Raw genomic sequence first — 72089 nt, forward strand, 5'->3', positions numbered from 1 at the left:
TAAACATATATTGATTTAGCCAACGCGTTTCGCATAGCTCATCAGGGCATAATACAATATATTACAACGTCAAAATGTCATGGAGATAACGCCATATCAATTATGACGTCATAACGTCAATAAATATTAAATGAAATTTAATTTGGGTTTAAATACATGTATAAATTGTTGTTCTTTTGCTAACCTAGCTGAAATATTGTTCGAAAATAGCTTATAAAATGGAAATATTTTAAATTTTGGTTCATTATGTGAACATTCATCTAAATGTTTACTTAAAGGCATCTGTCTTGTTGAGGGGTCTCGCATTTGTTGTTCATGGACAGATCGCCTATTTCTAAGTTTATCGCCAGTTTGGCCTATATAATATTGTTTGCATCCATTGCATACTAATACATAAATCACATTTTGTATATCACATGACATATTAGTTTTTATTTTGAACATTTTGCCATTAAAATCAAAAGAATTCCCTTCAATAATATAACCACACAGGGCGCATCTAGGGTCATTACATTTGGATACTCTTGGCTCTTGAGATGAAAAGTAAGATTTGGTTAACAGACGTTGTAAATTAGGTGGCTGTCGCTTACATTTTATTATCTTCTGATTTGAAATTATTTTATTCATAACCGGGTCTGTTTGTAAAATGTTAATGTTGTTTTTTAATACGCCAAACAGTTCTTTATTTTTTGGATTTTGTGTTGAAATAAATGGAATTATATTACTCTTGTCTTTTTGTGTTGATTTTGAAAGTAATTCATGTTTAGGGATAGAAAGTGCTTTTTTAATACCTGTATTTATAATAGATTGTGGATATTTTCTTTGAATAAGGGAATGCTTAAGTTCATTTAAACGTTTTAGTTTAAGTTTTTCATTCGAAACTATGGTGCAGATCCGTTTCGCTAAAGTGAAAGGAATATTTATCTTTGTGTGTTTATTATGACACGAGGTAAAATTAAGATATTGTTTAGAATCAGTTTCTTTGTAATATATATCAGTAATAATTTCAGTATTGTTTTTTATAATCAATATATCAAGAAATGGTAACTCGAGTGTGCTTGTTTGCATTGTAAACTTGATATCCGAATGTAAATTGTTTAAAATAGTATACAAGTTTTGAAGTTCATGGGGAAATTTTGTCCAGAAAATAAAGCAATCGTCTAGAAATCTTTTCCAAAATGTTTTTATAAAAGAAAGAAATTCATCATTATAAATTGATCCAATTCTTGCATATAGTTTTTGTTCTAAAAATCCCACTACCAATGTAGCGTATGTTGGCGCGAATTTAGTACCCTTTGCAGTCCCTTTAGATTGGTTGTAGTACTTATCATCAAAATTGAAGTTATTATTTTCAAGTATTATTTTTATGCCTTCTTTTATAAACCGTTGCGAAAACCTTTCATTAACCGAATCTGGATATTTTTTGAAGCCAATAAGCAATAGCTTCTAAACCAAGAGTATGCGGTATATTAGAATATAAATTAATTACATCAAATGATACTAATGTACTTGACTCTGGAACTTGTGAAGGTATATGTTTTAGGAAATCTATGTTATTTGTTATATTGCTATTGACATATTTTACAAACGGTTTTAACAAGATATCCAATAAAGAACTTAAACGACTTGTTTCACAGTTAGTTCCAGCGACTATTGGGCGAAAGTTTAAATCGTCTGGATCTATTAACTCTATATATTCTGAATTGCTATGCTTAATTGCATCCTGAATGATTTTACTTTTATGAATTTTTGGAAGACCATAAAATAGACTTGTTTTCCATTCGAATTTTACAAAGAAATCATTTTCCTGTTTAGTTAGTTTATTATTTTCCTTTAGTAAATTGCGTATTTTTGAAAGTGTTATTTGACTACCATTATCAGGGATTTGTTTATAATATTCAACGTCATTTAACATTGCTAATAATTTTCTTCTATAAAAGTCTGTATTCATTATAACAATTCCGCCACCCTTATCTGCTTCTTTAATAGTTATGGATTTGTCTTCTGCTAATAAATTTATAGCTTTTCTTTCTTTTAATGATATGTTATGTTTAGTGTCATTTTCCATTTGAGAATGTTGAAGGCAAAGTGTTCGAGTAACATTTATATATTGGTCTAGTGTATTATTTCTATGTTTAGGTGGATAAAAGGACGTTTGATTTTTTACAATAGAATTGTTTGTATTATTATGATCACTATTATTAAAAAACTCTTTAAGCCTAAGTGATCTATGAAAATCATCCACATCTTTTATTTGATCATAAGAATCATTTTTATATTTAGGTGTTGGTGTAAATTTAAAACCCCTCAATAAGACGTCAATTTCAGTTTGAGATAATGATCTTTTTGAAAAAATGTAAATTTTTGTAAATAATTTTGAATCTGCCTATGAAGCTTGAGCTACAACCGCATGCAGTCATCGTGAAGCCAGGAGATACGGCCAACTTGACTGTGAAGGGTCCCTCTGGAATGTGGGTGGGATTCAATGTCATTGACAAAGCGTTGCTGCAACTGAATAACGACAACATTCTAAAGGAAGATATGGTAATCGTGTGCTTTAATTCCAAGTATTGTTTGGATTGGAATATGCAACGATCGTTTTGGACTGTAGACGGACACTGCGATTGCTTTGGTGATTGCAGTACAACATGTTCTCGTGTTCATTTTCTCCAGGGTTATTGCGATGCTGCTAGCTTGTGTGGAAATGTAAAAACTGTCATATGAGATACGAACTCTGAAAATAGACGTCAGTATGACATGGTATAGTAAACTGTTCTCTGCACTGTTGCATCGTGGTGTCATATATAATCGCATGTGTTTGAAAAGAAAAAGACAATCATTCAAATTATGAACACACGCACTTAATATATGTCATGCAGACAATGGTAATTTATCATAAGATTTATTTTATTCATAAAAATGCTCGATCAAATAAATTGCCTTTAGTTGTGTTTGCAATAGCAGTTACTCTTCGAAGAATATGACAATTAATGTATACATTCTTAATTAAGTATCACAAATTTTATTGTGTTGTAGATCTTTAAGGAAATGGAAGCTCATGACCTCGGTTGTGGCGCAGGAGGGGGCACAAACAGCGAAGAAATATTCATGGTTAGTATAAAATTGTTAAACAAAAACTATAGCTAAATACATTTGAACCATTATTAATTAACATCAGCTTGTAATATTTATTTAACAATTAAGACAGTATATAAAGCATTACATTGTTATGTATGCGCTGCTTACTTAACACATTTGTAATGCTAGGTTATAAAACGGCTTAATACATGTAAATTGAATTTCTCTATATATTTTGGTTGGAGATCATTTGGATAGTAACATTAAATCAATCAGCCATGCACAGCTGTCTGGGCCACGGGTAGGACATTTGATAATGTTATTGATTTTCGTTCAAATATCATTCTTTTTCTGACAAAGTAATACAAACATATCGGTTTAAATGTTAAGTAAAAGATCATTAATTTGCAAGTTGATGATATTAGATTGATCGATCGATTGCTCATTTAAACACCAGTGTATTTAAAAACCACCTCGTGACATACGTGCAAAACATGTTTTCACCGGCACCACTTCAACATTTTACCTGCCATCAAAATAAGCCGACCCATGTTTTTTTAATTGTGTGTTACAAGTTCCACATTCGTGTAAACGCACGACTTGCAGCTTGTGTAGATTATGGGATCTTAATTGGGTCCGTTTTTGGAAGACCAATCATTTGCGTACATCATCTAGTATGGGGTTTCGAAGAGTAAAATAAGTCAACATGTTATAAGAGCAATGTAGTTTGCAACTATTAGCAAACATTTATTTAGAACGTCAGTTTGTTTATAACGGTGTAAAGTTCGTTCACAAAAATGTATTCTTTTGTATGGTATCATGTGTGACATTGTCTGTTAGAGTGGTGTTTCTTAATAAAGATAATTCATCATATCAATGATCAATTCTGTTTTGATATTACTACTCTGTTAACATTTGAAATCATGTCCGTTGATCGTTAGTCAAGTAATTATGACAAATGTAATCGTTGCGTTTTAATTCTAGTGAGTGCATGTATGTAATCTTCCTTAAATTTATACATTAAGCTCGTATATTTTAGTAATTTAATTAAGTGATATTGAGATAAATACTTTCCTTTGAAAGGCAAAAAAAAACATGCATACATGGTAACGCATTAAATAAAAAGCTTTGTTTTTCGATTTGGTACTGTCCGCCCACGCATTATTTTCGGCTGATATGTTTTCCAGAACGCGGGTTTAACAATTCTGACAAATGCTTATGTGGATGCTAAACTTATACAAAGAGAGACGACTGAATGCGACGCTAAGAAACGAAACCGACGCTCTGTCCCTGAGGAAAACGGTAAGTCAACACTATAATAGTTATGCTCGTTTCGTTACAGATTGTAAACAAGTATTCTTATTATCATATACATATTGTTGTTAAATTGAGATGTGCTTATAAACTCGTTGACCCTTTTTAGGTTGTTATTACGGTGCTAACCCAGTGTGCTGCAAGAGAGGCGAAAAATATGCCTTAGATGTAATACATGAGTACAAACTGGACATGGCGCATAATTTCAAACCGGACATACCGGAGCCCGTTCCATACATTTTATGCTATTCAAAGGCAAAGAAACTTGCCGACACGCATCAAGAAAAGGTGCCATCCAAATGTCCGATGGCGTTTTTCGAGGCTTGCGTTGTCACAATGACGGCTGAACTGAGCAGTATGTATACTGGGCATTATACTGGGACCATGCTTTATAACAGATTTTCAAGACAAAATTAAGGAACGCTTGACTAACAAGATCAAAACTAAAATATATAGTCTTTATCAATATATTCGGTATATGAAGGTCATCTTCAATTCTGACTTTGTAAGTAAAATGCTGGTTTGTTCTTGAATATATCAATAATAGTTTATTGATATTCAATTTGAACTGTGGTTTACTTACGTTGCTTAGCCTTAGATCATTTAATAATTCAGTACAAAATCTAAATATGCTCTTTGTTTTAATAATATAAACATACATTTAAATCTTATTCGCAATCTGAACATTTGCATAAATAATATCTATGCATAACCAAAGGTCTAGGAAATGAAACACATCTTTCAGTTTTGTTTAAAAGAAACCGTTTCTAGATAATTGGGTAAGTCGTTTTACCGGATATAATTTATCCTAAAAAGGGCTTATCACCACATAGACGATTTTTAAAATACCGACAGTATTTCATTTATTAAAAACTTTGTAATACATTTATCCGTATGGAGACAGCTGACTCAATTGTAATCAAGACATCATACTTCGCATTTTGTAAATAATAAGTGTTGTAAGCAGTTGTAAGTTAATAGCGTACGTAAGTGCACTCACAGGTGGTTAGCGTGTGGATATGATATTAATTGATAAAAACATCATTTGTAATGATACATAATCATATTATAACGAAAAAATAACTTATCTGAAAAAAAATCACTATCAACATTATACATTTCACAAGGTATTCAACTAAAAATCACCCGAAAACAGGGTGCATCGCTTTGAACAGCCATAGCGTCATCAATTGTGCAGCGATTTCCATGAACTTGGTCTTATTCATCGCAGAAAGGAATTTTCTTTCTGGAAATGTACATATCTTGTAATATTTTTAAAATTTCTGGGCCAAACTTTAAGATATAACACGAAATACAACTCGCGTGACCTACTCGTGATCGATCAGACCCGATTCAAGTATGAAATCTTTAGGTGTAAAGACACTTTGCAGGGAAAATGCTCTATACTCCGTGAAGATTTCAGTCTTGAAATGGGTTAAGCATTACTCCGTACCCTAGTATTCGAGTTTGAAGGTTATATACAGATAATCTAATTATATTATTGCTAATAATTCATGGTGTTCTTTATTGTGTGCTTTTTCCCCGTGTCTTAATATAAGAACTTTACAGTTACGAATGGATGAATTTGATGGTGACGGTAATTGATTTTTAATATGTATACTACATCATTATTGTATATGCTCCAATATGCTCAGCGTCCGATGATGCCCGCGGCAGATCGATATTCAGTGACCACTATGCGAAGGACGTCAGTGCGTTAGCAGGATTTGGATTCCAACTGAAAGTTCGAAAACACTTCGAAACATCGTTCTTGTTCGAAGAACATATGATTAGGTATAAAATGTTAAATTTGATCGCAGCACTTAATGATGCATTCACAACATTTACGAATATGTGTAAAAAATAATGCAGTCGAGCTAAATTAAACATTGTTGAAAAACAAGAAAACACTTTATTCTACCCTTACGCTCACCTGAGCACAACGTGTCTTTGTTATATATTTTTTGTTTATCGAAACTCGTACATCGTCAACATTTACCGGTTTACCAGTGTAGAGGCATTGTTTGCTCAATTAAACTTTGTCAGATAATTTGTCCCATTAGCATCTTGGTTGGCCGGGGTCGAAAACTAATTCACTATTTCAAATTAAGAAAAAGCTTTTGAATATTTTAAAAGTCAAATTTTACCTAATCATCACGAATCTTGCTCTTTATAATTGCTCCTATGGCATGTCAGCACATTTCGCACCAATAGCCACAATGGAGCGGGGCACTTTTTGTCTAAACTTCTTCCAGTTTGTAAACTTTACAAAGCTTGAGAAAATTTTAGAAGCCACATTGTTTGCCCAGTGATCATGCAGATTGCTAAGAAAAACACTTGCTACGATAGATTCAAATTGAATCTATGTCGACTCATTCCGCATAAAACATGACTCGGTTCGTTTTTTTATGCGACTTTATTAAAACATTTAGAAGAATCAACACATATCAGATTTATATAATCTTAATAAACCTTTTTCAGAGAATGTGTTCCTATGATATTACATTTCTTGGGAGAGTTTGAACATACCTTGCTGGGATGATTGGATGCAGTTTTCCTGATATAAGGCGATCAAAAACAATTAGTACTATGCTTTCATGTTATTGTTCCACATTGGTCAACCAGGAGTCTTTTTTCTTTGCTTAAATTACAAATGTGGTCAGATTATTGTTCCATTTAGGTATCGGCCCGTATACAATATGTGGCTTCGTTTAAAATCTTCATACACATCAACATTATGTGAATACATCGTTTTTGTAATTTTTTAAGTAACAAATTGATAAACATGCAACATTATTTGCATTTATGAAACACAACTAAATATACTGCAATCCATATACTTGATGCATTATTATTTTTTTTTGTTTTTAGTGGTAAGGAATTAACCAAGGCCATACAATTCAGGGACTCAATTACCAAGTGGTCAATTCAAGCCATAGGTAACATAACCAAAGGAATGAATTACACTTTGTATCTGGTTACTGATAAACGTTTGCATTGTGCATACATACTTTGATAATTTTTCTAGTTTCGGTTAATCTTTTGTAAATCGTCACAGCAATACCGTAAGGCTGTTAACATTAATTAGTTAATATTTCGTGTAAAAAGCCTAATTATGTAGCTATCGTTGGCATCATAACCTGATTTGTATATGTAGGTTCTTGAATAAGGTACTCGCTAACATGTTTATTGTTGAATAATCTTCAATAAAATATTTATTTCAATCCAATAAACAGGTATAACTGAGAACACGGGCGTCTGCATCGCAACTCCTAAAGAAGTCAGTGCATTCAAAGTGTTTTTTATTCAAGTCGATCTTCCCTATAAAGTATCACGAAAGGAACATTTCAACATCAAAGTGACCGTGTTCAATTATATTTATAAAGATATGAACGTAAGTGTTTTGACGTGACGCGTTTCTGTGTTACAGGAGTATCAGGGAATGCATGTGAAGCATAGTGTCATATTTCACGACTTGATGATTTGAAACCATATCCTTTGCTGAGGAGTTTACCAAAATGAATAGAATGCCATATCACTGACTTACATCAACGTTTGTTCGTGCTTGTCTGATTTTAACGCTGTAAATGCGAATTTACCAAAATAGCTTTTAATTTAAAGTAATCATAATAATAAATCAACTTTTTTACGCTGCTTAAACATTAAATTTTAGATCTTGTCGAACTTTTCCTATGCCGTTTTCATGACCATAAACACAATAAACATTTATTTACCAACACTGCCGTGAACCAAACAAAGAATACAAAATATTGATACAACACTGACAAAACAACATAAACGGGCAACACATAAACCAGCTTTGACTAATGTCTTCTCGTATGTTGTGACTTTATACATGATCATCAATTGTAAGCGTCTATGCGTTGCACAATCACGCCATGTCTTTGTAACATTATTTTTATAGGCTCGTGTTTATCTGAAAGGCATAAGAGGTCTTTGTTATGGCTCCTCACCCGGCGAGCAGTCTCCACCACAGCTTGTCACCGTGGTGAGTAACATAATAGCCGCCCTCTAAGAAAACGGGGTTTTCGGCAGTCCTCACAGGCTAATCAGTGGTGACAATCTTCGCCTAAAGAGAATTTTGCTAAGAAGAGACATTCTTTAAACGAAAAATATCATAACAGCCAAACATGTCATCATTTATTAGCCTGGGCGAGGCTCATATTTTGGTATTTACCTCTTTATTCTCAAAAATAGATTCGCGCAGGTTAAGCGAGTCCCCACAGAAAAACAACACTTCTTATTTGTAAATGAGCAAAGTGTCATTGCCACAATAACATACTTGTATAAAGTATCATACACATATTGAAAGTCTGTACACACAAAAATGCAATTTCTATTTACATTATTTAATTTTAATGAGGATAGAGTATTTAACGGTAAGGTTTATCCCACAGCTATTTTTAGAACATAAATACCAGTACATAGGGACTACTTTTTGGGCCTTTCACCCCTGATTGCGTCATTCAGGTCATTGGGTACGCAGTCGTTTAACGAGTGAACGAGTGTGTGTGTTTACGATGGATTATTATAATATTATGAATGTGAATAACAGTGTTGAGATATAAAATTGAAATGAAACTGGTGAGACTGCATTTTCAATTTCGTTAAAATGTCAAATGTACTCGAAAAACGCGATGTTCTGTTGAAAAATTGATGGATTAAATTTAAGAAAAGTGTCAGTGAATTCACAGGGGGAAGTTGCGCAATTTTTTTAAATTTTTTTTTATATATGTAGACAAGGGACTCAACTAGCTGACCGATTATTCGAGCCGATCAACTACAACGTCCCGTAGCTCTGTCAATAATACACCGAAAAGCACCAACTCGGTCTCATTCGATGCCGGTGACATTTCTCTAATTGACCATAACGTTGTATCACAATCGACTCTCACAAAATGAAAATGCGAACGTCGCATTGCCACAAATTCCTTACTAGGACACAGGTTGATTCCAAACCGAACTGTGAAATCGCTCCTCCGTAAAGAACAAATTTCGGCATTCGCTACGCTACAACCTCAAACTACATAAATGAATCAATAAATAAACCCAAATCAAACAATTACCGGCGAGCAATTCGTGCATTACACTCAACAGACGATAGCAAAACGAGAAGTTTGTCGATGACTCGGACGAAATGTATAAAAGTCGGCCATACTTTCATTTCATTCATCAAGGAGGTGAATACTATCGATTTTCCCATTGGTCAGTAACAATAATGGAAATGGTTCCCGTTTTTTGGGAAACCCCTTTGGCGCCTAGCAAACTGTTGCGTTACAGACGAAAACCAGCTTTTTGGTAAACAATAGACTTGCATTTCCGGAGCTTTAGAACTCTGAATTTTCATCCAATTTTTCAAACAACATGTGAATGTTATGACAATTATAAGTGACAAACAAGGGGAGGCCTACAGGCTTATGTCATAAAGCCACAACGTAGTTCTTCTCGGAGTGGCTGGGACTGGAAAATCGTTCATTTTGAAAGAGTTTGTCGAGGAACAGACGAAATGTTGAAAAAATGTCGCGCTGACGTGCACGACTGGGATTGCGTGCAGCGTTTATTCTGAAGTTGTGGTAGGTGCTATGATAATTCACAAGTGGTCGGGGGTCGAGGATGGACGTTAAGACCCCAGTGAGATAGTGGACGTTGTGTGTAACAATAGAAAGTATCGCGATGTAGTTCAACGAATCCAAGAACGTGACATTTTAATAATTGATGAGGTGAGCATGCTCAGCAGGAGGAATTATGAGTGTATTGCTGAAGTGTGTGGAATTAAAAAACCTAATATTATGTTTGGTGGCATACAAGTGATTTTGTGTGGGGACTTCAGACAGTTACCACCTGTGCCTAACAGTTTATTACATGACCAAGGAGAGTATTGTTTTAACAGCCATCACTTTAAAGGGTCTCATTTCATATTCCTTAATGAAGTAAAAAGACAGCAGGAATTAGAACTAATAAAATGTGTTGAGGAGGTGACATCTGGCCAATTATCAGTTGAAACAATAAATTTTATTAGAAGTTTGAATCGGCCATTGATTGATGAAAACAGTGTTAAGTTATTCGCAACAAATACACTTGTTGACGATTTTAACAGGACATCCATTTTTAATTGGCCTGGTGACATCTATGAATTGAAAGCGATTGATTCTGGGAAACAGCAGCTTCTCTCGAAGATTATTGCACCAAAAACTCTTTGGATTAAAAAGGGATGCCCTGTGATTCTTCTCCGTAATGTGTCTGACAGTCTGGTGAATGGTCTTAGAGGTGTTGTTGTGAGTGTCGATGAAACAGGACCAACTGTGTCTTTTCCATCTCTGAACAAGATTGTGCCAATGAAGAAGATATCATTTTCAGGTAATCTTTGTTGTTTTTGTTTAATTTGTAACATTTAAAAGATTTGAGCTTAACCCCACTTGTCAACATATTTTTATTGAACAATGTAAATTAACTTATTCAGGGTTAATTTGGTAATAAACCAGTACTTTGGTTATGAAAAATTGTCTTGCTCAGGGACACTGACACTAACCACTATTCCCACTCAGAGTCACATCATAGAAAGACTGCAATGTAAAAATAGTAGAATAGCTGAAGATTAGACATGCATTGTCTCTGTTGATGTTATGGAATTAACTGTAACAATGTGCAGCAGACTATTTTAAGTCAGTTTTATGAAATAGCAGGAAGCTCTTTGGATCCGTGATTTAATACATTTGTAGCCCTTGTTAAGCTAGAAACAAAAGAATAAATTGCTTATGATGAGAAATTGCTCCTTTAGTCATTTAGTGTAAGAATGTTGGCAGCTGCAAGACACAAAAATGACCCTGCAGGTACCATAGAATTGAGCATGTTAAAAAAATATTGTTTTGCAAAATTCCATAATTTTTCCATTGGTCATGTCAGTGTCGGATTTTCTAACATCCAGAAATAAGATTGTCATCAGTAAACTCTTTAAATGTGGATTGTTCCATATTCATAATTTGTTAAAGGATAAACACACTGTATTACGTATTTAAAGTAAAAGATGTGTTACATATGACATAAATTGAAGCGGATTCTGAGCAAATATACCCTTTGTTGCAATATTTTTTCAATAATTGTGTTAAAACATTACAAATTCAAAGAGGTTTCAGGCGACAGTTTAATGTTCAATGAATTCAGAAGCTATAAAGATGATAGGATTTAAAAAAAGATGTGTGAAAAGGAGATACTGCTCGTTTCAAACATTTCATCCTTTTTTGGTTACTTTGATTTTAAAGTTGCACAGTTTGCAACAAAGAAATAAAATCAATAGATTGTTAGGTAATGCATGAAGGCAATACAGACTGAAAGGTTTTACTAAACTTTTAGCCAATTTATTAGCATTTTATAAGTGTAAATGGGTTATACATGTAATACACATTTTCAAATTACAGGAAAAAAATCTATTCAACTATATTGAATATAGAAGAAATTGCTTTGTTAGGGTAAAAATGATTATGGTAAAAGCACAGGCAGCAGTATCATAAATTTGCCCCCCCCCCACCCGGGACCCTACCCCCCCACCCGGGACCCTACCCCCCCCCCTCCCCCCCCCCCGAGCTTACCCCAGGGGTTCCAGATTGTTAAATGTACACCTATTGTGTATGGTTTGACTTTTCAATAACGAAAATTGACAAAAATACACAGTATGAAAAAATAACCCTCGTATATGTATTAAATATACACAAGGTATGAAACGTACTATATGCCTATTGCTGAAAGATTGTGGAACACTGGACACGACCTTTTTCACCGCAAAACACACATGTTCCCATGCAGTTGCCGACAAAATGCAACTGGATTCGTTAAAAGACAGTAAAAGCAACGTGATTACACAACTAACCGATCTCCTGCTCGGCTAATAACTTTAATATTTTTAATATTTTTTTTTACATTTTCCAATGTAAGGAGTCTAGTAGAATGTTTAATGATGCCGCTTTTAAAAACATTATTTCTATTTTTTTTAGCACATGTGATACATCCATCATGAAAATCATATTTTTTTAAATTACAAGGATTCTGTGAAAGAAATGTGTTTGATTCTTTTTCAATATTTATATGCATGAAGGACCGATTAGATTGTGCTCCATCCATGCATGTGTTTATTGCATTAAAGTCGTACATATGCAGGTAATCTACAGCATCCCAAAACATTCCATAGATTTCACAAGCTCGAACTTGATCACTTATAAAGTGCGCAAATGGAAACCTGAATCCAGTCAGTCCAAGAAACACAAATTGTAGGGCATGTGTATCCAAAATCTTTTGATTCTTTCCAGTCCTGAGTGTGTGACACATATTTCCTTCATCACCTAAGTCCACTAGACCTGTCAGTTCGACAACATCTCCGGAGATGTTGATCAGAAGATCACTTTGGATGGCCATCTCATCCATGATTATGCCCCCTGTCCATCCATCTGGGTGAACACCCTGTCTTTTTGCCTCCTGATACATCCACAAGAAAATATGTTCATGAAATCCTTTTTCCTGCTCAACTTTATTTTTGTATGAAACCAGTGTGGATGTAGACGGTAGAATACGATATTTCGCTCTTCGAAATGCTGCATATGACTGTGGACTGCGGCAATACCACTGTAAACATACACTTATTATGTCTTTACTCTATCTCCTCCCATGGGATGTGGTACTTGAATTTTTGCTCTGGTGAATAAGCAGCTCTACCATTTCTTCGGTAGCTCCAGGAATTAATTTCAAGATGTTGGCCTTTGATACCATATCATCGTTTGAAGAAGTTGGCTGATTTTCTTCAATTGTGTCAATATTCTCTTTGCTTTCCATTGTCATTTTTTGACACTTTCTACTCACATTTGAGGTTGAATTTAAAGGAACTACTTTACTGCATAATATAGAATGTATCCTTTTGGTTTCTGGTCCATTGTCCTTGTTCGATTTCTCAATAACATGAAACCGAGTAATGATAGTAGTTTTTGCAAGTTTGACCCCAACACATAGTTCAAACAAGCATGCTGCGTTACAAACATTCTGAATGCTTAATTTGGTAACTTGATAAGAAGTTTCCAGTAAAAGTTTACTTATATCAACTTCCTTTTGGGATACTTGAAATTTCCACGTAAGGTCTTTGTTGGAAAGTACTGATTTCATTACTTTGTTTCCATTGGCAAAATGGCCAGTTTCAACTGAACATACTATCTGATTGGAATTTACATCCATGACTTTAATATTTTCTGGCAAAAATGTCATTATTTCACTGAAATGATTTGGTTGTATTGTTAAAGGTTCCAATGCTCTAAGACATATCCCTCTATATACTGTTTCATGGATCCTGAAAACTTTTGTCTCACTCGTTTTGCAGTTGGAAAAAGCTTTACAAGGGTTTCAACCAAAGTCTGTTTTCCAATTGTCACTGAAATCCCTTCTTCAAGACACTCAAACTTGAATGAGCTGTAAAGTTGATTGATCTCAATCGCCTTAACTTCCATAGCACTCACACGCCTCAAAAGCCTGGAAGTAAAATGAAATATTACAGTTCCTATAAATTTCAATAGAAAATACTCAACAATAAATCGAACTAAAAGTGAAAATGTTGAAAGCATAAATATAATTATCCAATCACCAATCAACACATTTTGGACTGTCCAAAAGTGAAAGAAGTTGCAGACGACATTTTCAAATTTTAATGTGATACAAAAAACTGATTTGGTAGTGTATAATTCATGTTGTTATAAAAAGAAATTGTTAAGAATGAGGACATTTTCCTATTTTCACAATAATTTATAGAGCCGTCTGCAACAAAATAGTAAAATCTGATTATCGTTCAGTAATGTGTTAAATAAATCCTTTATCATGAAATTCATGAGTGACCAACTTTTTATGGAGGCATTTACAGTAACAACTTTATATTATGACACATTGTTCATTTAGAAAACATTTTGACAAAAGAAGAACTTGCTTTTTCAACTCAATTATTTCTTTTGTCACAATGGTTTTTCTCAGTCTGTACTTATGGAGACTCTGTATTAACTCTGCATTAATAGTTATTTAATGGCTATTTCAGGATGCCAGATACAAGAGGGAGATCAACAGTCAATGAAGTATTAGCAGTGAATGCAGATGTGGATATAAATGTGGAAGAGACAGTCGATGACGCAGAGTTTGATGAGGAATTCATTGAAATAATTAGAAACATTGAGAAATACAGTGATGCACAGAAAATTGATCTCCCAGATGACTTTGACATAGAAGAAGTGATGGAGGGTTTGAAAACGCATGACGTTGTAACTCCAATGCAGCTGAAAACGAATGAAAAACTTTTAGAAATAAGTCAAGTGAAATTGTTGACATTTTAGAAAACTATATTTTTTGCAATAAATAAGCTCATGGATGAACTTAACATAACAGAACCAGTTTCTGTGAAAGCAAAAAATCTTGGTGATTTATTTAAGCATTTTCATATTTATTTAATTAGTGCAGAGTTCAGGATGTCATGTTTGCATCTATTTGAAAGTGAGAAATCCTTCACAAATGAGCATATGCATATTTCTTTCAAGGTTTTAGTTGCTATAAGGAAATATATGTTAAAAAGTAAAGTGAATCTTTTCCCTGTGATGAGCCGACATATAGGAAATAGGAAAGTCACAGATTCTTCAAAAGCACGCATCAGATATGCGGGTGGATTTTGCATTGCAAAAGTTAGGTACTCTTTCACTAGACTTCAAAACACCAACAGGTATGCCCAAACATCCATTGGACAAGAAATCTACAAAGAATCTACAATGGCGTTAAATGTTTTAAACAATTTAAAAGAAGAAGAGTTTTTGAACCCAAGCACAAAAGAACCTGAGTCATTGGTTGATATAAACCGTAGGCAATTTAAAAACAGGGGACTCACAAACATACCAGATGACCTGTTTTATTTTTTTTGTAGATTTAACATCAAAATGTCTTTCATTGCTTGTTGATGTGAACATGAACAAACATGGGCAGGGAATGTTTAACGAATGTTGAAAAGATATTCTGTCCTCAGAAATATTGTTTAACAAGTTTAAAGGGATTGCAAAAAACAGCAGCTCAGACCTTCAGTACTTACAAGTACCAACTGAGGATGTTACGATAGATGAAAGTTTGACACAGAAAATATATGAACAGATAATAAAAAAGTTTGTGCTGGTTATGTTCAACCAGTACAGAAAGGATGTCCTCCAGGCATTTTCCACTGAGAAAACCATGTCCCACAGAAAACAGATACAAACGCGTAAAAGAAAAGAGGTATCCAAGTCTTAACAAAAGGAGAATAAAGAGCCCAGCCCTTCAACTTCATACACTGGGATGGGGGAACCTGCTAGAAGGGGAAAAAAAGCTACCAAAGCGAGAAAATGTCTTGCCGACTCGACCATTGGCGAAATTAAAATTCCACCTTCTACCAACATACCATCCACATCATACGTTGGTAAAGGCAAGGGAAAAGCAGCAAGCATAAAGAAGACTGCCCCCAAAGTCAATAAGTTAATATCTTCATCCAGTGAAGAGGAAGGAATAGAAATCCCATCCGTTGAATCAGCAGAAATTCCATCTCCTTCTTGTTCTCCATGTGCCTTGAGCACACATGGAGAACAAGAAGGAGAAGGGATTTCTGATGAATCAGCAGAAGAAGGTGTTTTATGTTCAATGTGTTATACGAACGAGAGAGATGTGGACTGGATTAATTGTGACAGTTGCTTGAAGTGGTTTCATAGATCTTGTGCTGGCTTAAAAAATCACTTGAAATGGAAAAAAAATACAGCTAAAGTGGGTGCAACCTTTTTTGCAATGAGTGTAAATAAGGTTATTATTATGGTTAATTGTTTACCAAATGACACATTTTAAACTGTCCCAAATTGAGAAAAGTTTCATTCAACGCATACAATTCTACAAGTATATGATTGATTTGGTAGGATATAAATCATTATAATAAAAGGAGAAATTGCTTAAGATGAGTAAAAGTTTTAAGTAACAATTGTGACAGCGTTGATTGTAATAAGCAATTTCTCCACGTGTTACAAAATGTTCAATCCAATTTCAGAATGAAATGATAATTTGCTCAAGAAAAAAAATTGTCATCTGCTGATGCTTTGAGTTCTTAAAAGCCTCAAAATTCTGTATAGTGTAATAAGACACTGTTTACCCATTACCCAATATGGAGTATTGAGACTGGTTGAAACTGAAAGCACAATTCATCTGTAGATATTTCCAGATGCCTTTAGACCCAATAATCAGGGTGAGACTTAAATCCATTTTATAAAAATAAATAAAGCCTCTCCCTGTTTTGATAATTTTGAGCGCATGTAGTTAATGTTTTCAGTTGTTGTTTTCTGCACATGTGTAAATAGTTGTTTCTATTAGGGAAAGGGTTAAGAATTGTAATTAACATGTATGTGTACTTGTAATATAATTCTTTGTGGCTACTATTTAAGTTTGTTCCATTTTGCATCTCAATTTGTGCATATGTCAAACTTTGTCTGAACCATAATCAGAGCTCTAGATTTCACACCTGTTAATTTGTTAATTTTGAGCAATCCCCTATATTGTTGATACTCATTAGAATCATCTTAATTAGACAATTTTAATGAGCACCAACAACTTAGGGTTTAGTGAACGACTAGCATGTTATTGCCTAGTATAGACCCCTTCACTTCTCTTATCGAGAGCCCTGCATAATTCTGCAACTCTAGATGAACCGGAAGCATCTGTACAATAAGAAACACTTTTCTTATCTAAACAACTTCCAATTTAAGATAATTATTTTCCCCTTACAATTATACTCACTTTAATGCTTCTACAGCAGATAACTTTTGATAACAGTGCCACAGAAGATAAAATTGCTCCTTATAACCAACTTCTTCTTTTGTGACAATTTGTCAATTTCATTTTTAGCTCATCTATTTTTTTTTTTTAAATTATGAGCTATTGTCATCACCTTGGCGTCGGCGTCGGCGTCTGCGTCGGCGTCGGCGTCCGGTTAAGTTTTACGTTTAGGTCCACTTTTCTCAGAAAGTATCAATGCTATTGCATTCAAACTTGGTACACTTACTTACTATCATGAGGCGACTGGGCAGGCAAAGTTAGATAACTCTGGCGTGCATTTTGACTGAATTATGTGCCCTTTTTATACTTAGAAAATTGAAAATTTTGGTTAAGTTTTGCGTTTAGGTCCACTTTTTTCAGAAAGTATCAATGCTATTGCATTCAAACTTGGTACACTTACTTACTATCATGAGGGGACTAGGCAAGCAAAGTTAGATAACTCTGGCGTGCATTTTGACAGAATTATGTGCCCTTTTTATACTTAGAAAATTGAAAATTTTGGTTAAGTTTTGTGTTTAGGTCCATGTATCAAAGCTATGCTTTCATACTTGCAACACTTACTATCATAAGGGGACTGTGCAGGCAAAGTAATGTAACTCTGACTAGCATTTTGACAGAATTATGTGCCCTTTTTATACTTAGAAAATTGAAAATTTGGTTATGTTTTGTGTTTAGGTCCACTTTATTCCTACAGTATCAAAGCTATTGCTTTCATACTTGCAACACTTATTAACTATCGTAAGGGGACTGTGCAGGCAAAGTTATGTAATTCTGACTGGCATTTGGACGGAATTATGGGCCCTTTATACTTAGAAAATTGAAAGTTTGGTTAAGTTTTGTGTTTTGGTCCACTTTACCCCTAAAGTATCATAGATATTGCTCTCATACTTGGAACACTCGCAAACTATCATAAGGGTACAGTAAAAGGACAAGTTGCATAACTCTGGATGTCATTTTTATGGAATTATGGCCTTTTTTTACTTAGTAACTTTGAATATATGGTTAAATTATGTGTTTCGATCCACTTTACTTCTTTAGTATCAAGGCTATTGCTTTCAAACTTCAAATACTTTCATGCTATCATGAGGTTACTGTACCTGGCAAGTTGAATTTTACCTTGACCTTTGAATGACCTTGACTCTCAAGGTCAAATTATTAAATTTTGCTAAAATTGCCATAACTTCTTTATTTATGATTAGATTTGATTGATACTTTGACAAAACTACTCTTACCTGACATACCACAATAGACTCCACACAAACCATCGCCCGTGCCCTCCCCCCCACTTCCCCCCCCCTCCCGAATCCCCCCCTATATTTTTTTTTTAATATCATCTCACAACCACCCCACCCCCTCCCACAATTTTTTTTTAAACGGTTAAAAAACAAAACTATTTATTTTGATTATTTTATGTTTGAAATACCGTCCAACCATCGCACCCAAGAATCCCCCCAACCCCCCTCCCCCCACCGAATCCCCCCCCCCCGAAATTGTTTTCTTCTTTTTTTTTTTTTTTTTTTTTTTTCAAGATCATCTCACAAATAACCACCACACCCTCACACTATACTCCCCCCCCACCTCACCCCCCCCCAATTTTTTTTTAAACGGTTAAAAAACACAAATATTTATTTTTATTATTTTATGTTTGAAATACCGTCCAACCATCGCACCTAAGAATCCCACCCCCACCCCCCCACCCCCCCCTTCCCGATTTTTTTCCTTTTTTTGGCATTTTTGGAAGATAATGTAATAAATGTCCACACCCCCACACAATGCACCCCACTTTACTCCACCCTCCCTCCTTTTTGATTGAAAATGAGAGTCCCTTCACCTTTAAAAAGAAAATAGATGAGCGGTCTGCACCCGCAAGGCGGTGCTCTTGTTTTATTTTATTTTAAACATAATGTTTCTCAACTTTGTTTTTGATTTGATCAAGACAAATTCTATGTGAAATGGGTTCAGTTTTTATACGTCATATGTACAGGCTTTTTTTCTAAAAGACTAATGATTTAGATGTTTTTTGAGTTGTCTGCTACAAAATATCATGCAGCAGAAATGTAAGTGGTTTTGACATTACATATGGGGGAAAGGAAAAAGTGCTTTGTATTTGCATGAAGGGTGGTATTATGTTATTTTATAATGTCTCTCTGTCTGTCCCTACATACGTTTGCACAATATTGTGTGCACTACATCGTAAAGCATTCTCAATTGTCTCAATGATTTGAATGTCAATGTATACATGTTTTCAAATGTCTGCTAACTCTGTACAAGTTGTTTGTATTAGGGAATGAGTTAAGTGTATGTTCATGTGTTTAGGGGTTTAACCCTTGCCTTTTTGTGCCCTTTCAGCAAACATTTTTAAACCTAGAAGCAAAGGGGGGATTTTCACATAATTTGCACATTCTCCTTTTATTTTAATGTTTAAATTTTAATTTGGTAAGTGAACTGCTTTTCATAAAGAGTGTGCTTCTTTTGTCTATATGCTTTCAAAGTCGATTACTGTAAATTCTTTAAACAAGTACATTTTACGAGTTTGTAGCCATTGACTCTGAACTCATTGTGGGAAAAGGAGAAATTGCTCAAAGTGAACAGTTCTCTTTAACCAAAACTGATTTCTATCCTACCAAAATAAGTTCTTCATATTAGAATTTAAATTGTAATCTGCAACAGGTTATAATTTCTGACATTCGGTTCCAAAATCTGTTGATTGGGAAAGTTTTAAACAAAGTGTTTTGAATAGTCATGCAGTTCACAAAAATTACCTTACACCAATAATAGTTTTACACTTCAGTAAATTATAAACCCGTGCAGATTACTGTTATTATCATTGTAATAAAGAGAGAATTTGTTAATTTTGAGAAATTTCTCTTTGTACGACAATGTATTCTACCCTACCAAATCAATATTCAATAATATAAAAAATGCATGAATCATCTGCAACGTCTTTAAAGTTTGAACAGTCCAACATTTGTTTTTGGTAAAGGCTAAATATTGTATTCAATAAATGAAGCAAAAGAAAATTGTTTTTGTTATCTGTTTTTGTAACTAATGGATATGTCATTGAGTTTCAGTACAGAAGACATTGGTATGAACCAAGTCTATCCAAAGTATTTTTGCATATTTGATTGCAAGAACATCTCAGCCATTTCTTGCATTTGATTCAGAGTCCATGGTTGCTGAGTTAGGGATTTGGTGTTGGTTAATCAAGGCACTCTTCCCAGATATGACTACTTGTAATAGTAAATATATATATATTACATAAAATTAGTGACTTGAAAATGGTCTGCCGGTCATGACAAATGTCCCTATGCAATTTCGTGATCCCAGGCCTAAGCGTTCTTGAGTTATCATTCGGAAACCATTTTACTGTGTCAAGTCACCGTGACCTTGACCTTTGACCTAGTGACCTGAAAATCAATAGGGGGTCATCTGCCAATCATGATCAATGTACGTATTAAGTTTTATGATCCTAGGCGAACGCGTTCTTGAGTTATCATCCGGAAACCATTTTACTGGTTCGAGTCACCGTGACCTTGACCTTTGACCTAGTGACCTGAAAATCAATAGGGGTAATCAGCGAGTCATGATCAATGTACCTATGAAGTTTCATGATCCAACGCATAACACTTCTTGAGTTATCATCCGGAAACCACTTTACTGTGTCGAGTCACCGTGACCTTGACCTTTGACCTAGTGACCGGAACATCAATAGGGGTCATCTGCCAGTCATGATCAATGTACCTATGAAGTTTCATGATCCTATGCGAAAGCGTTCTTGAGTTATCAACCGGAAACTATTTTACTTTTTTGAGTCACTGTGGCCTTGACCTTTGACTTAGTGACCTGAAAATCGATAGGGGTCATCTACCAGTCATGATCAATGTACCTATGAAGTTTCATGATACTACAGACCGACCGACCAATGCATAACAATATACCCCCTCTTCTTTGAAGTGGAGCATAATGATACATAAAATAAAAGAATAAATACATGAATTAGTGAATGATTGCATGAATGAGTGAATAATTGAATGACGGCATTAATTTATTTTATATCTGGACTTCTTTATCATCCCAGATAAAAGGCCACCCACCTTAGTCAAGGAATGTTGACAGTTATTAATTCGCTAATTGGCAATTTAATTGTACTGTCAGCCTACAATTAAAATGCCATTCTTTTGAAGAAGTTGGCTTATAACTTTTAACAACCAAGAGACTAACGGCATTGTTTTGGATAGTTTTTTGGGACGTTCAATTATTGTTGATTGTTTACAACAAACGGCGCCCTTTACAGTGTTTATTCAAGAAAGGCGTGGTTTTGGTTTCCAAAATCACATACGTTTAACAAACAAATATACATACTGTTCAGGAACCAATAATCTATGTAATTTTAAACAATCAGCGACGGAATTTCCCTTCACCCCGGACAGACAATATGAAAGTATGGCCGACTTTTGTACAATTCGTCCGAGTCATCGACAAACTTCTCGTTTTCCTATCGTTTGTTGAGTGTAATGCTCGAATTGCTCGCGGGTAATTGTTTGATTTTGTTTACCTTATTGATCCATTTAGAAGTTTGAGGTTGTAGCGTAGCGAATGCTGAAATTTGTTCTTTACCGGGGAGCGATTTCACAGTTCGGTTCGGTATCAACCTGTGTCCTAGTAAGGAATTTGTGGCAATGCGACGTTCGCATTTTCATTTTGTCAGACTCGATTGTGATACAACGTTAATGGTCAATTAGAGAAATGTCCCCGGCATCGAATGAGACCGAGCTGGTGCTTTTCGGTGTATTATTGACAGAGCTACGGGGCGTTGTAGTTGATCGGCTCGAACAATCGGTCAGCTAGTTGAGTCCCTTGTCTATATATATTATAAAAAATAAAACATTTTTTTCGCAACTTCCCCCTGTGAGTGAACTGTGCTTTAACTTTTCGAAGGAAATCGATGTTGAATTAAAAGGGTAATTTCTTTGATGAATAAGTCGTTCCTTTGTCAGTCGATCAAAGAATGTCTATCCACAAAGAAATGTCTGCTTACATCCCATGCTTTAATATTGAAAAGATGGATGGCGATGAAGAAATGTGTCCAGAATTTTAACTCGTCATGAAAGCAAATTAAACTTTACGAAAATAAACATGGTTATTACACAATTTCGGTCAGTAGAACAATAACCAGTAGATGTTTTACTTTTTTATGTCAGTTAATAAAACGTGTGTAAAAAGAATAGTTGTTTATAGACAAAAATTAACAATATCGGCGGAGATAAATGCTGAATCATGCTTCACGTAGGTGTCTACACATTTTGTAAATTTCAAAATGGCAGCAATTTTTGTTTTTTGGTATTTAACAGTGGTGAAACAAGAATTCTAGTTTGAACACAAACGTCTGTGTTCTACTTGAGAATGTAACATTTGGAACACTGATTAAATTTGAATCGAGGCGTTAAGCGATATTTTGTCTCGTTACTCTTCTTTTGCATGGAATTCTTAAGGACTATTTCGAGTTCCGTAAACGGGAAAGATCACAATTAATATTACAACGCAATGTTAGATTCAGTTAATGTAATGTGTATCTGCTTTATCGATTAAAGACTACAATTTTGACTGCATCAGGAATAAATTAAATACAAAAAATATTGAAGGATAAATAAAAAAACTATGTAAGTGTGATTATGTCCTTAAATGTATCCTACTCGTCACAGGAAGGCTTACAAAGCCTCGCCATGTAAACCTTTCTTCACTCGTGGGATAAATTTAAATACACAATCACACTAACATAGTATTCTCTATTTAAGACTGTTCGATCGTTTCCACTTTACGGTAATTGATTCAATATATCGTGAAAATTTAAAACCTTTATATATGTTCACGGTTTCAATTTTCGTCATTTCCATATTTTCGAGATTTACTGCAATGAAAACAAGCATTCGATTGCTTGACGTCATTTTGTGATCTACATCGATGAAACGCTTGGTAACGCTGTAGATGTTATTTTCGGTGCGAATGTAAGCGTCTATTAATAACCAGACGATAATTTGTCAACAAATAGATACTTGGTTTTCATATTTAATTTTGCTTAATTATTTTCAGTTAAAATGTCTAATTTGGATAAAATTCGGCATACAAAACGAAACCTCAAAGGTAAATTTTCAAAAAACGTTCCAAAGAACAATTTGGATTTAAATAAAATTACAACCGACAATCATGATTTCAGTAATGGCCATTGTTATTTGGATGATTTTTCTATCGGATTGTCGGTAAGCGTGATCACAAGTGACAACAGCTATGCCAGTTGGAAAATTGGTAGACGTGTCGTTGAACTCGACACATTGGCCGAATCGCTTTCAGCATGCAGTGCTTGTCAAAAACCCATAAGTTTACTTAACACAGTAGAAAACAGGGATTTCGGACTGGCATGTGTATTGGACATACCGTGTAGCAATTGTGTTGCAATTGATAATGTGGCTACTGGACGGAAACATAGCAGAGTTTATGACATGAACACAAAGCTAGCATTGGGTAAGACGTTTTTGTGTTTTTGGTGCATGTATGCATTATATCATGATTGATTGTCTAAATTACTGATAATGTTGAATACATTGTTATCTGTAAGTTATTCCTATGTTGTCTACATGCATCCATTTGTTTCATATTCTACTTGCAATTTATTTCTTTCGTATTTTGTCTGATTTAATGCCAGTAAACACAATTACAGTAGAATGTGAATGGCTGTCCTGAGTTATATTTGAAAGTGACATAAGTTTATTTTCTTCCTGCATCCCTATTTATTAATAATACATATGCAATTTGACATTTGTACGAAACATAAATATTCTCAATTTATCAAAAACGTATTGGTTTTGAAAATAAAGGACTTAAATTGATAATTATTCGTGTGTTCGTACATCCCTAGGCCTTATAAAATTATGTTTAATTTTGTAGATCGAATAGTATAATGAATTGTTTTTTAACCAGGTTTTCCGAAGGAAAAAACTGGTTATTAGATTGGCGAATGCGGGCGGGCTGGCTGGCGGGCTGGCTGGCTGGCTGGCTGGCGGGCTGGCGGGCTGGCGGAATAAGCTTGTCCGGGCCATAACTATGTCGTTCATTGTCAGATTTTAAAATCATTTGGCACATTTGTTCACCATCATTGGACGGTGTGTCGCGCGAAATAATTACGTCGATATCTCCAAGGTCAAGGTCACACTTTGAGTTCAAAGGTCAAAAATGGCCATTAATGAGCTTGTCCGAGCCATAACTATGTCGTTCATCGTCAGATTTTAAAATCATTTGGCACATTTGTTCACCATCATTGGACGGTGTGTCGCGCGAAATAATTACGTCGATATCTCCAAGGTCAAGGTCACACTTTGAGTTCAAAGGTCAAAAATGGCCATAAATGAGCTTATCCTGGCCATAACTATGTCATTCATTGTGAGATTTTAAAATCATTTGGCACATTTGTTCACCATCATGGGACGGTGTGTCCCACGAAAGAATCACGTCAATATCTCCAATGTCAAGGTCGCCACGACTAAAAATAGATTTAAAAAAAAAAAAAATTACAAAGGGGTTAATTTTTTTCTGTCATTTCAAAAGTTCAGTTTGAGTTTTCTCCCTTTATCAGATTTTTTTTTCACAATGAAAACCTGGTTTTGTGACAATTTTGTCCCTTGTTAAAATAATTTTTATTAAAAAAACTCATGTTATGTGTTCTCATTGTGTCTCTTAGATTCCACTTCACTTCAGTTAAATATCACACAATATGATTACAGCTAGTAAATCTCCAGAAATTTCATTGTTTTTATGTTAATTTATATGAAATTAATCTTTATAGCCATGCTTGTGTTGGGGTCAGACAAATCAACAGTATTCTGTGAATTTAAAAAACACTTGCTGCCAGCCACACCATGCTCTTCAGAAGGAATGTTTATGTGATGAATATCTAAATTTTATGAACGATGCTGATTATTTCAGAAATAATGCTCTTTGTGTTCTAAAGTTGACCTAAGATATTCAGTATTATACATAGTCTATGATTTGTAAGTTATGTACTTAAAAATTGAAACACTCTTTTCTTTTCTTCAATGATGTATAAAGGGGAGTTTTGGGGATTAATTCGCGTATGAATTTAGTAAGCGCCTCCTTTTTCAATACGCAATATCCGACGTGTACATGTCTTACATGGCATAATATATCCAAGAAGTCCCACGCTTGGTTTCCGTGTGCGCCTTGTGGAGGCGACTCTCTTAATCGAAAAACAAACCCCAGTCGCGTTATATACTCTAGCCAATCATAATAATGTAATCAAGTGAAACCAACGGCAATTGTAATTGTATTATGCAAATTACTATTACTGATTTGAATTTAGGTGAACGAAGATTAACAGCTATCTGTAGTGTTTGTATGAATCACTGTTTAACACTTTGCTGCTAAATGTTTGTTTTTGTGTACGATTTTAATATATCTTGACAGGCCTAACAATGAGATTGATGTCAGTGCGGATGCAGGATGGCAGAAAAGAGGCAGTGGAAGGGCGTATGGTAATTTGTCAGGTGAAAATATGTAAACGAACTGCTAGCATGCACACTGCTTCTTGTTAGTTTAATTATAATATAAGGCTTTATAAACCAATTACATTCAATGAACTACATGAAATCAATTTTATTAATTTATGGCGACCATATAAACTAATGTTGTGTAATTACCAAAAATGTTAATATTATCTGCAGACAATTAATATTAAACAATTGAAGACCGACATACTTTCATGATCAGTAAATGTTTTTACCTCTATGAATGGAATGCTTCGAGATGCCCATATTGTTAGCTTATATATTTCAAGGACACTTCTCAATGGTCGGCACGAAGACGGGTAAGGTCTTGGCATATGCCGTCCGTAGCAAAACCTGTATGCAGTCAGCACAAGAAAATGGTAATGACCCATGCAAGCTACAAGATTGTAGAAAGAATTGGAGTGGTTCCGCTAAGGCCATGGAACCAGACATGGTCACTGAAATGATCATTGAAACTGGAAATAAAAGGTGTAAATGTTACAGGGATAGTGGGTGATGATGACACCACAACAGCAGCAAGACTGAAATCCAATGCTCCTCATATTGTAGAGAAAAGATCTGACAAAAATCATGTGAAAAAAATCTGGCCATTTGTCTGTATGACATGCAAAAAACCTTTTCAAATTTAAACAAAAAAATTAGCAACTATAATCTTAAATTATTCAACTACAATATATCACAGAATAAACTAAGCCCTGTCGGCAGTTCACGTGGTATGTATGCTGTTGTTGGACATGTGTTTGGTGATCATTCTTTCTGTGATGATACATGGTGCAGATTTATTCATAACAGCTCTGCTAAATATTCCTCCTTACCCTATGGAAGACCACTGACCAACCCTTTAATGAAGGCGGCATTGCTTGATGTTTTTGGTGCTGACAAAACATAGCCCCCAAATAAAGCATGTTGGGCAGTACTCAAGCCAACGATAGTCTCAACAAGTACATAGCCAGCAAAGCTCCCAAACATCTTCATCTATCTGGGTCAGCTGATTTGAATTTTAGGGTTGCTGCTGGTGTAGCACAGAAAAACCTTGGCAGCTGTTATCTCACAAAGGTAATATATCTGATGTTATATAATACTTTACAAGTTCTGCATGCTGTCATGAAATGATATTTGATTTGTTTTTAGTTTATCTGATCATGAGCAGTTTTTGTATTACGTCATTGTAATACTTATGATTTTCCTAACTTATTTCCATGAATGAGATTAATAGACAGATTTGGTAATTGGATTCAAATCAAACATGATAAGTTTGTTTATGACTTTAAATATCTCTGGGTATTTGTGGGGTTGTGGGTAAAGGCACATCAGTAAGTAAACAATAATAACCCGTAATTAATCTTCAACCAAAATACAAATAAAAACAAACAGATTATGTACATTTGTTAAATATTCAATTAATGTGTACTGTGGTCAGACACTAGATGCATCATTTCTTCCTGTAGGGGTTTAAATTGTTATGTATACATTGACACATTGAAGTAATTGTCTGTTAGTCATGCATCCATATCTTTTTTTGTCCATGGGAATTTGATCCAACAGAATGTAATGTTTGGTTAACTGGGAGTTAAGGAGTTAATGTACTAACATTAGTACATTAGTTTCTTATTGATTTATTTATTATAAATTAGATGCTTGAGTCATTTATAAATGTTTACCTCACACTGTTCATTGAAAAAAAAACACCAATTCACATCATGATTGAAAGGCAACTTGTGCTTTTTAATACCCGTAATAGAATACAACATTAAAAAATAGCATTTTATTTTGTCAATTATTTCACAGTACACAATAAATTATTCCATTTATAAACTTTGTACATTATTGACATTTTTGCATATTATTTCATTCCACATAAACATATTCTAGCAATTAGCACTATTAACTGTTTTGTTATTTACTGCAATCTGTTTCAGGTTAATCAGAAAACTGGGTGTTTCATCTGGGACTTTCACATCGACACTGGCTCTTCTTCGTGACCTTCAGCACAGAAAAAGAAAAGCTATAGCTGTTACTCGTGCAGCAAAACAGCGACGCATAAGACTCAAACTGAAACGGTATTTTTAATTAAGGGCATTTTATTTTTAAAAACGGTATTCTTCATTTGTATGTCCCTAACGCGCGGCATATAGTTTTTGCACTGTCCGTGAGTCGGTCTGTCAGTCCGTCACACCTTTGGTGTCCGCTATGTAATACAAATAGTTTTCATCCGATCTTTACCAAATTTGTTCAGAAGTTGTTTCTAGATAATATCTAGGCCAAGTTCAAATATGTGCCATGCCGAATCCTGGGTTTCTTCCAATTGTATGGATCATTTACACGGTTGTGCTTTTATGTAGTGACACAGTTGGAGTTTGGGGCATCCGTGTCATGTGGACACTTTTCTAATTCGAGATTGTTTCAATAGATCCACCAATAATATATGTCAAGTAGTAGTAACATATAAAAGCATATGCTAATGTTTGTAAATTGAATATTGTAAAAGTATCAATCTGCTGTGTAATCAATTCTTTAAATAAAAATCGGAGAAAACCCTCGAAGGCGCAAGCACATTTTTCAATGGGATATTCCTGTCTCAGGCATTCAAGGGACATAGTGCAAGAAGAACGAGAGGGACCAACGTGCAGCTCAAACATAAAGGACCAAGATGTTGAAGTAACAACTATATCTCCACCTGTACCAAGCCTGGTCCAGCAGGACTAGACACTTCTGGGAAGGAATTTGTTTTCTTTGATTTGGAAACAACAGGGTTAGGTAAAGTTTATTTTTAACATATTCCTTATTCACAGTGTTGCACATACAGAAGTTTATCTTAGTCCAATTCAGGTATTTTGGTACTCTAAATCTCCAAAGTTGAACTTATATATTAAAGAATATACATATTTACTAATAACAGAATTCAACCTGCTACTGTTGAGTAACTCAATGTGGGATAGCATGTGAATTGTTAGTCAACTTAGCATATGATTGCATTGCAACAAGAGTTATGTTCAGACTAGTTTTTCATTTTGTTTTCATATAATAAATCATTCTTAATCTTTATTGTTAAATGATAGTACATTCCACAGAGATGATGCAATGTTGCATTACCCGCAACTGGCTATAGTATGTTGTCGTGCGTAATTTAAGAATTGAAACACTCTTTTCTTCACTCCTTCAGCTTTATGAATAAATTAGATGCCAAAAACTTACTTTCATATATCCATGAAGTGAAGAAAAGAGCGTTTCAATTTTCATAATAACAATTATTATGCCCTCCTTGGAAGAAGATGGGTAATATTGTTTTGCTGGATGTTGGTTTGTCGGTAGACCATTTAGTTTCCGATCAATAATTCATCAACTTATTCACATATTGGCTTTTTACGTTCCATGTGCATAGACATTCGGCAGTATATAACCCCTTTTGTAATTATTGTCAAAAGTCATATCACTCTAAGTGTGAAAATTGTTTTCAATCAATAACTCTTCAACTAAAACAATCTCTGAAACCACAATGCATAGAGAGTGGATGGTAAGGAACCTCTTCTACGATTGTTCAAATTATGCTTCAAAATAAGTCCTGACCTGGGTGTGGGGGGGGGGGCAATTTTTTTGCCTTTTATGTTTAAAGTTAACACTTCAAAGTATTTTTAAAAGTTTGCATTGTACTTGGGTGAGCAACCAATGGCTAAATTGATTTTGTGCAATTTCTATGTAACATTTTTTAGAGCGTACTTCTCTCATAATTCAGATAGCTGCAGAACATACAACTGGTCAGTTTTCGACATATGTGATGCCAGAGAAGATGTCCTTAAAAGCGTCAGAAATAACTGGAGTGACAGTTGTTGGCGAGTCTATGCTTATCAAAGGACAACAGTAACAACTGTCCCAATCAAATCTGCATTAAAAAGTTTTATAACATTCTTACAGAAATGTTCGCCAGTTATTTTAGTAGGGCATAATATAGAGTATTTTGATTGTAAAGTATTGCTCCATGCTATCCATAATTGTGGAAAAAGGTTTGATTTTCAGCAAAAGATTTATATTTTCAGCCTTCAGAGGCTGGTAGCGGTATTGTGTTTTTATTATTTTTTAAGAAACCTTGTGTGTTTATGTTGGTTTGTAGTGTGCTGTATTGTGCTGTTTTGTACTGTTTGGGCAATCGGTCACTTGCCTTAAATAAAGGACCAACTAATTGTTTTTAATGAAAATTCAATACTGCTCCAGCAGCTGGAGTTTCACTTCTTTATATTTTTAGATACTTATACAATGTTAAATAACGTATTACCAAATATGAAATCATAAAAGCAGGAACATTTAGTTAAAGATGTCATTGGTAAATCATACATCGCATATGGCGCTCTACATGATGTTTTAGCTTTACAAAAGTTAGTGAACTATGTTGCTCTTGACCAGAATATTGTAAACAAATATTCATTCAGCTATGACCGAGCAGTATTAGCATATAATGTGTCACGAAATGTTGCTTTCAACATAAAATATTTGCAAACAATCATTGATAAAAAAGTTATAAGTCAAGGTGTTGCAAGGAAAGTTGCAGGAAGTGGATTGCAACTTACAAATTTGAGTACTGTGTCAATAACAAATGGACTGAGTGGTTTAAGGAGCCTCCTGTCAGAGGTTACAAACGGACAAATAAGAGTCACACAATCAGAAAAAAATAATATGTGTAACAGCGAGTTATTTGTTGTCTGACATCTAACCAATTGAAATTGTTATCTTGTACATAGATTAGCTATGAAATCTAATAGCTGTTCTATAAATTGTTTTGCTTCTCAATGACAAACAAAGTTGTGATTCTTATGTCAGTTGTATTTTCATGTTTCACCTAAGTTGTAAGATATTTTTGACAATGCATTAAACCACAGATGGTTAAACAGTATGAAACATAATAGTGCCACTAATTGTAATCTATGTTGCTTTTTTGTAGATGTACTAATCTGATAAAAAGTATTTGCGAAGTCGGAATTATGATAGTCGTTGCGTACATTAGTAGTTGTTGTGTACATGTATATCCTATATATGGACAACAACACATTTTTGTTACTGAATGGCAAACATGGCTTTGCTTAATGTGTGTGATTTGTTTCACATATTTTACAGTATTCTATGTCCGAATAAAAGTGAAATAATCATTATCTTGAATTTCATAAATTATAATTTGGCAAAGCTATCTGGTTGTTTAAGCAAACACTGAAAAATTAACTTCAGATGGCCCCAAAAAAGACAAATGTATTTGTCATGTGTTCAGCTTTTGACATCCTAAAGGAAGCCTTATTATAAATGTGAACAACATAAAATATGAACAATACCTTTTTTCATTGACATTCTTTTTGCAGTATCTGTAACAATGCCGTTCACTAAACAATAGTGTATCACAGCACAAAGCAGTACTTTTTGAAATCTGTAATATATTTATTGATGTCTGGTTTTCTTTTAAAACACATCACAAAGTTCTAAAATAATAAATTTAAAATTACATATGTTAACTTGACAACCCACAACATGGGTAGCAGTTGGGAGGGGTAATTAAAGATGTTTATCTGAACATCAACATTGTTTTTTCATTTGTTACATCTAAAATATTTTCATAAGTATGTATATTATAAATATGTCTACGTGTGTCACATTTCAGTTGATAATTTGATTTGTTATGGAGCAGTTATTATATTTATTTGGCTTAATTACTATTACAATGTTAGTTATCATATTTTTGAAATTAAGTCCATATTAAAATGTCTGTAGCAAAAAAAAAATCGACGGTGACATATCAATTTCTTTACTTCATTTTAATGCTAAGCTAGTTTCATTTAATTATTGAGAACTTCAAATGAATATGAAAATTACATCAACAGAAATATGTATCTGTATTGCATGTCATCGATTTGAACTGTGCAATAAAAAGTTCAAAACAAACAAAATACTAGTCAAACTTATGTCTCATTATTTGTTACGATTTCCAATAGTTTTGGTTTTAAATGTGTTCAGTATGATAATACAAAGGTTACAGTTGCACATCTAATACAATCTCAATATTACTAGGCCATTTTAAATGTATTACACACACAGTTTTTACCGTAACCTCAATTTTATTCCCCGCAAAAATGACCATTCCTCAAACGCACATGGCATTTAAAATCCTTCATTATCTCAAAATTATTCACGGTGACCCCCTTTTTATTTTTTATTTATTTCAGATACAGATCCATTAATCACCATACAAAAATTATAGCATTCCAGATATTTTGAAAATTTTCACGAAACGATCGAACATCCTTAATGAATTGTAATTAAGATGATTATTTAGGATTATACCAGATAACAGCGAATAGACCAATGACTTAACTTATGCGTATGGTAAATGAGCAATATTATCACGTAACAATGCATACGGCATTGTTTGACACACATATTTATTTGTTAAAATCCTCTGTAAATTAAAATATTGTTGTTTTAGCAAAACACACTTTTGACCATTCAATGTTTATTTTGATTAGTTTAGATAAGAAAGTTTCGAAGCCTAGTGAAATGAAATTTACTGTTTCTTACCATTATCTTATATGACCGTGCTTATCTTTCAACGGAGGTCAATTAAAGATAATGCTGCATAAGAAATGTTCCATTTTTAACACGAGGTAACATTTGCTCTATAATAATGGACACCTACCAAAATGCATATTTAATATCTTTACTGTTCGTGTATACACGGGTTTATTCACAAATTATCTCAATCGTTGGAAATATTTAACATCCTTGACAAAATGCAATTGTCATCAATATTTAGCAATTTTAAGAATGTTTATGTTATTTAAAAATCATGTCATAAAAACTAACATTACACACCGATATTTCTCGTTTGTTGTGTAATTGATTTTTGAATCAGGTGTTTAAGTCAATACGGGCTTTTTCCAAGACATCCGCTTAACGATAGTAGATTATATTGTGCATTACAACACATATTGAGAGTTAAGAGTAAGTGTTACCAAAGTGCAGAGTATTTCACCTTTTGTTTGAAAGCATCTGTGGGTAATCGTTTCCACATTATGCTGGTTTGTTAAACCCTTCATTTGATTTAAAGGGATCTTTTCACGCTTTGGTAAATTGACAAAATTGAAAAAAGTTGTTTCAGATTCGCAAAGTTTCGTTTTGGTTATGATATTTGTGAGGAAACAGTAATACTGAACATTTACCATGCTCTAATATAGCCATTATATGCATCTTTTGACGATTTTAAAACCTAAAAATTATAAAGCGTTGCAACGCGAAACGATTGAATAATTTGGAGAGTTCTGTTTTTGTCGTTAAATTTTGTGAAACTACGAAGATTGCTTATATAAGGTATAAAATACGTGTAGTACGTGTACTCGGCGGAATAGCTCAGTAGGTAAGAGCGTTTTTACTTCAGGACTCTGGCAGGACTCCAGGGGTCACTGGTTCGAAACCTGCTCCGGGCAATGTTCTTTTCCTTTTTTTTTATTTTATTCTTGATTTTTTACTGGAGCTTTTACGATCCAATGTTTACATTTATCAATATAAAGCATTTAATGAATAAGTTAAAAAATGCCAAAATCTGTGAAAAGGCCCCTTTAACAACATTTAACAATTTATCATTTGACAGACATTTACTATACTATCCATCCAATTGTATTGTATTAGTAAAATACTTCTCATAGATAATGTTAAGCCTCCTTCACGATGGTAGAATATGAGATGTACAGTTTCTTCGTCCATCTCTAACACCCCATGGACCTGACAAGAATTCGTCAGCTGCTTTTGATGTATATTGGCGTACTTTGATTACTTTGAAAAAAGATAAACTTTGCAATCAATATATGTTGCATATACGTTACTTTCCAGCTGGCGTGCTATTGTTTTATCTTATACATGACTATAAATGACTGTTATTACTTCTGGCACCATGGGAGTTTTCAATTTATAGTTTGAGTACGTTATTGCCTTGGAATCGCCTTGCTGTTCTTGCCATACATGTTAGCAGTGAACGATCATTATTTGAAACAACCCATGACTAATATCCAGACGACATTACACACTTGTGATGCCTAATGACCAATGAGTATCCATACGACATTTATTTTTTTTATTTTGAATAAGAATGTGTTTGGAAAAAAAGATTTACCATATAGAGGTATATACATGTTTCTTTTCAGGCTGACAGCGTTTATTGCCAAAGTGTTTTGTCAAGCAGAACAAGTTGTTCAAGGAATTTCCGGAAGAGATGTCATTCAAAAGACATTGTCTTACATTTCCAAAAATAACAATATTGGATCTGGGGACTATCGGGACGACCATCCAGTTTATCATCGTGAAATGCAGGTATGTAACTTCTGAAACAATAAAATTAACTACTTATGTGCGTGTGTACTTTGATGCTTATGTTGATTTTAGGAGCGACATTTTGCATATGGTACTTTAACGTGTCTAAGTATATACAAATCGGTTCTAATACTTAGGCATTTTATTAAAGGGGCGTACAGACACTATTTCTCCTTAATTAAGGCATGTGCTACAAAAATTACCAACTTTTCACTCAAGTTTAGAACACAAAAGATGTGTTTTGAAGAAATCGTAAAAACACGTGCAAATAATTTTTTTGTAAACAAAACAAGTACTCTTTACACGCCTCTAGCAGGGATAAACCATACGTTTACAAAACGCTCGCTCTTCAATGGGAATTTCATAATGCTATACAAACGTGCAGCTTAATACGAGAATAAACAGATAGTGCCCCGGGAAACCGTTTTTTATAATTTTAAAAGTATATATTTTTATTAACAAATTACATTGCCTATTTGCCGAGCACCATTTAATAAACGCCCATTAAATTGTAATCGTTTTGTTCAAAATCAAAACCGCATTAGCCGTTGATATGCCTCTAAACATAAAATGTTCAGTGTTGCAGCTGAAATTAAAAAAAATTGTTTGAATTTGTGCGATTATGTTTTGTTTGAAATTATATATGTTGAAAACCCCAGAAAAGTATACGTAACGTATACAAGTGTGCGATTATTGCATTCGAGAGATTTTCGTTAAAGCGTGAATGGCCTATTTTCGTGAAATAGATGCCTTGAATATTTGTTTTTATAGCTATTTTGTACCTTTTGTACTTTAGATCTAAACACACACAATGTATCTTTAAGCTCGTGTTATTCAATGCCTACACGTCTGTGATCATATGTATAGTGCTTATGATTGTATTGTGATGTCGCATCTATTGTCACTGGTTGACCTTAAGGATAGAGACTAGTGCACAAACGTTATTTAGGTCCTGCAAGCAAATACACACTAAGTATATTTTCACAAAAAATATCAAACATATCAAATAAAGTATTTCACTCAAATGAACTTATGAGCTTTTTAACCCCAGTTATGTATCTTTAATGCTAATGTGATGTTATATCCAAAAGTCATGTGACCGATGACAATGCACACAATGCTTTCCAGCGTTCCTTAGCTAATTCGTTCCACGTTCCACTTCAAAGCGCAATATGGCAGTCAATGATCAAATGCATTTGTCTTAACGCTACGAATTTTTGAACCGTTATTTACGTGTTCTATTTATTTCACACATATCTAAATAGTGATTAAGTCAGATGATTCCGCTCCATTGCACATGATAAGCGGTCATAAAACAGAATAATATGAATTTTATTTAACAACGCTTTATTTCAGGGTGTTTTAGGACAAGGAGACAGGACATTAGATCCCTCGTTAACTGCATTTGTTCTGACGTCATTGCAAGAATGCACTGATTGGACACAGGTAAAATACGATGTGGAATACAATCAAGCACACAATACGACACCATCTTGGTTGATTTGTGTAGTTTCATTTGCATTTTTTGTATTCGTTAACTAAATAGTTTATATGATTAAAATTAATATATATAATATTACAATGCAGTGCAAGGGAAGCCTTTAATAAAAATAAGTTATTTGTTTACCCAACATGACCTGTTTGTCAGATTTTCTAAGATTAAACCATTTCTTACCTAGTTTTCATGGCATTTGTACTTTTCAGGAGGTCGAAATGTCTGTACGTCGTGCTATAAGTGCTCTTGAGCGAGTTCGTTATAATAATATAGAAAATAATCCGTACTTACTAGCAATTTCAACCTACGCGCTGGCATTATATGACAGTTCCAAAAATAACGACTTTAAGCAGAGGTTGTATGCCATCAGAAAGGACATAGGAGGTATCGATTTTAATTACATGAATTAATGCAGTTTATGTACAATATGTGTTTACATAATGTACCTATTACCTTAATCGTGAAAATATATTTTCTATGATCACTCGTGAAATAACAAACGATCTTGCACTGACTTGAACAAATTGTGTGTTTCTTTTATGCCCCTTTTTCAAGAAAATTATTAACAGCTGTTTCCCTTTCGCTGAAAAGTTACACTTTCTCCCGTGGCGTGCCTCAATACATTTCATTCCTTAAAATGACGTCATTTTTGCGACGAAATGATGTCACTATTCCAGCGAGATTCTCCAGTTAAACTCTTTTACAATGTAAATAAACGGGGAAAAGGCATAACATGAAAAGAAAATTTGTTGGATTCGGTGGAATACCGATTTTAATTCAATCGTGATCCTTAAAATCTTGATATGATAATCTAAAAATTGAAAAGTAGTTCCGAAAATGTGTTATTTTCACCGGTGAAAATAACAATTTGGTTATTTACACTGCTGCTATTTCACTGCAGAAATGTCATATTTTACCATTAGGTATAAAAGAAACTTGTTTATTCTGTGTCAAACTGAAATATTCCCTATTCTGTTCCATTCTCAAATGAATTTTCCATGATAAAAGGTGATAAGTGTGTGTGTCGTGATACTCTTGTCTTCTGAATACACATAAAACTGCTGCAGTCTAATTATAGCATCAGTACCAAACTGCATGAAGATGTCAATATAGAATATTGCTTCACGGAATGCATGCCTTTCTGAACATATGGTGTCACGTGGAGGTATAACATTCCATTAAATACACAATTTATATTTTTGTCGTAATAAATACCTCGGAAGAATACACACAATAATCAAATATACAATATTATACATTTTATTGTTCTAGGAAGAATATTCTGGTCAAATCATAACGGCGCCCCTAACGCATATGATGTGGAGACGACGGCATATGCTCTTCTTGCGTTCTTGAAATTTGATGACTTTAAGACATGTCATAAGATAGTGGCGTGGTTGACCCAACAAAATAGTGCAATTGGAGTGTGGTATACAACACAGGTTGTAAAAGCTTTGGATAATTTCTAGTAACGTATGTTACTTATGGAAATAGTAAAAGAGTTGTGATTAAATGTATTATTTATTTTTAATTTAAATATTCCCATCACATAAAATGAAATAAAAGGATTTCGATATTGGCCGTTACGTTTTAATAGAATATGCAATTTAACGAGTATTAAAATGCTTTATAGGACACTGTTGTCGCCATGCAAGCTCTCGCGACGTACAGCGCACGTACGTACAATCCAGACACAAACCTCGAAGTGAACATTGAAAAAGCAGGCGTTGCGTGGAGAAAGAAAACGATTGTAAACAGTGAAACGTCACAAGTTTTCATTTCAAACGTAAGTTCTGAGGCTTTGTAAAGTCATAAACAATTTCAGTTAGACCTTGCGAATTCGTTTACGTACGTGTAATATTCGGGTCTTTTTTTGTAACTGTCCGATTTTTTATGTAATGTTTATAATTGTTTATTCTGACTGAATTTACTTTAAACATATTTTTATTATTAAGATAATTTATATATGTAACATTTTCATCTTACATTGCATTATATAAGTGTATTATATGTCATACTTTATATGTACGTATGAGAAGTATTGAAATAAAACATGTTAGAAAAAAAAATCAGTTCCTTATCGACCGACGAAAATAAAACACTCTTGCTAATAAAACTTTTGCCTGTCGGTTTAAATATCTAGAAACAGCTATGCATAAATTGTCTTGTACTTAAATGTTTCAGCTTCCTGTGGATGAAAACGACAGGAAATTCGATGTAACAGTCAGTGGACGGGGGTCGGGTGTAATGAAGATTGAAATGTTTTACAACAGAAAGGCTCGGGACGACGAACTGTGCCCGTTTGATTTCAGCACCATATCTGTGAAGAATGTTATTTCCGCAATTGCAAACAATCCAGATGCGCAGCGTATTCTTGCTGGAAGGTATGTGTGCCTTTATCTTTTAGCAAATTTAAATACACTTATTTTAAACTATTTGTTTGGTTTTTGTCTCACTAATTAACAATGAATAAATGGGCGTAATATGAATATATGGTTTTTATATGGAAAATACGAAAATATAAAATAATCTATAATAAAAATGTACGAATTGCAGAGTAGATCAATTTGCAAACATGTATAGTATGTTATTGTTTACTTATGGTTTCGTTACTGTCATAAATTTGGCCAAAATATTTTAGTTTCGGGATAAACCACTTCGAAAGAATCTGCTCCATTTAGAATTCAATTCAATAAGCAAATTAACTGCATATAAACTAAAAATAATGTAATCATGTTGTACCACTATTGCTCAAATTGTTCCTTGTATATAAGTTCTGTACAATTGTGTTTCCCTTTAAGAATCAAACAACAATTTTAGTTGTAGAAAGGAAACTTGAAAGGATTTACTTTAAGTGTGCAGCTGAAATCATTTTCAAATAATAAAAGCATTATATTTCTGGGCAATGTCAATGTGGGCGTTCAATATAATTTACTACATGCGCACACTATGACGACTGACAACTTCACGCATACCTTTTAAACAATAATATTGACTGTCATCGTTTTCAGGCAGTGTGACGTGTGTGGGTATTGCAACGATCCTGTTGATCCTGACTATGATGATGATATGATAATCGACCGTAAAAAGCGACAGGCAATACAAGGAGTGCAAAATCAAAAATGTATTCAATTCACAGTACGGTAAGGATGTTAATAATGGAATAATTAATAGTCTATTTATAGAGTATTTGTTTCTTCGCTGTAATAATTGTTGTTACCAGTATTATCGGTTTTATACGTGTTAAAATACTACTACTACTACTACTACTACTGCTGCTGCTGCTGCTGCTGCTGCTGCTGCTACTACTACTACTACTACTACTACTACTACTACTACTACTACTACTACTACTACTACTACTACTGCTACTACTTCTGCTACTGCTACTGCTACTACTACTATTATTATCATCATCATTCTGTAGAACAGTGTATATCAATACGTTCCGCTGCTTACTTATAGGTCTAAGTCGGCCAGTAATGACGCAGGTATGTCAATCGTGAGGGTCAACTTGGAGACAGGAATCCGAGTTGTGGAATCCGACTTGATTAAGGTCAGTAAGGCATAACTGTAATCTTCTGCTGAGACGACATACGTATTTTCTTAATCTAATATAATGCTTCCCTTATCGCGTTCAATATTTTGTGCAATGTGTATTTACACAATGTAACGTGACACGATATTAATGAAAGTCTGAACACAAGTCTTTAAATTGGACTTCTTATATGCAATGATGTTAGTGTGGAAACATGCTCTACGTGTTTTTATTAATAAGATACTGTCATAAATAACTTGTTTAATTGTGCATCCAAATCTAAGACTCATTTGAGAAATGCTGATAATGCTTTTCAAATGCTGTTTTGTTCGAGGTGCAATGCTTAAATGTGGATGTTTGTGTTCTAGTTCGAAGTGTTCAGCTTGCACCTACGCATTTACACAAATGCGTATATTTAATGTAGAGAGTCATGCAATTCAGTAACTTTAAACCAGAATATTTTTTGTTAAAATTTCTTGAGTGTCATATTCCCTTTTTTGCATCATAGATGCAGAACAACAAGGTCTTGCCGCGCTATGAAATGCCGTCGGACGGTCAAGGATTTATCATCCTTTACCTGAACAGTGTACGTATACATGTTACGCCTAAAGGTTAATTAATGTTACCCTTGTGTTAAGTGTTTTCGGTAGATATCTTGCCGAAAATGCACGTTTCTACTATTTATCGTAACGCATTTAAAAATAAATTCCGTTACATAAATCTTTTCTGTATTTATTTATACACTAGATTATATGTTAATCCATAATCTACCCATTACGGAGTTAATCAGTTGAAACACTTTACTTACGAATCATTTTTATTTCAACATATACGAATAATGCATATTGTAAACATTCATTTTAATTTTTAAATAAACCTCAAGTGTGCAGCGTTATCAAGATTGTTGATTGTTGCATTTCATTTGTAACGCATATTGAGGATTTTATTCATGTTTGTAGATCACGAGTAATGCAACCAACCTTATATTCAGACTAGAAGATCATTTTTCTGGCAACGATTCAAGTCGTCAGCCCGCATCTATTAAGGTGTACGACTACTATAAACCAGGTTTGTAAAAATAAAAAGTAAAAAAATGTTCAAAATATCTTAAGTTTAAATTATTTGGTAAATACTAAAATCTCTACAGGAGTCATCATATTTTACAAGTTAAGTTACAATCAGTACGTATGGGTTAGCATTCAGACTCTGAATTACACGGATATTATTAGTTACACCGTTAGTAACTGACGGTGTATGGGATATACACCATCAGTAATTTCATAACATACGAGAGCGAAGCGGTGCAAAGGGAGTACAAGTGCACAAGAATAGGATAACCATCCTCTTCGCATGCAGCGCCACAAGAAAGAAGCTGACACCGATGGTCATTGGCAAAGCAAATACCCGCTGCTTGAAGAAGGTGCGACGAGATCGTTTTGGTGTAACTTACGTCAGTAATAAGCGTTTGTGGGTGGCGTCAGCTGTGTTCTCCGATAGGCTCCGGGACGGGAATTCAGCGATGCGGAGGAAAGGACGCAATATCTTGTTATTCCTGGACAACGCTGCATCCCACATCGCTAACTTGAACCTGAGCCACGTACAGTTGAGCTTTTTCCCGGCAAACACTACGTCCGTGCTGCAGCCGCTGGACCAGGGAGTTATTAGAGCGTTCAAGGCTGCCTACAGCAGGTTCATGCTGTGAGCGCTGCTGGCCACAATGGAAGAGACTGACGACGCTGCCAGTGTTTGTCGTTCAGTGACGATCATGGACGCCATCAAGTGGACAGTTAAGGCGTGGCAGGCAACACAAGCTTCAATGATCGAGAAGTGTTTCAGAGCCTGCGAATTCACAGTGGAGACCACGGAGACCAGCGACGACGAGTACCCCGACGACGAGTACTTTGACGACGACATCCCTCTCGTTTACATCGTCCTGCATTTCCGGTTCCAGTTGGATGAGCTCACATCAGTTGACACAGACGTCGAGACTCATGAATCCGAGTGTGAAGCAGACATCGTCAACTGCTGTAAAGAGGACGCTGCCGACGCCGCCGATCCCGCCGACACCGCCGATCCAGCCGACGCCGCCGATGATGTGGACTCAAGAGGAAACTCCGGAAGTGCTTCCAGTGACTCTTAAAGAGATCCGCGACCATGCTCGCCGTCTGCAGCTGTACGGACATGAGACGGATGGCGACTTCCTGGGAACTGGAGACACCTTCATCAACAGTTCAGAGATTAAGATCGTGAAGCAGAAATGTGCACTGAAGCAAAGAGTGATCTCGGACTTTTTCAAAAAATCGTGAAGTTCGTGCATGTGTATATTTGACAAGACTTGCTGAGACTATGAATGTCTTGAAAATATGACGCTGTTTGTGTGTGCGTGTGTATGCGTGTGTATGTGTGTGTGTGTGTTGTGTGTGTGTGTGTGTGTGTGTGTGTGTGTGTGTGTGTGTGTGTGTGTGTGTGTGTGTGTGTGTGTGTGTGTGTGTGTGTGTGTGTGTGTGTGTGTGTGTGTGTGTGTGTGTGTGTGTGTGTGTGTGTGTGTGTGTGTGTGTGTGTGTGTGTGTGTGTGTGTGGGTGTGTGGGTGGGTGTGTGTGTGTGTGTGTGTGTGTGTGTGTGTGTGTGTGTGTGTGTGTGTGTGTGTGTGCACAGAAAGGACACTTCTAGCAACATGAGCGACTTTAGGAAATTCGCTCTCGTGACGTTTTCACCAGTCGTGACGGTTCCATTTTCACTAGCACATATCTTTGAAGTTCATCAGAATCCTCTTGCTCTAGAAACTATAACTTCCTACGTTTGCGCGGCATGTCATCACAATCTTATCAGAAACGCGAGAACGTCACGGCAATCTCAACGGTTCCTCGTCCATACGACTCTCTAAGGTCTCTTCTGCGATCTTACGTTGATCATGTGACAAGAAAGGGAGACCCTTGTGACGTGGATCTAGAAGAGATGCGAGCACAGGTGTTGATTTCGCGGTTTCCGTTGAAGTCGGCTGATAGCGTTTATCAGTTCATCACGTATTGTCTCCTTAACGCGCGAGATCAGAGAACTGCCGGTGTCCTCAACCACTAAGCACGTGTTCATTAATCCACTCACCATAGGATAGATCACAGAACATGATACATCACTTTCACTGTACATGTCTCGTGAAATTCTTCCAAGCAGCGGAAGGTGTAGGTGGCATTTTGATTTGACAGAGATTTACTTTATTCATGTAGCAATGATAATATTTTCAATTAAATGAGGGCGAAATACCAAAAACATTTCTTTAAGTAAAGTACCTGATTGAATATTGAGTAATTTATTAAACTTTGGACCATACGATACGCAAAAACTCATTAGAGGTTGAGTAAATTATTTTCTAAAAGCTTTTTTGATTGGAGAACGTGATTGTAACCATACAATACGCATTTACTCAATTTAATTAGAGAAAAAAAAACAGCACCATTTTCGATTGGAGAACGCGATTTACGTCAATAAAAAATCTTGTGCATAAGTTGTTATTTGTTTTTACACCAAGGCGGCTTTTTCTTTACTCATTAATCTTTGATCATTTAAAATGTTATTCAAGTCATTAGAATAAGTGCGGGTCGGTGTTTTAATTGCGACGCGATTTGCACCTATCATTTTGACATAAGTGACTGTCTTTGATCAATAAAAGTTTCCTTAAGGTAGGCAATTAGCAGGATTTATGACAGGTATACTGTCATCACCATAGCGACGAAATATCGCGCTTACCGGAATAAACACTATGACACGAGGAACAAGTCTTTGAAATTACTCGATTTTTTATTTTTGTCTTCCGAATATTTGTTCGGAAAATAGTATTCGAATATTCGGTGCGGGACCGATAATTCGGATATTCGGATATTCGTTGACATTCCTAATAAAACACATTTTTTGAAGAATACTTTAAACGTAAACATGACATGAGTACAGTTATCACATGGTACATGTAAATGTATATATTTTGTTGTATTCTTATATGATTGTGTACACAATGTATACAATAAATATTTCGGCAATATGTCTACTCTTGGTAAACCGGAACTCGTTGAAAACCGAACGACCAAGCCGGTCCCGAGACAATCCAGTTTGGAGAGAGTCTTCTGTATATCTCAATCGACTACTCGATTACTCGGGTAGTATGGAAATTACTCGGTGTGTAAGAAAAATACTCTATGGGCACGTGACCGCTCTAAGCCAAACAGATTAGGTCATTTTTGTAGGAGGTGAGATATGCAACTATATCTGGATAAATAAGAGCCTGAATGCGTACTGGTCGTAACTTGTAAAGCATAATGTCAAAGGTTCGCACTCGTATGGTATGAAACTACTGAAGGGGTATATCCCATACACCGTCAGTTACTAACTGTGTAACTATTAGTACCTTGTAAATTCTGTTTTTCAACACGCTATTTCTTTATTATTTAGTAAAACGATATTTATAAGTAAATGTATAGAATATTAAAACAAAGCTAGCCTGGCCGTGTAGGGTACATGCAAACGCTTTTACAACTGATAATAAGCATTATTAATAAACGTCCAATTCTATCGATCTTGGATGTAATGCGCAATGTAGTTTATTTTTAATAATGAGACGTGTTGTGTGTTGGTTATTTTAAAAAGCACAAAATATTGTCTTGATATTTGAGGTATATAGATTAATACAGGAGGATTGTCTGTGATTAAATTAGGCCTACAGGTGAATACAACAGATAAGTCTGTATTGAAAAAAGATAAAGATTCTCTCACTTGTAGTATAGAATTCAGCACTAAAAGGGACCTTTTCAGTGATTTTGGCATGTATTGAAGTGTGTCATTTAATGCTATAAATTAATAAATGCAAAACATTGGAACTAAATAGACGCAGTATAAACACGAACAAAATTAAAGAAAGAGAAAAGTAAATCATCAACTGGGCGCGAATCAATGACCCTTTGGGTATTGGTAGCGTTTAAAAAAAATCGGCAATCCGTGCTCAAATAGTGATTGGTGTATTTTATACTTAATATAAGCAATCTGCGTAATGTCACAAGATATAACGATAACAACAGAACTATCCAACTTATTCAATATTTTCGCTTTTGTATCGCTTTATTATTGTCAGGCTTTAAAAGCGCCAAAATATTATAATATGGGATATTTAGAGCATAGTTTATGTTCAGTATAACTGTTTTCTCACAATATCATAGCAACAACGAATTTGCGAATCCGAAACATTTTTCAATATACCAAAACGTGAAAAGGTCCCTTAAAATTAATGGTTTTTTTCAGAACGCTCATGTATGAAGCAGTATGGCATTGGCCAAAATCATGGACTTGAAATAAAGTACAATTGTGACGACGGTAGCGACCAGTGTCAATGCATGCAAAGTAAGGGAATAACAAATCTATGAACAGAAGTTGTCTATGAAAATAATAATTATCAAAATGATGCTTCTATGTGTTATGTCATGTGGAGAATAAGTGGATAATTGACTTTAATGAGAACCTTTTGATCGCAATTAAGCTATACTAATAGATGTGAGTTCACATGTGTACATCAAACTAATTTTAAATAATAATTGCATTAAAATATGAACAAAAGCTATTCATGTGCACGGTTGTACGAAAGTTACTGTGTAATATGTATAACATGCCTGTTGTTTCACTAAAGCAAATGTTGAGAGTTTTCGTAAATAATCGCCCAAAAGAATATAGAGAAAATGTGTTTATATACATTATTTAAAATTGTGTGTTTATATAAATTAATAAAAATATATTTTCATTTAAAAATTCGCTTTAGAATAAACAGATAAAACTAATCTTAAGTTGTAACTGTTTAATCCGGCACAGTTTAAGAATCGACACATATTGAATATGAGGATATATCAATTGCAAGAACATTTGCTTAAACAAGTATAATACAAAAAATCTAGTTTCTTTTGATTACCTGTTTCTCTGGACTGTGTTTCGTGCCTATTTCTTTCTTGTAAAATCATGTATTTTAGCTTAATTATGCTCATATGTTTAAGGTCAGTGTGTTAAGCAAGTGAATCAGGAGCTGTTCGAAATGGCTTTGAAAGTTAATCAGGCGAGTCCGGCTCAACGAAAGAATCTTCCCAAACCAGTCGATGCATTAATGGAATATGCGTGCAACTTTGAGAAAGCTCACTATGGTATAGCAGTCCACACATTTTACACATTTTTCAGGTCGTCGGAAAAATGATATGACGCAATTCCATTACACAAACTCTCGAATCACTGGCAAAATGTGGTGAAATAAGGTGTTTCGTTAACAATCGAAACAATCTTTTAAACCCGCCCATGACATTAATTATTAAGGTCCCCAACGTGTAGATGATACACTATTGACAATGTCGTAGTATACATTTACGACTCGTGAAATAGCCTGTTTGTATGAATTTTACAAGTTTTATCTTATCAAGTGTTCAATCCGTGCGCAATAACGTCGAAGAACGCGGCCAACTTTCAAGGCCTTTTTTTCTTCTGGTTTTAAACTAAGTAGGATTGGTATGAATTAAAATTGTTGCCTTATCAGAAATTGCGATAACAATGCGTTATGTTATTTTATCTTACCCGGTTTGACCTTGACTTCGTCTCAAGTTACATTTCTAAATTGTACGCATACGTTCATGAATTAAAAAAATGTAAATTGCATTATTCAAAATCCGTGTGGTGTCATGTTTTGTTGTTTTCATCAAGTGTTGAAATTGCACATATTAAAACCGAACCTTGCACGTGGAATTCTGTCTGCTGTCTACGTGATTTTAACATAAAATAAGCTTTATTTTATTTTGAATATGCTTAATCTCTTAACAAGCAAAGCTACATCAATCAAAACGATCTCATTAGCTTAATGTGCTGTACTCAATCGCTGAATAGTTGCGTTATTAAAAAACAGACCAATGTTTAGACAAAGTGGAATAATAAATGTAATCTGTGGATGATGACCTTTGATATCATCTGATATCAGTACCATTTGATACGGCATGTAGTACCATTTGATACGGCATGTGAACGAGTTCGGTACTCACATATCCTATATATTTTCTTTTCTTTGTTGTGTTATCTGTAGTTGTTAAAGTCGAGGTGGAAACGGTAGATTACGATTCGACAAGGGAGATACAGTCTGCACAAGCTATTATAAAGGAGGCACCGCTACAAGGTAAATATTATGTCTAGAAAAATTGATCAGGGTCGATTAGCTCCGTTGTTCGTGCGCTCGGCAGCACATCAAACGATCGCGTGTTAGATTATCGGCCCTGTCGCACAATGTGTGTAGGAATTTGTCATGAAATGACTATCTACGTCCATTATCACACTACCTCTGTCTCAAGTATGGAAGTGGTCAGTTATTGATAATGACAAGTATGCGGAGTGTGTATTTAAACTACTTTTCTATAACAAGTGCCGATTAAATTACAGCCATAATGTTGTTTAAGTACTTTTGTAAAAAGCGGCAAAAACATATCGAGTTTGGATTTTTTAATTGCTCGTGTAGAAGAAATTAGTCATATCTAAAAGTGTTAGAATTATGTACTAACTTATTAACTAAGCATAGTTTTCGTGTGTTGTAGAATAAACACATTTGAACATTACATGTTTCCTAGTATTCATTTTGCGTGCACTATTAAGCTTGTCTATTTGTTTATTAAAGGTCATCAAAAGATGGAAGTGGATGACGCAATTGAATTTGAATGGCCCATTGGATGTACGCAACCGGCCTTGACAGAGAAAAAGATCTATTACGTTATAGGAAAGGAAGGGACAGCTTTCAACGACGCGGGAGGGATCAGGTAACACAGTTGCATATATCCTGACACGTTTATGTCATTGTTTATCGGTGAAACACTTGACTGCCTATGAGCACAATGCGGTTTTATATAATAAAAATATTTATTTAAATTACAATTATTCATCATATTAAAGCATGTTTAATTCAAGAAACACTTAATATAAAGGTACCATTTTTTGGACTCTTAAACGCTCAATTAAGATAACATCGGCTGATCATTATTGAAAAAGTAACATGTTAAATGTTTTGTTTCGTGCGTATATTCTTCATCAATTCGTAAAATTGTCGATTATTTTATGATCTGTAACATCAAATTGCACGTGAATGTTGTGCGTTACTGGATGCGTTGGGGTTTGTGTGACGATACATTACAATAAACATAATTCAATTGCCATAAATTAATACTAAAATATACCTTGTCTTCTGGTGCAGTGGTTTACTTTGTTGATTTTCATTATCGCCTACACTTTCAGTTTGAAATATGAACTGACGGGCACGGCGCTTGTCATCGATCCAGCGTACAAACCCCTGTTACAGACCGTAATGAACAATTTCGTTAAGGAGCTGAAGACCAACAAAGGATGCCTGTCATAGGTGTTGTATCTCCAATATTTGGCCATGCTTGCGTCGAAGCTCTAGTATTGGCTCACACGCCCAAGTGTTGTGTTGTGTTTGACGAGAGAGGCATAGGTTTTTAACAAACATATTTGGATGTTCCCTTTTAAGTTAGACATCATTTGTGCCGTACAGTATGCTTGTTAGCACATTTTCGTATTCATAATGGTCTTAATCCTACATGAAGATACTTAAAAGCAATCAATCTCGAATATGATTTAATTGTTCTAACTTAATCAAAATGTATTATTTTGTTCAGTTTTATAAATACAGATGATTTTTGGATCTGAGAATTCATCTGAGAAGTGGGCAGATTCAAGATTTATTATTAATAAAAAATTCTAATCGTCTAACAGCACCTTAATATTAAATCTAACTCGGTGTCCACCATTTTACAAAACAATAAGACCAATATGGAAATGTCATAACATAGTTTCAAAGAAGGTCTTAGCGTATAAGAAATATCATTTAGATCCGAAAAAAGCTGACCGATTTCCGAATACTGTCCTGCGTAAGAACATGAGAACTTATGAAAAATCAACAATTAACATTAATGTAGCATCTCTACTTTATTTGCTAAAATGGAGAATGATAATGTGGATTTTAGAATATAATAATTCATGCGATAGAGCTGTATATTAGAATATGTAAACTTGTGTAAATTAATTGGTTGCTATAGGAAAAGTTGCGTATACGCTTATTGTCCGATAACACACAATATTGCAAAGTTTGACCCGCATGCTACTTTCGTTTTTTATCGTAGAAGATAGTTGTGATTGTATAAATTGAAATCAAATATAATTGATATATATAATTGATATTAATCTGTAATTAAAATATTGAATGAATAAAAGTTTGCTAGCTTTGCGCTGTTAATTTTGTTTTCACAACTGCTTCCGGTTGGTTTTGAATGCTAGCTTCAATTTCCAGTGCAAAGATTTTCAAAATTTAGGTGTGGTCTTGTACCCGGAAGAAAAGAAATCCAGCGTACTTGGTATGTCGCCATCCTTCAAGATTAAATGCATCGAGTGAATTTAGCAGGGTCAACTCGACGAGAAACACGTGTACGAACTCCTGCGCACATGCGCAACACGGACGGCCATGAAATAAACGCTACTTACAAGTGGTCTATGTAACCACTATGAATTGAACCCATTATACTTTTGTTATATTGTAAGAGTTGCAAGGCTGTTCGTCCAACAATCCGTCGTGACTGGCTAAATAGATAAAAAGTGGGCAATCTATAATCTCCCCTTAAAGTAAATTAATACCGGTATTGTGTCGCGAACTTTTTGAAAATACTAAACAATGTGTAGTCGATAATAGTTCAACAATATTATGCAATCCGGTCATGGCAATGTTTGCTAACAGTCTGTTAATTTTAGAAGAAAATCTAAATAATTACAAAAAGTCAACAAAAAGTCAACATCTTATTGAACACATAATTGGCAACAAATATATGAGTGTCAATTTCTTTTGATACTTTTTAAATTGTTTAAAGTTTTAACAGTTTCAACTTTCCGTTTGTTCGCTTAATTTTACATTCATATGTCGAAGAACTGGGGAACAGTTTTCTATGCAATCAGTTTTGAAAAAAAAACACCAATTGACATCACAATACAAATATTACAAAATGGTGGACATAAATATTACTTTGACGATGTGATAGTGACAGCAATACAGGAATTAAAATGGGCGTATCCATTTAAATGGGGACCAATGCCAGATTGCATATATTATTTAATGTACCTTTCTACCTATCGAACTAATTTCCAATCCGCCTAACGCTGTACTTACCTATTGACCTAAGTTCACATCAGACTGATTTGATAGCAACACATCAATCGCTGCCGGAATTCATGCATTATTATGCAAGTAAATTGTAAGATAGCTGGATCTAAGTATCACATTGTTGCAGGTTTTGTTTTCTATACCATTTTACAGAAATTTATGTAAAGATCAGAACAATCGCTAAGACGAATGTAGGACATCGCTAAAAAGTACGCGTGTACTTTATAAACATATTATGTAAAATAATGTAATTGAACATTGAATGAGGTTTTATTCAGGGTTTCTTTTACGATAAGTAATTTTATTGTTGTACGAAACATAAGATGAATTATTTTAATACCTACAAGGAATTGCATAACAATTAATAAATTTAATTTTGCAATATGCGCGATTTTTAAACAAATTATTTGTATTTGATAGAGTTACTTACACTGGTAAAACCTATTGTTAACAAATATTAACACCGCCTTTTTATAGCTCGCGAACTTGGTTGGAAACGTTTGTAATAATTGTGTTCCTTGTGTAGTACTTCAAATTGCAGATTTTGACTTGTATTACAATTTAATAATGTGTATATAATGTGTCTGCAGTCATAATAAATTATCAAATTCAGTGATTTTATAAGCATCGAATCGCATTACAACTATTTTTCTACGTTTGCATTAAATTTGAAATTTTCATAATTAAAAATATAACGTCGTTCATATGAGCAATATTTCTATGTTACTCTAGGCCTAGGTATAATAACATGTTCGCTAAAAGATAACAAGACCAACATATGCTCTGAATAAAAGTAAAGATCTATAACATAACGTCTTATATAATACAATTTAGCATCTAGGATCAAGACAGTTCTTACATAATCTTAGACCTTTTACAGTTTTAAATGTTGTTTATAAGATAGCCTCAGATGCTATTGCTTATAGATTAAACCCCGTTCTAGATAAACTTATCGCCAAAGATCAAACTGGCTTTATAAAATGAGCATATATAGGAGAAAAACACAAACTATATGCTGTTTTTAAAACACAGAAGATATTGTACAAAATACTTGGACTTTTAGTGACATTGAACTCTGAAAAGGCCATGTATGCACTCTCCTTCAATTTGATAGAGAGAAAAACAAACCTTTTTGCATTAAAATTTTGGCATCATGCACAGAAATTGGGTCCGTCTTTTCAGATATAACAACATTACAACTATTAAGATCAACGGGATTTTATCTCAGATTTCATAAAAATCGAAAGAGATTGCCGTCCATTTGACCAAATCAGCTTATATAATTTCATTTTAAGTGCAGACATTTTGGCTATTCTAATTCGAAATACACAACACATGTTTGATGTAAAATGTAAAATTTATTAATGATTTTTAGAGCAACTAATCTTATTTAATATTTTATATTTTGTAAGTACAAATCTCGGCCCCTGTTTTCCCATCCTTACTGCGTTGATTTGTAGAATCCAGATTTGTAATCATTATGATTTAACGTTTTCAATTCGTTCTACTGTTTAGCGAACATTTTAACATCCTTGTCTTTTTCTATGACGGTGGTGTGCACATTTTCCGAAAATACATTGTGATAGAAAAACATTGTTGTACCTTTTTTAGAACATGTTAGCTTTGTCAAGTACCCGAGGGCAAATCAAAGAGTAACCTTCCATTATTCAAATCCCTATTGGCAGTTACATGATATCGAACTCCTCTGTCATGTTATTTTCAGAGTATTGCAGCATCAAAGTCCAATAATATGTTAAATATATGCATAAATGGGATATTAAATTTCCAAATACTGAACGCTTATGGCTTCATACGAGTCAGTACAGCATTGGTCCACATATACATATATATTTCCTTTTTCACTATTCTCGTTTGGTACATTAGTTAATTAGCAATTGCCGATAGGTCGATGAGTGTTATTTACGTTTTCCTTTTGGCATATGCAATACTTTGGTGCATTGGAGAATAAATATGAAAGTAAAGTTATAAAGTTGTCCTATGCAATATGCTTGCATAAAGTCACGTAATCATAATCATATAGTTACCTAACTGCCATTTTCGAAAATGACATGTAAATAGCTCATGTTTTATTTTGCTTGGAACATGTATTTAAGGGTGGTTATTAAATGCTTTTGATTTCAAATTTCTTCATATCAACCTCAACGTGTGCGATATTAAGATTGAAAGCATACATTTATCAATCTTGAAAACTACTACAGTGAAAAAGGTATTACTTATAAATCACCAAGTTTTGCATGCGAAAATTTGCTTAGTATTTGTCAAAAAAAGAAAATAACCTGTTGTATGTAAATTGTTTTATGTTTTATTAGACCTCTTCACAATAGGTACTTTTTTACAATTGATTTTAGGCATACAAAACCAGTTTTCGTTACAAGCGTATGCACGTGTTGAAATACATAATGCAAATAGACTGAATCTGCATACTATGACAAGGATATGGTTCAAATTATATGGTTGATATTATTGTAAATAAAACTATATGTTCTGATGGAATTATCCTAATTTGACAAGATTTGATATTTTATGTATTTGCTTTAATGCCAACTTAAAACATTTCAATATACATTTAATGGATTGGTTCTGTTGTTTCAAGCTAATTGCAATTGATCACACTTGAGATGTATTGTGAGGGCAACGCAATACACTCTGCTAAGCATTGACTGTGATATGTGGTCATCATCAGATACAAACTAATAAAAATGACCCTAGTTCGCTCACCTTTTTTTTACAAGGCCTTGTTCATTGCTTAGTTGACAAATTCAGTACGCAAGAGCATATAAGATTGGTTCTCTTCTGTTGACTTTTGCCGAGTAAGCATATGATTAATTCTGATTGAGTACTGTCCATTTGCATGGGTTTTTTGCAATGAAAACATTTGAAAGTAATGCTAATTCTACATTTGTTTACAAGGTTTTTGTAAGATTTGGACCTCGTGACCAAGATTTAGACCCCACATGACCCAATGTCAAACTTTGCCAAGATATCATCAAGAAAAACATCCTGGTCAAGTATCATCATTATTGGAACAAAACTATGACGCCAGTGTGTTAACAAGGTTTTTGTAAGATTAGAACCCATGCCCAAGATTTTGTCCCCTCATAGTCTTATAAGGAAAACTGCCACACCCCCCTGGCGGCCATGTCTTTAGACCGATCGGGATAATTTTGGAACTTATCTGATATATAAATAAAACCAATGTTTTCACCAAGTTTCATGATGATTGGGCAAACAATGTTACTTCTAGAGTGTTCACACGCGTTTTTTACTATATAAATATAAGGAAAATGCGCCATCCCCCCCCCCCCCCCCCTGGCAGCCATGTTTTTCAACAGACCGGAACATTTCATGAATTCAACTCTCGTATCAAGGAAACAAATGTTCTGACCGTATTTCATGAAAATTGGGCAAAAAATGTGACTTCTATAGTGTTGACATGGTTTCACTATATACATATAGAGAAAACTGCCCCGCCCACCTGGCGGCCATGTTTTTTCATCGATTTGGAGCATTTCCGAACTACATTTCCGTAAATTTTGCATACTTTCGCGGCCTGTCATTTTGGTTTCCTGCATCATGTAATGTTTTGAATGCATCTTGTGCCATATACTAAGTTTAAATGCTATTGTTCCTATGCTTTATCAGTAATATCGCCTTCTTATTACACTATTAATGAAATAATAATTATTCATCTGAAATTAAAAGCATAAAACATTTGTTTCCTCTTGCAACAATATTCTATTTTCGTTTTAAATTAACAAGATATATCTTAAAAGGTATTGTGGTGTACATAACATTTTCAAAGCATTCGGCACGGGAATATAAGCACTGAAAAAGTTGAATAGAACAGAAATTTTGCTATTTTTCAAAACTTCATTCTTTATTTAAGAGCAAAAACCTGTAATTCGAAAGTGAAATTCAAGCTTTTCTTGCTGAATAATTTATAAAGTTAATTAATAAAATTGTCATTAATTATAATTAATTAAAATTGTCTTCAGCTCCATAACAAAGCAAATATGAATTCAAATAATTAATAACATTATATTATTGTTTATTTGACGATAAAAGGTCACACAAGAACTAAAAATAAAAAATAATATTTAAAGTGATGACATTGCTCTCTTTGGCTGTCAGTTTTACCTAGTTTGCTGAATATATTACAGGCGTTTCCGATTTGATACCTTCGTTGCTCAAATAAAGAAGCCAGTTCTATTTGTTTTTCAAAAAAGTTCAAGCGGGTAATTCTGGGTGACTATAATTAATGTTTTCAACAAGAAACAAATAAGGTATTCATCGAAAATATCACTCACATACATTTTTAAAGTACATCCTAATACATCTATATTACTAGATTTTTTGCAATGGAATATGGATGGATCAATATGCCTTCAAAAATCACTCGCAATTTTGCGTCGACACACAATATAATAATGGCGATGTATTTAAGGGGAAAACATCGGAAAAAGTAGTACTTCATATACGGTAAGAAGTCAAAGCCACATACATATAGTAGCAACAAGATATGACATAAAATCACCCTTTGTTGCATCTTGCTTATCTTTAATTTCGATAACAATTACTAAACGAAAATACATCAATTGCAACCTAACGACACTGAATGCAATCATGGTGATCCTATTTGATGGACAAGTTCAAGATAATATTTATAATGATTATTACATCTTTGTGTTATGTTTTAGAGTAAATTCTAAAGATAAGAGGGAGAGTCGTTGAAAAGCGTTAAGCTGGCTTATAATATACATGAAATGTTTGTAAATCAATATAGCATTGCTTTAACATTGATAAATAAAAACATGATTCAGTTGCCTTTGGATTTGGATGTAGCATATTTGCTAATAGACAGAATCAAGACAGAAAATAAGTTTACGTATTTACATTCAGAGCTACAACATGAGCTGATTAGATGAACACAACACGTGTTTTGTGTTGTGACGGTCTCTACTGTATCAGTACTGAGTCAGTATTGGCATTTTGTTTCATATCCGATATTAATTACCTATTTTTATCCCAAATTACGCGTTGTATAGTATTTTGTATTTGGTCATATCACTAAATGATTTGTATAACATATTTCAGTCGTTTTATGATTATTAGCATACGTCTAATTTGACCCCAGATCTGTGTACGAACCCTAAACGAAATAATAGAAATGACTGCTTGGTTTAATGCGTGCTTTTATATTAAGTTGATAAAATAAAAATTTCAGTCGCTCAGTTTACATTGAGGATATTTCTATTGTGTGCAGACTTTACGTTAATAACAACTTAATGTTGAGTGCTTTCAAAGATTAGTCTGTTGTCTTATGAAGCCCACGTCGGACATACCTATTAATGTTTTGTTGTTGATAATGTTAAATACATTTTATTTTGATAAACAGTCCAGGAAATAATTAATTGTTGGTCAATATGTTTTTGTTTTTCACTTTCAGCAGAAACAATATAAACTTTAATTACTTCCTTTTGTTCGTTTTCGCTTTCACGTACTTTTTTAAAATTAAAAGCTACAGTTTGATAGTAGAATTTACATCGGTATTTTGTACATATGATATGATATCAGCAACATCGAATCATTTCTTATCCTCAATATGAATCAAACAGATATTGAATGGCACACTTAAATCACAACCTCTTCAATTCAGTCCGTTTTAGTGTAAGTAAAAGTAACCTAGATGAAAATTAATTCAAACACGCGTATGCATTACTTCCATTTACCATCGCGACAAGTAAGCTCATACGATCATATGCGTGTTTTTGCTAGCAAAATGTATTAGTCTACGTTGTCATATGCTTTTTAATACTAAGGATGCAATCAATGTGGCCACCACTTTAAGGTTTCATTTATAAACATTAATTTAATAAAACAAGAAAGCAAATACGTTATTGTATGTCATTTCACACTTTTCGACTATAATGTTATAATCATTTACATAATGTATTGTGTTCACCGCACCCTTATGCTGACCATGAAGCTTATGACCTCGTTTTATAGCCTCATATGATTTGAGTCGATGCTTTCAACCTGTTACACACTGCATCGTTAACTGAATTAATCCACAAACGGTAAAAATATGTGTTTTTGTAAACAGTTCTTTACCAACTTACCAAATTGGAGAAGTGTGCTGACCTTTATAGCGTGTGTATCATTTCCTATTCTGAAAATTGCATTTGAAATAAAAACTTTATTCATCAAACATTCTATTTCTTGATCAATACATGAGTACATATTTTTGTTATTACTTTTATTTAGATTTCAAATATATTTTTGATAAAATTTATATTTTGAATACGTTTTTATATCTATGTCTACCATCATTAACATTTATCTCATTGTTCATATAGTGGGGCGAAACGTTTAAAGAAAACGACGACATACATTTTCAAATTGTTATTTTGACACTTAAATCTGTTGACCTTAAGCTGTAGATTTTTATTTAAAAAAAGTGGCATCTAGATTCATTTTATATATAATTTAGCGTCGTGATACATGTGTTTCATAATGAATTGCAAAACTTTCAAGGGACAAGAGCAAATAATTACACACAACAATTTGATTCTTTAAAAAAAGTTTCCTTAAATTCTACGCGTGCATTGTTAAAATAAATACAAATTTCCAAAATGCACACCATACAACTTCTTGCCATGAATACATATTTAAGTAAAGCCGCAACTGAGTGTTTAATTAAAAATTATTATAACTCATTTCTGATAACTGCGTTTTAAAAGTGAAATTTAAATATTTTTATGAAACCTTCTTTCTACCGTATACGCAGTAAAACATCCTGAAAAGAAAGAAAAACACACACAATTTCAGAATTGATAAATGAAGTATGGTAATGTACGCGGTCAACGTAATACTATCATTTACACACTTACTAGGGTGTACAGTCAAATATTTAACACGTTACAAGAGAAAGATATGAATTAACATATTAGACAGTCTACATGGATTGCTGGCAATGTGAGGATAACGTTAAAAATGTATATTACCTTAAGTTTCATATGTAATGATTGAAAACAGATGCTATATCGCGGCAATTAATCAGGGCGCCACATCTTTTTGAGATGCATAAACAAAAAAACCAATACTACTTTCGAGGTTGCGATAAGGATCGGAAGTTCTTTCATTAAATGGAAAAAATTACAAGATGGGTAGGTTTGTGTGTTCTTTTTCAACATTATTCGTTTATAATAATTTTAAAAATCAGACAATGAAGTGCGATTCAGCGAAGATTAATTAATCTACCAATGTACAGAATCATACAATCAGAACCCATTGGTAGTTCTTAATTATTATCGGGGCATTTATATTTTGATTTGACATGACTTTCATTGTGATCGACTTTAGAACAAAACAAGTAAACCACCATCTACCAATTTACAAATACAAACAATAGCAACCCATTTGGATACGTGAGTGCCTTTAAAAGTCGTTACATGGTAGAGTTTTTGAATACGAATCGATGTTGTTGTTGCCTTCGTGACGAGAACATTTCTACCAAATAAAGTTGCTTACGACCTCAATCTATCGCTTTCAACATATAGAAAAACATCTTGTTATACCTATCTAATAGATCCTTTTGCATTTTTATTGCTTGAAGCCAATGCCAACGAGGTGGCTCTAATAAACTGAGTTGGCGCCAACGCAAGATGACTTAACAGCAACTCGAAATCGAGCCTATGGGTATTTGGTCCCGCGATAAAATTAATTGCGTAGGAGTGTGAATCATTTCAGCGTTGGATTGCTATTGCATGCCTATTATCAGCGAATGTTCAAACGGTTCATTTCAATCGTGAGTGTAGCAAGTCGAAATCGAACCTATGGGCATTTGGTCCCGATGTAGACATTATGCTTCAAAACATTGAAATCGTATTTCAATTTTGCAACCGTAAAGGTCGACCGTTTACATTTTATGAAAGCACTCATGCAGCTGCTATTAACTCCCTTTCCAAAGCTACTCTTAATAGAGCCTAGTGGTATTATGGTTAAGGATAGGATGATGAATATTGCTATTGAGCAGCGAGTAGTATTCGTGTTATAACCAAAGCCGGGACTTGCACCCAGATTTCTTCTCCCTCGAAGAAGGAAAAGCGTTCTGCTTTGAACTACTGTGGTTGTATAAACACGTTTCATACAAGCTACATGATCAAGAGGTGTCACTCAGCGTTTGTACGGGCTTGTGACCGTTCTTTTCACAGCGAAATGAAAAGAGCCGCTTTACCACCTTGCGATATGCAATACGGACTAGCATACTAGCAAATATAGCAGTAACTTTTGTCATACATACATGAAGAAACATTGGCCTTTCGGCGATGGCTAAACCTCAGAAATCCCATTCAAATAGATATTTTTCACATCTTGCAGAAATGTTTTGACGCAGCATTGAAGCGACACTGCTTTCCAAACTAACCAAGTAGTTGTTTAACATGTGCATACAGATCTGTTACATCAATACATCATATATTGTATCTTATAACCAAACCATATCATTGAAGTAATACTGCTTTCCGAAATATTAAAGCAGGTGTATGAATGTGCTTACGGGTCTGTAACATTGATGCTACTATACTATATATTACATCTCACAACCAAATCATAGCGATGAAGCGATACTGCTTTTCAAAACATTCAAGCAGTTGTGTTACTTGACTGTCGTTTCAAAATGGGAACATTCGTATTGTTCTGTACAAACAATTGAGTTCTTGAGTGTTGAATACGGTTGAAGTGTAGCGAAATGTTTCAGGTTTTAAACTGCATGCAACTTTTAACGCAAAATTGCTTTGCACAATTTCAAACTTCATGATCATACATCGAAAGTTATGAAACTGCGTATATAGTTTTTATTTATTTTGCTAGCGAAATTTTAACATTTCATTGAATAACGCAAGTTTATGGCCATGTGGTGAATGTCATGAAAGTCGGTTAAACTGATGTATATACTTTTTCATCATATCATCTCAAATGGAAAGTCAAAATAATCCCTAAACGTCATTTATGTAGTGTGTTTTGTTCGTATATTCTACAAGCGCAATATAAAGCCTAAATACTGTTGAACGTTTATGTTAATGTGCCTCACTGAAAGACAAGTTATACCAATAACGAACCGTTGTACAAAATGTGTATGCAGTCAAAAGCGAGTAACTGCTTTACGTTTACGAGTCACTCAATGTAAGTCTCAACACGAGTAGTTCGTAAGGCGCAATTAATGTTCAACGCAACATTGAGTAGCATAGTTTGTGTCCATATGGCAAATATCTTATAACGGTTAGTTGTTTATATAGTTTTTTTTATCATTTCACCTCAAACTAAAGTTTGAAAGTTTTTTGCTTTGTACGATTGAAAGCTAGTGGTGTCACTCGGCGTTTTCACGGACTTGTGACCGTTCCTCTTGTCTGAGTACAAGAGAAGTCGCCTTCCCACCCCAGCCCTAGCAGACTTTGTGCATTGAAGCACTTAATAGAAATGTTATTGCTCGGTCATCGGTCAGGTTCGGTCAACGCGTGCCTGCGTTTCTGAGAGAGCCAGATTAAGATATTTCGTGTCACCGTACGAAAATACCATGGTGTCGCATAGCAAAGCACAGGCATGTCACCATGCGTGCCTACCACCCTTCCAACAGCGCAACAATGTGGTGTTGAAAGGATTCCCAGATAGTGTCGAAAGTATTGACGGTCATAACGGGGACGAGTTGCTTTATAGCGCCTCATTTCGTATTGACTTGCAACCCCGCCCTAGACCGCTACACAGCTAAATGGGCAGGACTCCATCTGACTATCAATCTCAGCGGTCATAGTTTTGAAAAGCGTCTGCTTGTTAATTGTTGGTATTTTGGTACTTGGAATCTCTTGTGCCCAAGTAGACTTAAAATTGGTTTTATAGATCATGCAATCATTAACTGGTTGGTAGCCTTATCAAATGCAATCGCGTCCTCGGACTCGCATACGCATCGACCCACGTCAGGTTCTAAAGCTTGCGGGCAATAATGAGTGTCCCTCGCGATAGATTGAGGAGCCTTGCCAGAGTATAACGACTGCATGGATAACACATGTTAGAACCGAAAACCGAGGCGTTTCCCCTCAAGTGCTATCGGTTCGCTTCGCAACTTGTGGAGTCGGTCTATTGACACCTACATACCTCGGTCGCCCATACTCAGTCAATTAACCGCTGTTGTCTTTCTGCTTGCCAAATAGCAGTCAAAACAACCTTACATTGATCTAGCCAGATTGGAAACTACGAGCGAAAACTAACTCGCCCAAGCGAGTGACCCGCTCCCGATTCGAGCAAAACCTCACCTAAGCACTATCGACCCAAAAAACGCCAGTAACACTGCTCCGTTACTAGGGAGCCTTGCTAGTCAACACAAGTAATTTGCAATCCTGGCTAGAGCAATGAGTATATTCGGACTGGTGTACCACCATGTGATTGTCTGCGTCTAAATTGTTGGTATTTGATACTTAGAGTCTCTTGTGCCAAAGTAGAGACTGAATATTTGTTTTATAAATCAAGCAATCATTTACTGGTTGGTAGTTCTAACAGTGCGTCAAAATAAGCACCGTGAAAACATTTTAGCACCGAAATACCGAGGTGTTTACCCCCAAGTGCTATCAGTGCGCTTCACACTTGTGGAGTCTTAAACCCCTCGGCCGCCCAAACACAGTTAATGACTGTTAATGTTTATTTTTTGTTTGATTTTGGTATTGCATAGTTTAAACACAAACACATACATCAATACATCAATATTGCTGGCCAGCACAATAAAACAAGGAAAAAAAAGGTAGGAGAACAATCTCCTTTATTTTTCATGTAAAAACATAAACATAAACATACACACTGTCAACACTTGCCACTTGCAACACCGAGTTCGTTTCAGTGCAGAATGTACACATTTTTCGATCGACACACATTCGCAATGTTACATGGATTCACAAAGTTACATGGATTCACAAAGTTGCACTGATGTCCATACACGGGCCAATGTTCAAGTTATCGGTGCGATGGACCCACGGTTTTGTCGCAGCTATACGCCACACGTATGTATTGACTACTCGGTGTCCACATCAAGGTTTGGATATTGGCACTGAAAATAGAAAAGCAAATTGTGTTAAACAGTAAACGATGAAAGTAAACAGCCTGAAATGATAAAAACATGCATGTGTAATATACCATGTATCAAATAAAATAGTAAACACAAACTGCTAAAGAAAAACACACAACTCTACCAACTGTTTAACTGATACTTACTTTTTTGTTTTGTGTTGCATGTTCAGGCGCCTTTCTGTCACTGCTCGTCTAGCAGTAGAGCTGAAATGAAATAGAAAGCATGATCAGAAACTTTCATTGTGATTGTACAACTTACAATTTATGTGCACAATTTTGCATTTAAGTATAACATACAGTAAAACAATTTCAATCAATTGTTCAACTAATACTCACTTTTTTGTTGTGTTGTTTCCACAAAGGCGCCTTGTTGTCACTGCTCGCCTGGTAGTAAAGCTGACTCGTCAAGTAGTAGAGAACACTCGTCTAGCAGTAAAGCTGAAATGAAATCGAAAGCATGATTAGAAACTTTTGAATGTGTTTGTACAACTTACAATTTATAAACACAATATTGAACTGTAACAGTAAACATGAAACAGATAACAATTTTACTTACCTATGTTGTCTTCGCTGAAATACAAAAGTCATGTTCATAGCAATCATAGCATATTAACACACAATGAATACAACTCAAAACTTTTAGTAAGAAACTCAGTACTTACTTTGTATTTTGTATCCAATCCCTCTGCGGGCAATCTTCTTCAGTCCACAATCGAGCTGAAATCAAGACTCAATGCATACATGTAAATTTTGCCAAATAACAAACAGAACTGTGAACCAAAACTTTAACTAAACAAAACTAACTTTTCAACTGTAATGGTACTCACCTCTGGCAACTGAAATCATACAGACATTTTGCATAGCACAATACATTTTTAGTTTGAAGATAAGAATGATTTATGAACATTTTACTTACACAAAGCATAAATATAAAAGACATGCTATGATGAAAAAAACAATATGTATACAAAATTATACATAAAAAAACACACTATACTTACCATTGCTGACCTGAAATTGAAAAAAGCACATTTTGTATAGCAGAATACAAGTCATCAAAACAGTTCAATATGAAAATTAAAGAAAGTTAGTGTACTTACCACAGGCTACTGAAATGAAAAACAGACATTTTGCATAGCAGTATACAAGTCATCAAAACAGTTCAATATGAAATTATAGAAAGTATGTGTACTTACCACAGCCATACTGAAATGAAAAAAACATTAAGCATTGCATAGCAGTATACACATCATCAAAACAGTTCAATATGAAAATTAAAGAAAGTTTGTGTACTTACCACAGCCATACTGAAATGAAAAAGAAACACATTTTACAATGCAAAATACAGGTCATCAAAACAGTTCAATATGAAAGGCAATTGTACTTACCACAGCCATACTGAAATGAAAAAGAAACACATTTTACAATGCAGAATACAGGTCATCAAAACAATTCACTATGAAATTATAGAAAGTTAGTGTACTTACCAACAGGCTACTGAAATGAAAAAAAACATTAGGCATTGCATAGTAGTATACAAGTCATCAAAACAGTTCAATATGAAAATTAAAGAAAGTTAGTGTACTTACCACAGGATACTGAAATGAAAAACAGACATTTTACAATGCAGAATACAGGTCATAAAAACAGTTCAATATTAAATTATAGAAAGTTTGTGTACTTACCACAGCCATACTGGAATGAAAAAAAACATTTAGCAATGCACAATAATCAAGACTTACCTAGCTGATCTTGAATCATTCTCTGTTTCTCAACTTCTCAGTTGTCCAAAAGTCTGCTCTGTAACGACCCACCATTCCAATCTGAAAAATAGTTAAGCATAACAAAGCACAAAACAAACCAAAAGAATAGTTTACTTACCTCATATTTTGTGCAGGTTTTCAACAGCCAATTTTCTTCTTGAAACCTGTATTCGTCTCTTTTTTGACCCACTGTGGAACAGTCACAGCAATGTAAGTCTGAAACATAGAAGGGCATAACAACATAACATACAAACCAGTATATTTGTTTTGACTTACCTCGTGGCTAGAGTCGAGACACAGCTGCTGAATTTCTTTTCTGTCACAAGCTGTCAAAACATCTCTGCAACATCTCTGCAATTGAAACCTTCAAACAGAGTAAAACAGAGAAACATTTTGTATACAATATAGTAAACACCTTGTTATAGGCCTGAGTTGCAGCAGTGATTCTTTCTTGAAATCTTCTTCTTTTGCATCACTGCATGAGAGACCTGAAAAATAGCATGCAGTGCAAAACACATGAGTTAAATTAAACCAAAATTGTGTTTCTACTTACCTTGTTTCTGTAGAGTTGAATCACAGTAGTAGAATTCCTTCTTCAAACACATTTCTCTGTCTACACCAGGAACTTGAATCTGAAACAGAGAAAAGCATCACATCAAATTGTACAACTCAAGTGCATTCATTCAATGCTTACCTACTTTCTGTTGAGTTGTTTCACAGCAGCTGAAATCCTTATTCACTGTTGGCACTGCTATGAGACCATTTCTGCATGTGAAATCTGAAACAGAGCAAAGCAAAGTATGCATGGCAAAAATCAAAAGAACAATTGTAACACTTACCCTGTTTGCAAGTCCCATTCACTTTCTCAGCAATGTTCCTCTTCTTGAATCGTCTTCGTCGCTGACTACAAGTACACCTGAAACATAGCATGCACAAAACATACCATATAAAAACAAAATACAAGTGTTCATACTAAAATGAAACACACTTACCTTTCTGCATTGCTCAGCTCTGTTCGACTGTCAACTCTTCATGTCATGTCATATCTGAAACGAACTAAATCAAAACATGCATAGTATACAATCATTGATAAAATTTCGAAACAATTGTATGCTTCATAGCTGTGTTTTTTGTTTACGTTACATATCACAGACAACTGGCGATCACAAAAGTAAAGACATTTTTGTACTACTCAAACATTATTGAAACAAATGTATACTACAATACTCACCACAGCTCCCTGAAATGAAATAGAAATGTTAACAGCATGCAAACAAATGTTAACCAATATCAAATCATCTATAATAAATATCAACAAAAGCATTTCGATACACATAGTAAGTGTTCACCATCATAGTACATCATCAGTTAGTTCGACATCCCACGGTTGCTCAAGTGTTAGTACTGGCTAGCATTTACCCTTTTCAGTAAACCGTCACACATCAGCATTTTTAGACACAAGTACTGTGCAATTCAACCCTTGTTATCATCTTTCACAGACTTCTATGAGTAAACAACTGAAAAATATAAAACGTTTGTACTCACTGTTTGGCAGCTCCAAGAAACACGTCTGTTCTGCTTGCCATCTGGACATCCACTGAAACAAAACATCTTCAAACACACATACATGTAAAACGTTTTTGAACATAAACCAACACAGATCAAACTTGAATTATCCATCTGTACATGACACACATGAAAAATAGCATAAGTTTACTATCACATTACAGCAGTACAAATGAAAACAAAAATTTGATCGACTTACCTTGCTTCTGTAGAGTTGAGTAACCGACGTGGAAATCTTCTTCCATGTGTAAACCAGTGACTCGAATCTGAAATAAAGTAAAGAACACATTGTACAACTCAAATCAATGAATTAAAACTTACCTTACTTGTGATGAATTGTGTCTCAGCAGTTGAAATCCTGTTTAATTTCTGCATGTGAAATCTGAAACAGAGCAAAGCACGCATGTTACAAATTAAACAAACACAAGTGTTACACTTACCCTGTTTGCAAGTCCCAATCACTTTCTCAACAATGTTCCTCTTCTTGATTCGTCTTCGTCGCTGTCAGCAAGTACACCTGAAACATAAAAGCATGCACAAAACATCCCATATAACAACTATTTTGTACTTACCATATGAGTGCTTTTCTGTTCAGGTCAGCTTGAAAACCCATCACTGCCATCAGCATCTGAAAAATAGTACATCACAAACAAACAAACAAACATAACATATCATAAAAACAGTTTAACACAACAGATATGAGAGCTCTCGCAACCACGTCTGTTCTGTTCGACTGTCCAAAAGCAAGTGACAGTACTTCAATTCACTAACATTGAGAAATTCTAAACTTACCTTCAAGGCTTGTTGAGTAGCTCCAAAAACAAGACTGCTTGGCTCCACTGTTCACTCCAACTGTCATATCATCACTGGATAAGCACTCCTGAAATGTATTAAAACAAAACATGCATAGAACAAACATTCAGTCAAAAGTACTTACCTTTCACTTTGTCACTGCCCTGTGCTCAACTCCAGTCAGCATGACATCTCTGCTTGAAAGTCTGAAACATATAAAAACATGCAATGCAAAACAAACATAGTTACTTACCTTCTAGCATATTGTTGGAGCTCCAGAAAACACGACTGTTCACTCCAGCTGCCAGACTTGAACTGCCAGCACACATCTGAAAATCTGAACAAAGCATTCATGTTCATACTTTACTAGCCGTACAATTAAAGTTACTGACATACTCATCATCCAAAATAGAGTACACGAAAAGCTAGCTAGGTTTACCTCTGTTCACTAAATGAAACCATGATGATAAAGTAACTCACTTTATCTCTTCTTTTGTCAAAATACAAGTGTTCATAGTGGAATGAAACAGACTTACCTTTTCGTTTCCCAGCTCTGTTCAAATCATGTCAGGTTTTCATCTCATGTCAAATCTGAAACGAACTAAATCAAAACATGCATAGTATACAATCATTGATAAAATTTCGAAACATTTGTATGCTTCATAGCTCTGTGTATTTTCACTTTACAGATCACGGACAGCTGGCGACCACAAAAGCGAAAACATTTTTGTACTACTCAAACATTGCTGTATTAAGCTCACACTCATGAACACCAACCGACAGAGTTGCTATAGACTTATAATCCCTAAAACTGTACAATAAGAATCAAAAGCAGTTTTCAGTCATAATCTTTTATTGAATTCTATACATATGCACTACAATCTACAGTACTCACCACAGCACCCTGAAATGAAATAGAAATGTTACAGCATGCAAATACAATTTAAGCAATATCATATCATTTATCTACTATGTTTGCAAATTTTTTTCAATCATATGTTCGTTTCCCCAAAGAAGCTCATATTCTGTTCCACCATCATACACCATCATCGCTAATCACAACATATCGACACTATATCAGTACTGAGTAATTTCTACCCAACGCATTACACTTCTATACAAGTAAACCTGTACAAAACGAATCGAAATCAGTTTTCATTCATCATGATTTATTGAAACAAATTTATACTACAATACTCACCACAGCCCCCTGAAATGAAATAGAAATGTTACAGCATGCAAATACAATTTAATCAATATCATACATATCAACAAAAGTGATTCAATAAATTGTCATTTAATATTTTTGCAACATTTTTCCATCATATGTTCGCTTCCTCAAAGTACCTCAATGAATATTCTGTTCCACCATCATCCACTATCATCGCTCATTACAACATATCGACACTGTATCAGCACTGAGTAATTTCTACCCAACACATTACAACCATCATACATCATCACGCAACTCCACTTCAATCTATCGCGAAACATGAAGATCTAAACAGTAAAACGAAAAAAATTTGTACTCACGTTTTTTGTAGACAGCAGCTCCATGACCACGTCCGCACAGCTCGACATCTGAACCTCAACTGAGAGTCAATCGCTTGACACCACAACATAAATTTAATTTTCCACAACAGTCAAAGTCAGAGCTTAAAAAAAACACGTCCGATCAGTCCGATGTCAAAACTTAAAGTGAAGTCAAGTCGTTCAAAAAAATTAATGTAAGTCAAACATTTCATATATAACGCTCACAAAAGTTCGTTGTCAGTCAATACTAAACGTTAAAAAGTTAACATCGCATAAGAGTATGATTTCATTTCACAACTCAAGTCAAAGTCAAGTTGTTATCTCATAACAATAACCTAACACTTCAGTCATCCAGTCATTCAACAACCTGAGTACCAAGTCGCTATTCTATAACGCGAAAACTTTTCATCAATAGTCAGAGCTCACGAAAGTACGTCCGTCTTCGTCAACGTTCAAAAGTCAACTGAAACTTTTTAATCGTAAAAATATTTCAAAGTCAAATTTTTTTCAGAGCTCACAAAAACAAGTCTGTCTTTGTCAAAGACCATCAGTCAACTAAGATTCTGTCGTAGTAAAAAAAAATTAAAAGTCAAAACTTTTTTCAGAGCGCTTTAAAAACACGTCCGTATTGGTCAATGTCCAAGTCGCAACTGAGCGTTCTTTACCCGCGCAGTTCAAATTATAATTAGGTCACGACGTCGAGAGCTTCGAAAAACACGTCCGAACCCTTCAACGACCAAACGAAGAATGACAGAAAAGCACATGGAAAATGTTTATTCTTCATGATTTGAGTTACGATCGAATGTGTATTTGATGACAAATCTAAAAATCATACTTACCATGCAAAAATCCTACAAATATTGACTTTGTGATGATATTTTTTCATGACCATACAAGCCGAAATATTCACACTCACAGCTTGAATGGGCATAAAAATTGATAAGCATGAGTCCGTACAATCCATCCAGTATTTCCTTCGAGTTAAAGCAAATCCATGGTCTTTAGGTCTCAAATCTTGTTATGAGGCGTACTCAACGCAGATTTTTATAGTCAATGTTAAAACGACAAAAGGCGAGTATATAAAAAAATCTAGTCAAACATAGATTTACTAACCTATCATTCTGAAATAATCCCAGATCATATCAAATATGTGAGTAATCCATCAAAATATTTATTACTGAACATTTAACATCAGCACAAAATATTCCCGTATACCCATTTAGTTTTCTACATAGCCTGAACAATTCAATATTTATTTTCAATTCCGAGAACTCAAATGTTTTCATGACGTTCGACTGACGAAAGCAGCTCGATATGATTTCGCACTAACTTTATTAAAGAGCAACTATCGCGCTGTGATTTTTTCAACTGTGTTTTGTGATTTGTACTAGTACAACGAAGATATAGAAAATAAATATCAAACCACATATATCAAAATGTTCAGCACACTGGCGCCTACACAATGATATACAAATAGTATGGTTATGTGTACAATTGTTCTTGAAAATTTGAAATATCGAGAAAATTTGCGTTAAAATCAAAATTTCATAACTCGCGCGTTCGATTTTGTATACACAAATAGTACCAGTATGAGCGCATCGAAATTTCGGTTCATCTGGTGAAAATTTTATGGAATTTGGACAACTGGTTCTATAGATATTGCACTTAAACCACTGTCAAAGAAACACAATTTTCTATCGTCGATATGTAAACACCCCTTTAAGTTGAAAGATGAGTTTCATTGAAATGACGTCGTCGATTTGCACTGACAACGAAGGGTCAAAATTACGATTCATGAAATGTGTGTTTGTTGTGATATGGTTTTCTGCCCGTATAACTGCAGCGTTTTACAAAAACATCAAGTATGTTACACCAAAATGCACAGAAATAAATTCCCCATCGCATGATGCAAATATTACTGTATCATATTGCGAAATGAAAATCTTTTCTTCATATCAACCCAAGTTTTACCAATAAACAGAAATTTTGACATATATCCACTTATCTACTTGCAAAATATTTAAACTCTTATTGTTCCTCTCTGATTGCTGGTTATGGTAGTGAAAATTTCATCGAAATGCGTTCACGCGTTATTGTGACAGTTAAAATAAACCGCTTCGATACAAACACAGTTTTATCAACTATTCGCTATCTAACGACGTTCGGTTTAACTCGATACTTTCAAGTTCAAAATTTCTATAAGCACGAATGCGTTTTCTCTCAGCAGTATTCTTGTAATTAGACCTATTGTGGAGTATCATACATCAAAATGTGCAGAACAGAATTCCTTATCGAATGGTATCAATTGTTTTATACTTGTCTTAAATGGGAATTTTTTTTCTTGTCAGCGAAGTGATTTTCATGCGAAAAACTAAGAATTTCTACCAAATGCGAATATGTTAGCAAAAAATGATCCCCACAAAACTTGTTGCTATTATCGTGTTTCATATTAATGCGAAAATGTTATGTTGATCGGTCAAATGGTTGGGAAGAAACGCGAAGTTAAACTTTGTACGAAATCACTGTTCTATTCGCAGAGAGTTTTCGACGTTGAGTCAAAATGTAAAGTTAAAGACAGAAATGCGTTTAGTACGAAATCGTTATCGAACTGTATTTTTGTTGTGTCTAAACATACGGTAAAGTGTAATATATAAAAATGCGTGGAATTGAATTTCCAACAGAATCATACCAAACAAAAGATGAATGCTCTTAACGCAAAAAAGTTTTCTTGTTAGTGAATTTTGCAAAATTGAATATCTGACACAATGAGTCGTGTGAGAACAATATAGGCGAGACAAAAATTGTAGCTATCATAGGATTACATATTATGTTGAAAATTTCATCTTAATATCATGAGACGTTTTCGAGCAAATTGAGTTAAACCGATGCAACTTAAACTCTTTCCCCGCTTGTTTACATGCATATGAATGACGTTGTAAAAAATCTAAAGTTAAAGACAGAAATGCGTTTAGTACGAAATCGTTATCGAACTGTATTTTTGTTGTGTCTAAACATACGGTAAAGTGTAATATATAAAAATGCGTGGAATTAAATTTCCAACAGAATCATACCAAACAAAAGATGAATGCTCTTAACGCAAAAAAGTTTTCTTGTTAGTGAATTTTGCAAAATTGAATATCTGACACAATGAGTCGTGTGAGAACAATATAGGCGAGACAAAAATTGTAGCTATCATAGGATTACATATTATGTTGAAAATTTCATTTTAATATCATGAGACGTTTTCGAGCAAATTGAGTTAAACCGATGCAACTTAAACTCTTTCCCCGCTTGTTTACATGCATAGAAATGCAATGACGTTGAAAAAAAATCTAAAGTTAAAGACAGAAATGCGTTTATGACAAAATCGTTATCGGACTGTTTTATTGTTGTGTTATGATATATAGCTAAGTGTTATACATCAAAATGCGTGGAATTGAATTTCCAACAGAATCATACCAAACTAAAGATGAATGCTCTTAACGCAAAAAAGTTTTCTTGTTAGCGAGTTTTGCAAAGTAGAATATCTGACACAATGAGTCGTGTGAGAACAATATAGGCGAAACAAAAAATGTAGCTATCATATGATAGAATATTATGGTGAAAATTTCATCTTAATATCATGAGACGTTTTCGAGCAAATTGAGTTAAACCGATGTAACTTAACATCTTGTTTCGTTTGTTTACATGGATAAAAGACGACGTTGTAAAAATCTAAAGTTAAAGACAGAAATGCGTTTAGTACGAAATCGTTATTGCACTGTATTGTTTGTGTGTTTAGACAGACGTTTAAGTGTAATACATCAAAATGCGTGGAATTGAATTTCCTACAAAATCATACCAAAATGAAGATAAATGCTCTTAACACGAAAAAGTTTTCTTCTTAGCGAATTTTGCAAAATTGAATATCTGACACAATGAGTCGTGTGAGAACAATATAGGCGAGACAAAAATTGTAGCTATCATATGATAGAATATTGTGGTGAACATTTCATCTGGATATTATGAGTGGTTTCAAAGAAAATTGACTTAAACCTCATTGTAAGATATTGCACCCAAGCCAAAGTTGTTTTCATGGATAGAAATGACGTTCGAGCTACAGTACATGTGTGCTTTAAAAGTCAATTCATGATTACAGGCAAAATGGTTTTCGGCTAGTCTTGATCAAGCGATACAATAGACATACAAGCATGTCATATCAAAATATGTGGAATTACATGCTCTTCATGTTGATATCAGTTTTGTTTCAAAAAGCGATAGAATGAAAAAGTTTTCTTGTTGCGAACGTTTTCAAAGTGATTTTTATCACATAAGCATGTATGTTGGAACAAAAATATCAATAGAAAAGTTGTAGCTATCAATAAGCTGGGCATTGTACTTTAAATTTGATAGTGATGACTTGAACAGTTCCGGAGAAATTTGACTTAAACCTCGGTGTACGATATTTTACTCAAGGTTGTTTACATAAAGCGAAATGACGTACTACATGTAATGAATTTTTGCGCGATGTCGATTTAAAGAAAACGATCAATGTTGCGTTTAACTCGTGTTCAATCGAAATGTTTCACATACATACAAAGTGATATACACCAAATTCTTCAGAAAACAATTCCCTATTCAGCGGTACATATTTTGTTTATGAAAACGAAAAGGCAAAAAAGTTTTCTTCATACACAAGATTTCGGACAGATATTTCACATAGAAACATATATTTCAGGGCAAACTAATCAGTACGTAATTGTAGCATATAGCCATCTGTGTCATGCACTGAAAATTTCATATTGATATTTTGAGTGGTTTCAAAGAAAATGCACTTAAACCTCGTTGTACGATATTGCACCAAGGTTGTTTACATGAAGCGAAATTACGTAGATCTACTGCACGTCATGAGTTTAAGTGCGTTGTAGAAAAACAATATCAGAGTTGAGTTCAGTTTTCTGCTGATAAATCGGCGTTTCAATGTGTGATTATTAAATCCTCACAAAAACTTCATATTTGACGGTACACATTTTGAACAATGTATCGCAAAACGAAAAGGCAAAAAAGATTTCTTTTAAAGGCTTTATTTTCGATCAAAAACTAGTATGTTTGTCAAAAAAGCATCAACAAAAGAATAAAACGTTCGGAATAATCGATGTAAGGCTCTCTAAGTTGAATATCATAGTCAAAATTTGATCCCAATATCTGCAGTGGTTTTTGATAAATTTACATTTAAACTTTCTCGCAAATACTCATCTATCTGTGTACTTTACTGTGAAATGACGTTCGATATTATTTGCACTTGATGACCTCGCTGTACTGGGTGTAATTTCTCATGCGTTGATGAAGTATTGGATTGGAAAAAAATTTGTACTAGCGAGATATTGTGATTTGAATAATACTCCACTGCACTGTTGCGTTGAAATTTGATCATAGTACATTTCGCAAAAATATTCATAAAAGTTCATATCAAATAACAGCTGTTAGGTATTGACTCATTTTTCACACACACAATTTTGTTTTGTCGAGATGAAGAATTGCGAATGAGCAAAATACTCATTAAGCGTATATGGCTTGAATTTTCACAAGCGCATAAGCTTTGTCGAAACTTGTGAAACGTATCGAGTACTTGAGTTAAATATTCTCTGCGTACTTTTGTTGTAACATTCGATGTTTTGTATTCGAGTAGTATCAGGGCAACATTTGGTATATGAATAACGAAATCGGGTCGCCTGTTCTGAATTGTTACTTCGTGCTTTATGTACAACCGACATTCATCGCGTAATGTGGGAAATGTCTTTCTGAAGTACTGACCTAATTCGCTAACGTACGTTTGATCAAAATCTTTCAAACATGCAACTTTGTCCAGCGCTTTTCTTAAGTATGAATGCCTACATCGACCACGCG

General features: G+C 34.4%; 1 protein-coding gene and 1 long non-coding RNA gene across 2 annotated transcripts; both read left to right on the forward strand.

The window, feature by feature from the left end:
- Positions 1-7643: 7643 nt before the first annotated feature.
- Positions 7644-48490, forward strand: LOC127874490 (complement C3-like). The gene is made up of 17 exons (XM_052418850.1): positions 7644-7786; positions 8318-8401; positions 34004-34169; positions 35526-35615; positions 35874-36048; positions 36937-37106; positions 37298-37450; positions 37849-38048; positions 38676-38807; positions 39130-39220; positions 39711-39788; positions 40162-40270; positions 44487-44585; positions 45227-45370; positions 46291-46380; positions 46873-47011; positions 47484-48490. The coding sequence occupies exons 2-17, from the start codon at positions 8355-8357 to the stop codon at positions 47602-47604; spliced, it is 2004 nt and encodes a 667-aa protein (XP_052274810.1). The 5' UTR covers positions 7644-7786; positions 8318-8354; the 3' UTR covers positions 47605-48490.
- Positions 27762-31650, forward strand: LOC127874500 (uncharacterized). The gene is made up of 3 exons (XR_008046953.1): positions 27762-27892; positions 28415-28589; positions 29566-31650. It is a non-coding gene; the product is annotated as an uncharacterized LOC127874500 (long non-coding RNA).
- Positions 48491-72089: the final 23599 nt, after the last annotated feature.

Source organism: Dreissena polymorpha, chromosome 3 (genome assembly GCF_020536995.1).
Source record: "Dreissena polymorpha isolate Duluth1 chromosome 3, UMN_Dpol_1.0, whole genome shotgun sequence".
Taxonomy (NCBI): Eukaryota; Metazoa; Mollusca; class Bivalvia; order Myida; family Dreissenidae; genus Dreissena; species Dreissena polymorpha.

What these genes read in the sequence shown, in the direction of transcription:
- LOC127874490 (XM_052418850.1), top strand. Translation starts at nt 8,355, where the DNA reads ATGGCTCCTCACCCGGCGAGCAGTCTCCACCACAGCTTGTCACCGTG. An exon ending in CACCACAGCTTGTCACCGTG is followed by an intron (nt 8,402 to 34,003) that starts GTGAGTAACATA and finishes GTTTCTTTTCAG; the next exon opens with GCTGACAGCGTTTATTGCCA. An exon ending in CCAGTGTCAATGCATGCAAA is followed by an intron (nt 44,586 to 45,226) that starts GTAAGGGAATAA and finishes CATATGTTTAAG; the next exon opens with GTCAGTGTGTTAAGCAAGTG.